Source organism: Glycine soja, chromosome 15 (genome assembly GCF_004193775.1).
Source record: "Glycine soja cultivar W05 chromosome 15, ASM419377v2, whole genome shotgun sequence".
NCBI classification, from domain to species: domain Eukaryota; kingdom Viridiplantae; phylum Streptophyta; class Magnoliopsida; order Fabales; family Fabaceae; genus Glycine; species Glycine soja.
Genome location: NC_041016.1, coordinates 8,162,054 through 8,234,142, shown reverse-complemented (window position 1 = coordinate 8,234,142; position 72,089 = coordinate 8,162,054). Strand labels below are relative to the sequence as shown.

Sequence of the window (72,089 nt, the reverse complement as noted above, 5' to 3'; positions counted from 1 at the left end):
TGTATAATGCACATGCTTTATAATTATGATTCATGAATAAAGTATAGACACAGATTCTCCAGGAACTCAACTTCTGAATGCACAACACAGGCAAATAACCAAGCACGCATAGTCCCTAACTCCCTACCAAACACAGGAAAATTTTCATTTCAAATAAAAAAGATTCGTTATTGGAGTAATGATAACAAATATTACTGCCAATTCCAAACACATAAAACCGTATAACAACTCAGGATGATATCATCACCAACCACACAAGCCTCAAGGTAGATGCATGATATTATTATGTGAGCAAATACAAATAGATAAATAAAGTTGAACAATACAAAACTAGTTAATTACCAACACACAACTGGGGCAACAAAATTTCCTTCCATTTCTCCTAAGCCGAACAGAGTGTGTGTGGTTATGAAGGGCGTTCTGAGAAAGCTGAAGATGATTCTTCCTGAGAAGGGTCAGATTGGTAGAGCGCGTTCTGGTTCTGAGCTTTCTCCAGATAAGGCTTGAAGCCAATTTCTATGCTCAAGTACCCGAATGCAAGAGCTCCCAGCACCACTATCCCTGACCTAATCGCGTTCATCTTCATGTCTGACCCAGGTTTTGGACCATTGCCTCTTCGAGGTTCCTGAAGACACAACACAACTTTGATGAAAGGAAATAAAAAGCTGTAGCATAAAAGGTGCCAACGACACGTCGTTTTTTAACATCTCCCAAATTGGGAACAAACAACGACAAATAGCCAAACCTAGAAAAGAAAAAATGCAGAAGAGAGAAACTTTCTTACTGTTCTTGAATTCTCAGCTAAACTATCCACGCGAGATTGAGTCTGAGACAGTGGGTTTGAACTTCGAAGCCTTACGGGTTTCTGTTTAGTAAAAAGAAATGAATAATTCAGGTATTATAGTTCTTTTTTTTAATTTAATTAGAATAATATTCTGTTAGCAAAGTTTATATATATATATATATATATATATATATATATATATATATATATATATATATATATTCTGTATGATAAGATTATTTTTATTTATCTTTATTTATTATAAAAATTGATAACGGAGTGGAGTAATTTCTGACGAATTAATTGAAGGATCTTGTCTTTTAAAACACAGTTATGGAATTAAAAAATATTAAAAATTATATAAAAACACATATATAAGCACATCTAAAAATGTTTTTACGTATTTTAATATTGTTTAATCAGTGCCTTTGCCTAATTGAAAAAGAGTTTGGAGATATTGCAGGAAAGAAGCTTTGGAGGTTTACATAATATTCTTGCTTGGGTTGTGAATAGAGGGTGTTGTTTATTCATGTTAATGAATATGAAATGTCATTAATCCTCAGTTATCCTAACTGGAGATTGTGCAAACACTCAAGCTATTGGCTTCTTCACCTTTTCTCAGAAGACAATAGTTACTGATAAGATCCCTGGGAGTTGGCATTATTCGTCACACTAAAAGTTTTAAATTGTAACAGCGGTCATGGTTTCATCACAATCCTGGGTGTTGCAAGAAATTCAGGGCAAATGCAGCTGCCGCAGCCACAATTGCGGTCACAGTGATTCCAAAAACACTCAAGTCGCAATGGCAGACAGATTTTTAAAACCTTGGTTCACACCCATTAGAAATTTGCAACACCTAAGGTCAGTTGAGGTTGATGAGAGCAACATTCGAGCCCATAGTAGACATAAAGGCCTGGCAGGTACACAATTCAGAGTCCATATGATCTTTTCTTTTTAATAATAATGATAGTAAATTAAAAGGAAAAGTCATATGTCTTCGTTCTGTGACTATATATATGATGTGTGCTATGCTATTTACTTGTTATACATCTATGCTTAATTTTTACTCTCTGTTATAAATTTGCCCATCGAATTTATGATAGGGAGAATCTTTACTCTCTGTTATACATTTGCCTAGTGAATTATGAAGAACCAATATGCGTATTGGTCCATCCTCTTCTCCAAGTATCAACATTTTTTATATTTCAAAAACTAAATCCATCCTTCAAGCAACTCCAAACAATGTACAAATAATTCCAACATATCAACAACATCAAAACAAACTTCAAGTTAGAATTTTCATTAACACTCATCAATAAAATAAAATAAAAAACACCATTTTAAACTCAAAACCTCAATTTTCTCAAACATTCATTTCCATACATTTGATTCCTTCTCAAGCAAATTTCATATCAATCCAAAGCAATCAAATAGAAAAAAGTTAATGCTTCCCTTACCTTGTTGGGTTTCAAGCTTGGGTTTGCCTAAGGTGAAGAAAGGAAAGGAACGATCCTTAAGTCAAGTGAGAAGCTTTCTTCTATCCCACCAACCCCTTAACACATAGGCATGAAAGCATTACATAAACAAAACCTCAATTAGATTTTGAACCAAGAATCCTTCATTGGGTCAACTCATGGAAGAGAAAAATAAGAAAAAGAAGGAAGGAAGAAACTTACCACATCAACAGAATCACTAAGATTCCAAGGGAGGAATGAGAGCAACTAAAATGTAAGAAACCTCTTAAATCTTCGTTAGAGAAATGAAGGAGATTGGGAGGAAAAGGGACAACGGCTAAAGGGGGAGAGAATTTTCATATTTATGTGACTAGGATTTTGGGTTTCATAAGTATTCTTCTAACCATACTTATTCTCCCTAACTCTCCTTAAGGTCTAAAACAAAAGATCAAACATAAAGCAGCCAAAACAAAAGAGTCACTAAGAGTCCAAGAGAGGAATAAGAGCAACTAAAATGTAAGGAGGCTCTTAAATCTTCTTTAGAGAAATGAAGGTGGTTAAGAGGAAAAGGGAGAAGGGCTTGGGGGAAGTTTTCATATTTCTGTGACTGGGGCTTGGAGTTTCTTAGAGACTCTTTTAATCATACTTATTCTCCTCAACTTTTCTTAAGGCCCAAAAAAAAAAAGATCAAACATAAAACAATCCTAAACAACAGAGTCATTAAGAGTCCAAGGGAGGAATAAGAGCAAAAATGTAAAGAGACCCTTAAATCTTCCTTAGAGAAATGAAAGTGGTTGAGAGGAAAAAGGGAGATGGACTTGAAGGGAAAGTTTTCATATTTTTGTGACTAGGGCTTGGGATTTCCTAAAGACTCTTCCAATCATACTCATTCTCCTCAACTCTCCTTATGACCCAAAACAAAAGACCAAACATAAAACAGCTCAAAGCACACAAACAATGAAAAGGTATTTATTTACATTATATTTTTCTAAACATAGAATTTAATTTAATTTCTCTTGCAACTTAGTTTATATCACTTAATCACATATTTTGACAATCACTATGTTACAAATTACGGTAAAAAAATTTAAAAAGTAAAATATTGCATTAGCATTTATTGATATTTTATTAGAATTCAAATTAACATTTAATGTTAATTTTGTCATAACTCAAATAAATCATAAGAAGAGATTTTGATTTTTTTAATAGATAAGAATAAAAAAAATTGATGACATAAAATACATGATTATTATAATTTTCAATATTGAGTTATAATTATGAAGTCATGTTTTAGGTAATTCAATAATCTATTCACTTTTGATCAGCTTAACCTTTTGTATGCATTTGGCATGCTATCTTTAATTTAGAATAGGAAATGGCTATTTTTCATTTAGATTTAGATAAGTAGTTTTAAATTAATTTATTAATTTAAATTATCAAATGGTTTTTCAAAATTTTAACTATTATTAAATAATAAATAATTTTTTAAAATTGAAACTAAATGATCTTAAATAATTAAAATTAAATTTTCTAATTTTAATACTAAAAAATTGTTATAAATATTTTAGGCATAAGTATATTTTTTTCATCCTTAAAATTTAGTGTTTTTCTTGTATATTTTTTTAAATTTTTATAAATTATGTTTATTTTAATTTTTTATCTTTGGGATCAATTTTTGTTATAAAAATAATGATGTCGTAAACAAAATGATGACATCATCATGTCATCACTTGATGATACCTTAAAAATATCATGTTATATCGATATAAAATATCATGTCATCATTAATTTACATAAACTAAAATCAAAATAATCAAAATTTACAGGGCTGAAATAGAAAATGACATATTTACAAGGGAAAAAATTATGAGTACATTACATTTACTTGCATATTAATATTTTTATTTTAAATATAAAAATTAATTTAATAATAAAATATTCCTATTATAGCAATGAAGAAAATTGCATAAAAATTAAGTAAATTTATTTTAATATGTAAATTGTACAAATTTTTATTCTATTAAAATAAATTACATATTAATATGTAAATTATTTATATAATTTGTTTAATTTATAATTTTTTTATAATTAAAAAATAATAATAACTCTTAACCTAATGATACATACAAAATATTATTTACAAAATTAATCCAACAAAACAAGTCACATAATGATTTATTATATAAAAGTTCATAAATCAATTCTTACTTTAATATTTTTTTTTCACTCCATTTAATCTCTTACTACATAACTATTATATCAATATCCTACATAACTTGAGTTACAATGTGTCAAATTATAAGAAGACCATAATTGTAATATAGCAGTTATTCATTAATTAAAGAGTTCTTGTAATTTGAATTGTGCCTCCGGTCATAATTATAGCTAGTATAATGAAAACCGTTGTTTTAAAAATTAACTTGGGTTGGCTGGTCATATCGGTCTGACAAAAAACCAATACTGCAACTAACTAGAACGGTTCCATTATTCGACCAGAGGTGTCATTGACATCATTAAACCAGTAACTAGTGTAAACCACCCCAATCTCTCCAACGAACCAGATGTTGCTCGCCAGACATGCTCCCGGTTTTTTCATTCACACGCGTAATAAAACGTTACACAGAATAAAATAACTCACATCATATATCTCCGGTATGAATTTAATTTAACCAATCCGAGCCTATATTTGTATAATGTGACCAATTCTATGTCAATTACATAAAAAATCATGAATGAAGTTCATAAATTTGTTATCTCCATTTCATTTATATACAACGTCAATTTTTCAGCCATCAAAGTATCACAATCGACTTTAATTAAAAGCTCTGTTAAGGCAAAGTGGTAATATATAAGAGAGAGAAAAGTGAGGTTTAAATGTGATTTTTTAAAATTAAATATTAAATAATAATTAAAAATATGAAATTATTGTGAAACCCTTAAAGTAAAATAATTAGGATAATAGAGGTAGTGATTTTTTTGTCCATAGTTGTTTGTGTAGAGTGTTAATGCACACCAACCAAAAAAGTGGTGATTGTGTATTAGTGAACTCATATATAAAGAGGGTCACTCTAGTAAGAACATTGTTTTACATGAGAATAACTAATAATAATTATATGTTCAAGATTAAAAATAATAGAAGATTAAGATTTAAATATTTAAAATTTAAAATTAAAATATAATATATCATCAAATCTTTAAATGATTTATCAAATAATAAACATATTTAATAAAGATTTAATTTAACACTTCGTACAATATCTCAATTAATCAATCATCATCATCACTACTATGAACATTGATCCCACTATTATGATCAACATCACCATCGTTAGTGTTGGCATAACGAAGATAGTCATCATGCTTATGATAGTAATGGATTAATGATAATCTTAAAAAAAAAGTCACGGAATAATTTTATAAATTTGATTGTTGTTTTATGATTTTTTTAAAGATTTGATGGTTATGTTATATTTAAATTTAAATTTTAAATATTTTAATTTCAATAGTATATTTTTTTTTATTTTAATCTAATTATTATTATTAATTATTCTCATTTTTCACGTAAATCACTGATTCAGTAGTTTGAATGATAACTAAGTATCATTGTCAAGCCAATTACTGGCTCGAGTTTTAAAACAAATAAGGAAAACCATATTAACGTGTAGAAGCATGTCAATAATGGTTATGGCTCCTTTTCAGGCCAATAAGATGATATTAGCTGTTTCCACGCACTCAGTATCCTGGCATTAGCTCAAGGTTGCAACGAATTTTTAAAGAACTTAGCCTCGGTTTTAGGGAAAATTATTAGGTAATTTAAGACAATTAAGCATTCATGGTACAATCAATTCCTATATGATATGTATTTAAATTTTTCAATTGAGGAGAAAATTTATAACACGTGATTATATGTCATGTAATAATTAATTGGAAATTATGTGATTCAAAATTATCTAATAATTTCTCAAGTTTTAAACATGACTAACAAGACAAAAATAAGACACAAGAGATTGCTACATGTCTTTAGAAAGGTATAACACAATTTATGGAGATTATTGCTCCATTAAGAATTTTATTGTGCTTACATGGTTTGAACTTTCATGGAATTTATTTTTTAAATGACTATAAAGACGTGAATACCAAGGAATTTATTCTTTAAATGATTAAAAAGACTTGAATGCCAAGTTGAGTGTCTATATCAAATGATACACCAGTTATTCTAATTTAAAAAATTATCTTGAATTCAAATTTTTCGGAATTTTATCACTCATTGCAAACGAGTGACCTTACACGACTTGAGGAGGAATACATTCCATGAAAGAAAAAATAGAAAGAATAAAAAAAATTACTTGTATATCTAGAACACTCCTCAATGGAAGAACCCTATTTCAATTTTTAGGAAAAGCCGTAAGAATCCAATCCCCCCTTAAATTAGAGCAATATTTATACATTCATTTTTTTAAACTCTTATTCAACGTTCATAATTTTTTTCTATCTCTTTTTTCTCATCACATCATATCAAATTATTACTTATAATACTTATATTTTTCTCTCAGTAAGTATATGTGCATTTGGAATGTCCAAGTATTAGTCTTTCTTAAATTATTACTGGCTAGAAGTTTACGAATCATCTTATACGAACACAGTTTGTATTGAATCATTATTAGAAAATCTCAAGCCAAAAGCATATATTTTATTGTATTAGAAAGCGCAACTGTACATGAGAAACACAAAATCCTAACTAATGAACACCATAATAAACTCTTCCACCAGTCGCACTCTTGTCATAGTCATCATTAACATTATTTACATGACCCCTCATGCATGCCTTACCGTCACAAGCACATAAATGCATTACTCCATTAATGCATCACACGGTACTCTATTTGAAAATGAATCTTCTACTCTGTGGCTGCAAGAACAGTTGATCCTTCCACCTGATAATTCATCACATCAAATAAACAAAATATATCATAAGATATAAGTATCTAAGTTCATAAATGGAGAGAGCCACACAGACAAAATAAACAAACTAACCATGAACGCAAAAATAAATGTTGAAAGTCAATTTGTAAGTAACTAAGTAAATAATGTCACTATTATCTGTAGTGGAGCTTTCCAATTTTTGCACCTAACACTCAATTTTCCTAACACTCGATTTTCTTGTTAACCAAGGCCAAAGACCTTGTACCCAAACAAGACTTGTCAACCACTTGGAGGCAAATTAAACTTGCATAGATTCTAATTTTGCTATTAGGAATGAGTTACGAACAAGTATAAGTATAGTTTACAATGTTATTACCTCAGTGAAATTGTTGCAACTGGCAATCCTAGTTACATAACGGATGTTCAATTCTAAAATCTTAAGCTCTAAGGTTACCTTCAAAAGAGATATGGAGATTAAGCTTAAATTAGTCTAACCCATTCATTTTGGACACTACACCTTCCATTTAGTGAAATGTCGTTTTATTCATGGCCTTTTTATGCACTCCTGTTCTATTGTTCTATTGTCTCTGACCTTACACTTTTCCTTTGTACCTAATGCAGTCTTAACTGACATTAACCTTCCATTACTGTGGGGACTGATCACTGATTCTCTATTCTAAACAGAAGAAAATAATATTCTGCAAAGAGAACTGAGAGCTGTACCAGCAATTATATTTAAACTCATGTCATCTCGTTACCTTGAAAAATGCACCCCAGATTTCCTCTTCCTCAGCAGGGACTGCAGTAATCTTATTCTTTGGATTTTCATAGCATCTCAATCCTCCAACTGCTGTAGAGTAGAAACATCCTGTACAATTTACAGAATAACAATGTCAATAATAACAAAATACTTACAATTTTGGGGTATAAAAAAGAAACAGAACATATCAATATAAAAAACTTCATGAATTTGGTAATGTTATATTTTTTTCCCTCCTCTACTTGTAAATTTCTCATATTATGAATTATCATCATCTTGGGGGAGGAGGGAATGATCCAATCTGTGATCACTTGGAACAAATAGTTGCTAAAATGTTGATAATTGTGATACACTCTAACAAAATTAAACTCACCTTGAGGGAAAGAAGCAAGCGACTTTCCACAAGAACCTTTAAGCAAATCTGCATCATCAGCAAATGCTACGTAACCATCAGCTGTGATTCCCCAATAGAGAGGAACCTTGCCAGCTTGATCCTGTAAAAAAACAATGCAAGTTGAAGGTTGTGAGTAAAAATGACTAAAGATCATGTGGTGGATAGTCATGACAAATTGATGGGGTAGATAACTTACAGAAGCCACAAAAAGGGTAGAAGTGGACTTGTCAAACACTATGAAAGCAAAGCTCCCACTGAGATGGCATACAACACGATTGGCAGGGTAGGGTGCTCGATCACGTAAAGCTTTGTAAGCCTCAATCACCAAAATCACTTCATTGGCTGACTTGGCCAGTCCATACTGTTGTCTCAGGCTGCCCAAATTGTCTAGAGCCCCCTCAAACAAGCAGAATATCTCATCCTTAACAGCAAATGATCTGCCATTTTCCACTTAGCATTTAAACCAAAAATATAAATAGATAGATAGATAAAAAATCAATACGAAACATTGAAACGGTGCAATCTAGCTAAACACTTCACATATCTTACACTAACATACTTATTATGTTGACCTAAAACAACTACTAGTTGAGATACAAAGTGCAACATTTACGTTAAAGAAGTGTACAACTAAGTTACACTCATTGATTTTTTTTATGCATTTTCTAGGAGAGCAAAATGTTCTGCAAACATATTTTTCAATTTTTGGACAAAACTTGAATCAAGTTTCTTTATTTATTTACTGTCCACAATCAAATAGTAAGATGTAGGTGTTCCTTTTCAGATTCAAAAACATAATTTTAATAAAAAAATATTTAATGTCTAAAAAATATTCATCTGCGTTATTTAATTAAAAACCTTTATAACTAGTGTGTCTGAATAACACATGAGAATCAATTCTCTCACAAAATTATAATGACATCCTATAAAAGTAGAAACAAATAATTTTTACTTTTTTTATAAAAAAAAATTAATTAATTTTCAGTATAGATCTAATCCAAACACACTAAAAGAGAATATAAATAGATTCAACGGAGTTTTTTATTCTCCGGTCCCACCAATCTAATCTACGTTATCCTTATCTAGTTATCTTCATTCATATCCTCCTTGGGCCATAAAAGCAAAAGACTGGAACGAAAACAACCGTTCGGGAAATAATAGTCAGCATTTTGAAGTGGAAAATGCAGACGCAAAGACTAATAATTGAAAGTGAACATACCAGTTAAAGGGGCCACCAAATTTCACGTCTTTTTGTCGAAGAAAAGAAATGAAAAGTTAAAGACATCATTTATTGCCAACAAATATTGAGCCTACAGTGACGTCTGGAGGTAAAATATATTTATTTTTTATTTAATTTAGAATATGTAATTTATTAGTAGTAGAATTTAATAAAAAAAAATGTGCATAATGAATAAATACTACTTAAGATCATTGGTAGAAAGATTAAAAAAAAATCATAATAAATAAATTTTTATTTCATATTTAACAACAATTAAAATAAAAACAGAACAGAATTGAACATGAATGCAGACCGTGCTAACGCTAATTCATTTATCTTAAAGTTCACTCTAAACATTGAGCAACTATAGCACCTTTTTTTTCAATGAAAGAGCAACTATAGTACATAAAACAACTGTATAAACTATAGAGTGCTTCCGTAAACATAACGTCTACTAAAAACTCGATAAAAACCACATAAACAAAATAAAAAATAAAAAACCGTAATATTAGCTGACGCAATGATCTCATTTAATTTATTTACTTTTAAGTGTTTGAAATTTTCCAAATAAAGAAGGTCCAAGTAAAATGGGATACCAGTACTTTTTCTCTCATTTTTTCAACAAAGATCAACCCCGAATTTTACAATCCACAAGAGCCATGGAAATGGGTTCAACAATACACTCTGGGATCCATAAACAGTAACGTGAAAAGAAGCTCTTGTAACGAAAAGAGATCGTGACCTAGTTCGAAACGTTTATTTTCCTAACCATTATTATTAACTCGAACTTAAAATAACTGCTGTTCATGGAAAAAAAAACTGCCCACATAAAAGCATACTACAAAAGTACTTACGTGTTTCTGAAAAATAAAATAAAAATTTAGCTATAAGTCTTCAACCTCCTATCTATGGCCAGGATTCCATGCAATGACTGTATTGTTTTTTCACTCATCAACCGGTAGTGTATTGTTTTTTTTTAACTTAGTCACGACGTGGCAATCATCATGCAAAAGAAGAGCATCTGTGCCAACCACTTGCTTCTCTTTAACCGTATCATTGTTAAATTATAACTGTAGGAATTAAGATCACTCACCGATCGACCCCATACTATAGTCCAAACAGTTATTACACATCACAATGCTATTTTCTAAGAAATGACGCATTTTCTACTCTGTCGGTCATCTTTAACTTGTCTTCCGCAAAATATCAACAACTTCTATATTTATTTTCATCTCCCAGTTGTACGTTTTTTTTTTTCGGTAGAAAGACAATATCGGATGTTCATAACTCTCAATTTAAATTTGCAATAAACCGAAATATTTTTTAGCGAAAAAAACGAAAGAAAGAGAAGCTATCCATGTCTGTTTGGCTCCTGACAAATTTTAAAGATGGAAAACCTTCAAAAAGATAATTTTATTAAGTGCACATTAGATATTTATTTAAAAATACAAATCAACATTAATTTTTATAAATAATTGAAAATATCAATAAAATTTATTTAAAAAATTATTCAATCATACTTTCATGAAAATGAGCCTTCAAAAAGAAAAAAAAATGAAATAAAGAGGACAATTTTTTTTTAATTTATAGAATTACATAATATTAATATTTATGCATAATATATAGGTTAAATCATTTAATCAGTATAATTTCATGATTTTTACTTCTTTTTAGTCTCTCTAATTTAAAAATGATCTTTTTAATTTTATAATTTATATTTTAATTCTTTTTTAATCCCTTTAATCTCTTCAGTTTTGAAAATCGTTTTTTAAAAATTTTTATAATTTTATGATTCTTATTTATTTTAGTTCTTATAAGGACTAAAAAAAATATTTTAAGAATTAAAATATAAATTATAGAATTAAAATAATCACGTTCAAACCTCAGAAATTAAAAAAATAAAAATTATAAAAGTAAAGGGAACAAACTAATATATATAAAGTTAAATTTAAAACTATACTATTCATATAATTCTTCTATATAGTATTTTTTTATAACACTTTGTATCATTTTAATGTAGAAAATATTAAACCAAAAAATATTTATCAAAAAATGAAAATTTTAACCCGGCGTTTTTTACTTCTATAAATCTGTTTTCAATCATACCGTAAGACACTGCTAATCATTTATCAAGATCATAAGAAAGCATGCAATCCGGCAAATTAATATATACGATCAAGTAGCCAGTGATCCGAAGGATCAAAACTTTAATCACCAGCAGCAACAACCGATCACAGACGATTCTTCCATTCTGTGTCAGAAATTTTTTTACTTAATTTATTCATTTGTCCTTTAATTATATTTTTTAAACGCTTTCTTTTTAAGTTCAGTGAGCAACACGCTCTTAATTCCTGAAGCAGGAAGCGTTTCCAATTCCACCAACTACCAAATGCGAAGAAATGAATAATAACAGCGACGTGACAAAAACGGCGTCGCTTGAGTGATTCAACGGTGTGCATGGTGGAATTTATCACTTTATGATGCGTTTACCTGGGATGCCACGGTGATTCGTTGTGGTGTGTGTAAGCCAACTGCACGTGTTCCCCCACCTGCAGCGACACCGCCGACGCCTTGCTCTCCACGAACCGGTTCAGCAGCTTCCCCGCCGTCGTCTTCGGCGACGGCGTTCTGCTGCCAGCGGCCACCAGCTCCTCCGGCGGCGACACCACTGAACTGCTGAAGATCCCCAACATTTTCTCTCTCTCTCTCTCTACAAAAAATAAAAAAGAAGATAAAAAAAATTGTGTTTGCCCCTTCGCTCTCTCGGTTTCGCAAGAAAGTACACCCGACGGAGAATGGGATAGGAACTGCACAAGGAGTCTGCGTTTCGTTATAAAGAGAAGGAAGGGGGGCAATTCGGTCATTTCCTGCGTAAAAATATTGTTTTATGTCTATAACTCCATCACTAGTTGAAGAAAAATAAATAATTTCTTGCACGTGGGGCCCACGTGATGGTGATGATTTGTTTCGCACGAGAATCAGGATCAGATACCTTTTTGGCTTTAGCCGCTGTGATTATCATCACGCTGAATGGGATCATCACCGTTTGTTTCGTGGGTAGGGACAGAGGAATGGAGTTATCTGCTGCGGAAGCATCCAGATTTGCTTCTGTTTTGCTTCCAATGTCATGCATGCTGATATTCCCAATGCAAGAATTTAATTTAAGTATTTAATATTCTTTAATAGGTTTTTATTATGATATTAAATTGAAGAATATTAAGTGCATATTTGTTTAGATATTTTCAACATATTTTACATCTTACAAGGCATGAAAGGCAAAAGTAACAATTTCGTTACTTCTACATTGTAGTACATGTTTAGTTTAATTCGTAGTTAAAATTATTGTAATGCACGGTTTTAGCGTACATCTAATGAATAAAAATAAAATAAAAGTAAAAATAAGAATTTCAACCCTTTTGCAAAATATTTTTTTTGTCTCAAAAGTCATTTTCTCCCTTATTTCAAAAATGCTCTTATTTATCAAAAAGAGTGAAAATGGATTGCAACTTGCAACGTTAAAACAAATATACCCCAAGTGTTCATGACAGAGCACCTAAAAGCTACACACCTCCTAATTTTATCTAACCATGAACTTGAAATGGACACTATGTCTCCTCCATTTATATGGGCTACCTGATAATGTCTTTTATGTGTCTCTTCCTTCTATATTGACTACATTTGGTTTGTATGTCCGATCTTGACTGCTCTGTACTCATATACATGACCAGTAAAAGTAACATTTATTTGTCTCTCTAACATGCACACATTTTAGCAAATTAGTAGTTATACAAGTTTGTGGCAAAGACCTGTTTATGAAATGTCATAGAACATTCACAATATTATTCTCAAAGAGCATTCAACCATATATGATAATCGGTTTATCAAGCATAGTTTAATTTCTAAGCTCGGACTGCTTATGCAGGTCGACCAAATTCATCAAAGCAATGGGTTGCCCCGTAGTGATCCATGACCCACCAAACAATAATGCTAAGTTAGCATTGAGCTCCTTCATCCATCTCTTAATCAAATGAATCACAATCCACCAAGCATTAACCCTTTAAGGTAAGTATTATAGTGCTCTTGTTAAGGTCAAACTCTTTATTTTGTCTCAGTCAAACAGACCACAACCCGCCAAACACTAAGCCTATAAGGCGTAAGTGCTGCAATGTTAGTTTGGTTCGAGCTTTCTCTTCCATCTTGCTAGTGGAGACCACAACCCATCAAGCACCAGTTTTTTAAGGCTTAATTTTTTCATTAATGTTCTTGTTAGGGTCGAATTCTACCACCTTTCTTAGTAGGATGAACCACAAATCGTCAAACATTGAGCTTGTAAGCCGTATGTGTTTCAGTACTTTTGTCTGCGTCAAGGTTTCTCCTCTTATGTTTCGATTAGACAAATCATTAGTAATTTTTATTTAATTTAATGGTAACATTTAATTTGTATTCTTAACTTAATATGGTAAGACTCTTTTATTTTTTTTCATTCGTATAAGACTTAAAAAAAATTATTAGATTAAGAAAAATAATATATATTTATACATTTTATTCTCTTATAAATTCACTTTCATTCTATTTTTTATTCTTTTTTATCTTTATTTTTTTTATCACATCACATATTGACTTACTATATCTATTATTTTCTCTCTCTATTTTTTGTCCCTCCACTCCGATATACACCCCAAAACAGGAGCAACATTTAGATTAAATCCACCATGCATAGCATCCTTTGTTAATGTAAAAGACCAACAAACATATGCATGTTAATTTTTTTTTTATAAACAATTAGTTATTAATTTATGATAGCGGATGAATTTTATCTTTTTTTTTCTTCGTCATTAAGTCAACATTATATCTCTATAATGTTTGCTAACCATATCACCGTATAATACAATCTAAATAGTAAATACAATAGTCGTGCTATCACTTTAAACAAAAAGTTCTAATAATATCTAGTAAGTGTTAGAAAAAAAATATTGTTAAATATCACATGTAAGTTTTAATAAACATTTTCATTTATTATATCCTCTAACATTATATTATTAATTTATTTTTATTATTATTATTATTACAATATTTATTTTAATTTTTAATAAAATATTTGATCTTTAAATTAAATAAAAATGGACTTTAAAATTAACTAAAAATTCTAAAAATATATATTTAATTACTTAAAAATTTGACTTCAAAACAAAAAAAAAAAATCTGAGCATCTCCTTTGATGTTTTTTATATTTATTGGCTAGTGCAACAATTAATTTTACTAATCACTTTTAATTTAATAAATTAGTTTTATAGTTTTCATCTAAAAATTAATTTCATCAAACACTTTAAATTTAACTTGTTAAAACTGAGTGTATATTAAATTACGTTGCATAATTTTTAATTTTTACATTTAATTAAGGGGCAAATTCTCAATCGGTGCAAGGGAAAAAATACAGTGAATATTTAAATAAAAGGTTATTTTTATGTTTTATTATAGAAATTGAAAAATTAATAAAACATGCAATATAACTTTATTTTCATTAATTTCTTCACGACCATATCTTTTTTTTTTTCTTTTCTTTGTAATTCTTGTTGTTAAATTGTTAATGTTTGGATTAGTTTGCATACTGTGACAAATTCTTATTTGACTAATAATAAGCTATTTATGTCGAAATCATAGAATTAATATTTTTTTCACAGTATAACTTCACAAAATTGATAAAATTAATTAAAACTAAACATGGAAAAGAGAAGAAAAAAAAAACATTTAGGTTGGTAGTGGGTTATGGAGCAACAGAAAAGTTGGTGGTGGGTTCAAAACTTCCAATTGCGCACAGCGCAAGGTGTTATAAATAATCCAAACACAGTAGGGATGCCCACTGTTTCACCCAAACCATGGTTGCCACCCACAGGCCACAACACAACCACATGACTTTAAAGACAAAAATCTCTGCGAGTTATGTTCTGTTCTATATATACGTCGAAGCAGAATCACAGCCACGGGCATATATAACGTATTGCTTTTCCTTTGATGATGGGATGTCCCAGTCATATATACACATCAAAATCATAATCCAAACTCTCACAATGTGGTGGGGGTAAGATACTCTCATTCGACTTACTAGTGTACTGCTTTATATTCACAGGATGCTCTACAACCAATATTCCAATTTATGCATAACATTTAAAATAACAATAACATTATAAAAGCAAAAGAATATTTCAAAAATAAATGTTATCCAAATATTTTGTCTAAAAGTTGAAAAAATAAATGCATCTGATTATAAAAAAAGATAAATTCCACACAAAAGTCATTATTTCCAACACCATATATTAATATATAGCGTCTAAGGTAAACTGGTCTAGCTCAGTTGGTTGAATAGGATGTGCGAGTTATTGTAAATTTTGTGATACTATCTCTGATTCCTATAGATAAAAAAAGTATATAGCCTCTAAGCATAAATAGTTATCCCAATATACATATTAGAAATTTTAAAGTTGTGGATGAGGTTTGGTCCTTTTTTGTGTTGTTCTTCTTCGTCTCACCTAGTTGTAGATATGGGATGAAAAATCATCTACTAGTCTAGCCCAATTGTGTGCGACAACAAAGGTCTTGCTCACAGACCTCAGAAAGAGTCACATTGTGACTTCCTCATTTAGATATGGGTTAATTGACAAGTTAAAAAAGATAAATTCCACACAAAAGTCATTATTTCCAACACCATATATTAATATATAGCCTCTAAGGTAAAAGGGTCTAGCTTAGTTGGTTGAGCAGGATGTGTGAGTTATTGTGAATCTCCTAACATTGTCTTCGATTCTTTCGATTCCTATGGATCAAAAAATTGTATAGCCTCTAAGCATAAATAGTTGTCCCAATATACATATTAGAAATTTTAAGGTTGTGGATGAGGTTCAATCGGTTAGAATCATCTTCCAATAGAATGTATTGTTTGGTCTTTCTTTGTGCTGCTCTTTTTTGCTTGGCCCAATTGTAGATATCGGATGAAAAATCATCTATTTGTCTAGCCCAATTGTGTGCGACAGTAGAGGTCTTGCTCACAGACCTCATGAAGAGTCACATTGTGACTTCCTCGTTTAGATATGGGTTAATTGACAAGTTAAGGTTATGTTTTTATCTTTAGTTGAAGACAACTCTTACTCTAATCTTCCCCTTCTTTTATTTTCAATTGCATAGATATATGAAAGGTTTTGTTTTTTTTGTGTGATTCCAGCAAGATTATGTGTTGACGATATTCGATCTGTGTGATGCTATATTTTTTTTAAATCTTTTTTTAGATCTGATAGAGGTTGGAGGAAATAATGATTTTTTAGTTGTTTATTTATTTTTAGATAAAATAAAGATAGTTAAAGTTTTTTGTCATCATTAAAAGGCCCGATGTTACATTTGATTCATTATATTTCATAGTTGTTTCGCTTTGATATATTAAGTTTTAAAAGTTTCATCTAATTCTTTGTGTTTTTATAATGTATCATTTTAGTCATTTTCTAATATTTAAAAGTTAACAGAGTACTAACATTCCTAATAAAAAAAATGAAAAAAAGATCAAAATGGTATATTTCAAAAACAACCAAAATAAAACTTAATATATCAAATGAAACAATTAAAAAACATAATGAAACAAAAATTATATTTAACCTATAATTAAAATTCTTGAAAAGACTACAAAAACATTAATCTTTCACATTCATGTAAAATTGTTCCTAAAACATATACTAGACAATGAATTTTAAATGTTTGGCGTTTCTCTTAAAATAACACTTGTAAATTTTTTCCTGAAATATAAAATAAACAATATTTTTTAAAGGTATGGATATTACTCTTGTCAATGGTTGTAATATTTTCCTCAAAACATATAATAGACAATCATTTTTTAAAATCATAGATAACAATTATTAAATATATTTATGGTTGGTTAGTGGGAAAAATTGTATTTTTAATATACGTTGGTTAAATCCATTGAAAAAAAAAATTTAATAGGTAACATTTTATCTACAATTTGTTTTATTTCTCTAACAACAGGTAAAAAATTATTGTCAGTTTGTTTATTTTAAACATTTGTTCCTGTATGTATTTCTCCTCTCTAAAGCTACAAATACGGTCTGCTTTAATTTATATCAACATTGGAAAAGATTTTTTTCCATACACTATGGAATGAATTAATGCAACAAATTTAATCCCAGATTTTGGTCCCATTCACTTGGCCTTTTCACATCTCACTTTCTGCCCCTATTGACTAATTAATCAAATCGCATGAGTACAAATGTTAATTTAATATAATCCTGTGGCTGTGGCTTTCATAATGATGCAGCGCTTCTTTATCTTTTTTTAATACATTAAACCCATTTTATTGAATGCATTAATTGCTTCATGTCATAAATAACTAATTTCAATGGGAAGAGAGGTAGATTGCTTGATTGCCACGAGCATCTTGCAAAGTTATTCACAACTTAGGTAAATCAAGTCTACAAAATTAATACTTCAAAAGTTATAAGATTGATTTGATGATAAAAAAAAGTCATAATTTGATTCTCTTGAAAAAAAAATTAACAATTAATATTTGTTGATAAAAAAATTTCAAAAAAAAATTAAAGTCTACAAAATTCGCATAAGTTTATTTCATTAATCAATTTTATTTCAAAATACAATATTTTTTTATAAGACAAGTAATATACATGATAATTAGTTTATCTAAAACTTAATATCCAAAGTTGTTAAGATTATATCACATAATTCAATAATTAGATTTGATGAATTCATATTTTATATATATAATATTAGGAGCAGAGGAAATATATATCCCAGAATTATTGCTGAATAAATGAGTCTCATCCCATATATGTGTGTGAGTGACTGATCAGTAGTGTGTTTTAAATATTATTTTTTTAAAAAAATATGAATTATTTTGTCCAATTTCTATTACACTTCCAATTGGCGTCTTTGTTTTGGTCTGAACTTCCATTTCAATTGGCCTAGACAAACAACTTAGTTGCCTCTTGCGTGAAACCCTCGACTACACATATCAACAGTTTGGTGAACTGTCTTTTACATGGTTGGTTTGGTTAGTTTGATTTACATTCCAAACTACAATTATTTGGTAACTAGGGGAACATCTTCATTATTTAATTTCTCTCTTGACTCAGCATAGAAAGGAACATCGCCTTTTTATTACTCTTTTATTCAAATGGCGCACAAATCTCCTCCTTAATTGGATATTTGTACATGACATTATGAGAACGTAGCTTATGGAGTTAAACTTCACTAGCACTTGGACTTTTGCTTGTGACGAACAAATCACGACAGAGTAAAAAAGAAGCTTTATATATATATATATATATATATATATATATATATATAAATAAAGGAAGAGGGAATTAGTTTCATACTCCAAAAAAAAAAGGTGTTTGTGAATTGACTAACAATAGCTATAGGATCTTCAATACGGAATCTAGATGGATGCATTTTGCACAAGATATATACTACGTACACGATAAAAACCAGCGATGCATGGGTTGCCTTTTCACCCTTTTTTTAATGTTTTGGTAATTCTGTGTGTTTATTTATTTTTACAGACAATAAGTATCCTAGTAGAGGCAATTATGCTTGGTATTATGTGTTTATTTAATTTAAAGTATTTTTTTAAACTAAATATGTTTTTAATGTTTTAAATTTAAATCATATTTTTTAATTCTTCAATTTAAATATTTTTTGAGTTTAATTATTCATTTTATCCTTATAGTTTCACGATTAATACATTTTTAGTCTTTGAAAGTGTTTTTTTTTAATTTTTATAATTTATATTTTAATTCTATTTTAGTCCTTATAATTTACATTTTAATTCTTTTTTAATTCCTATAGTTTAAGAGTGATGTTTTTAGTTCTTATATTTTTTATTTTAATTTCTTTTTAGTCTTTACTATAAGTAATGTTATCAATTATAATTAATTATAAAATATTAGTAAGTAATTCATAACTAATTTATTGTAAGATAATTTATAATAAAAAATAATTGATAATTTATAACTAATTATTTTTATATTTTTTTAATAAGGACTAAAAGGTAATTAAAATATAAATAATATGGACTAAAAAATCACTTTCAAACTACAGAGATTAAAAAAGAATTAAAATACAAATGATAAGAACTAAAAAATAACTTTCAAATTATAAAGATTAAAAGAGAATTAAAAAATATAAATGATAGAAATTAAAAAAATTATATTCAAATTATAAGAACTAAGAAGATATGAATGGTAAAACTATAGGACCAAAATAAATAATTTAATCTTATTTTTTTTAATCTTTTAAATTTAAAAAATATTCTTTTTAATCATATTTTCTCACATCATGTGTGTCAAATAAGAAATAAAAAAAAATCATATTTTATAATAATTTGTAATGATCAAAATTTTAATTTTAAAGCAAAATTAACAAATAAAAACACGAGAGTTTGTCATTATCCAACATAAATTCCTAAACCCCAAATCAATTCCCAAATCTCCTGCATCACTCAGTCACCTCCTTGTCCCAAAATCTCAGCCACCATTACTTTCTCCAATCCAAACGTTGCCTAACATCCCACCTCAGCCCTTCCCGCAATTCGCAAACACCCTAAACTTCATAGTAAATACCGATGGACCTTACTCTGACCCTGCTCTCCGTCACGGTGTTTTCAGCAGCGCGTCTTATGTTGATATGTTTCTGGTGGTGTGTCCTGTTGGTGGGTTATTTTTTTTATTTTTATTTAATGTTATTACTTTATTAGATACTCTGATATTTTTTTTATGGGGCAATGGAGGGGTAGGAACTGATGATGCTGCTAATTCTCATTAATGCAGCAAAAAATGCTCAAGATCATAATTTTAGCTAATTGTGCAATCTGGTGTTAGTTGGATGAGAGGAGATGGTACAAAGTTATAGTCGTGTGCGTGTGTGATGGGTAGATTTGGTATGAAGGTTAAGCCTTTATGATGAACAAATAGTTTTGACAAGTTTTCAATGTAAATTTGTTATTCCTTGTTTGACACAGGTTAATAATATAAGGGAAAAAGATTAAAAATGTATTTTTTAAATTTGAAGGACTAAAAAACATACGATTCAATTTGAAGGATTAAAAATATATTTATATATATATATATATATATATATATATATATATTATTAATATTGTAGCAGTTTAGTGGTTATATATAGCTTGTCTTATTTGACGAAACACCAGTGCAGTCACACGGGAATAATTGTCCAGTGCTTTCAGGACGAGAGAGTGAAACTGACTGAGGGTTTTCGTGGAGAGATGGAACTGCATGTGAGAGTGAACACGATATGGAGGGAATATATATTGGTTAATGATAAAACAAAATATACATTGGTAATGTTTGTTGGTGACGAGGAATTTCTTAGCTTTGTTGGATAGTGTGTGATTAATTTGTTGCTTTGTTTATGTGATACTATAATTTCTCATTAAGGTACAATGATGAATTGGATATGACTCATCTGGTTGAGACATCAATGATAAGGAGGGAGGAGGAAACAAGTGAGGCTGTGAACTAAATAGTCTAAGCCACTGTATGTTTAAGGTTATTTATTGTTTTGTTCTGTTTATATTATTTTTTTCCCAAATCGTATTTTTTACAGAATATAATTTTATTTAGATTTATTATAAATGACAAAAATCTTTCTATATTATATTTATGTAGTGGTTAGAAAATATATCTAATAATATTACAAAATTATCATTGTTTCATATATATATCAGTTTTTTAGAAACTGATGCTTTAGATGTTAGAACTTAGAACCATTTTTTTAACTATATATTACACCACCTAGTTCTAATAATTTTGCAATTAAAAAATAATACAAAAACATGTCAAGCAAATAAGTGATTTACCGTAACAAAATAAAAAGTTAAAAACATAATTTTTGTATAAATTAATCATTAGATAATAACTCTAGCTTATTGCAACTATTTTTGAAGATGGGTATGCAGACCCACATTTTAATAATTGGCTTCGTCCATCATAAGTGCACCACTTCCCTTGTCACCGATGACAGGACCTCCACGGTCATCACTCATCAGTTGTGAAATTTTCAATTTTTCTTCCGTGATCCTCTCCTGTTACGTGCGAGAATTTATAAATTTAGGTGATTGTTTCGTTAAATAAGTTATTGTGAATTTTTTAATACATGTTTTTGATTCATACAACACATTAAAAAAATAACCTTAATAGCAAACTGATACTCTGATAGGTAGTGGCGTGGGCAGTGTTGAGAGTAGGAGGAAAGAAGGAAAAATTAATAGAACAATACCCTATTGTTTTACAATGCTAACTAATATTTTCAGGAACAATTAAAAAAAACAAAAAATATTATTAATGTATGCTTGTGATTTTTAATATATATATATATATATATATATATATATATAATTAAAAAATTATATTATTAAAGATACTAGTTAAGAAATAAAATTTAAAGTTTATTATTAAAAATCATACTAATTAAATTAAGTATGTACTAAAAAAATGGAGAGATCACACTAATAATACTTTAATACTACTATTTTTTATGTTTAATTTTATAGTGTCTTACAAAAATTAGTTAACATTTGTAATAAAAAAAATCTGAAAATATGTTTTTGAGTTACTTTATTTTATGATATGTTTTTAATAATTTTATTAAATATTTTTATTTTAAAACATGTGTTTGAGTTAAGGAAGTCTAAAAAAAGATCATGTGTTTGAGTTAAGGAAGTCTAAAAAAAGATCATGTGTTTGAATTACTTTACTTTATTATATTTTAAATATTTTATAAAATAATTAATTTTACATAATAATTAAGCATTTTCAAACACCAAAGAAGTGTGCGTTGGGAATTGACGAGAAGAATCAACTTCAACTAGAAGTTTCTAATTTTTTGGGGCAGGTCAATTCTATTTATGAAAATTCTCTCAAAAAAGGTTAAGGTGTTTGAATATGTGGCTGAAGATTCACAATGTATTGCCATCACAAAATATTTATTTGCAAACATTTCTAGTATAATTTATGACTATGCGTACATGGATTAATATTGGGGTTTAATTTTTATATATTATTAATATAAATATTTTTATACTATCAACCCATAAAAAAAAAAACATTTTATATATAATTTTTTAAAATGCTACTATAAAAATTCTGAAATTTGTTATATGGGCTAACTTATGATTAAACTATTCTGAACATTTTAATTAAATTGTTTTTTAAGAGAATTAGATTGTTAATATTCAGAGATTTGGATAGTTTAACAGAAAAATTGTTGTGGTTAGCATTTTCCAGCTGGATGGGTCACTTATTATTGTTGTTGTGTGGACCCAACAAAGATGGGCCTGCCTCCCTCGACAAAAGAAATTATATTAATGACTTTTAATTAAGACCATAACTTTGTAGGTGGAGAGGGTAGTACTTTTGAATTTTCCCAAAACTCCCATTAACGAAGCTCGTTCTTTTGCTTAATAATTCCGTAAATGAGGAAAACAACAAAATAAAAAATATTTTACTTATTCATTTATTTGAGAGGAAAATATGAGAAAGAAAAAAGTGTTTTTTAGACTTATAAGAAAAAATTTCCTCTCCAAATTGATATGAATTGGGAGGAGAGGAAAATTCCTCTTTTTCATTTTTTTTATTTTAGTTTTTTAAAAATAAATATTTTTATGACTTAAAAAGCTAAAAAAATAGTCTTATGTTAAGAAGATTATAATAGAATAAAAAAAATATTTTAACTAATATAAAAATATTTTTCATATTGATTACTTATTCATTTTCATTTTATCTTTCAATCATTTAAAAAAATGGAGAAAATTTTCTATACTTTACTTTTTCATTTATGTTAATCATTATCCATTAATCAAATGAATATGCATATACCGTTTACAACATCCGCATGAGAGAAAAATATATATTATTTTCTTACTTTCTCATTTTTATCCCCTACTTCGTTTTTAATGTATAAAATTATATTTGCATGTGTTGTGATCGAAGCCCAATACTCTCTGGAAAGCAAGGCCCGGATTTAAATAGATAAGTAAGCCTCTCTTTTTTTCAACAATAAAATGACTAAATAAGATAAATAAGTAATAAATAAACCCACACACACATCTTATTCATAATTTATTTAAGTCAAGTTACACAGCACCCAAAGGACAAAAGTTGTTGCTCGTTCTTTCTCTATTTCCCTAAGCTTTAGCAGTTAGTTAGGGAAAACAAAAAACTCCTCAGTGACACATTGCAATTGTGTTGTCATAAGTCATAAATGATTTATTTTATCTGCAAATGTTAATTTATTAATTTTGATAAAATTATTAGTGAAAGAAATTTGAAATTATTTCCTCTCCCATTTTCCTTCTCCATTCTCCCTTCATCCCCTCTTTCTGATTATAAAGCCAACCTTATATTTCCCTTCTTATAAATGACTTATTTCTAGTATGGTATGTGTCTTACAAGTTATAGACTGCTTTGCTATAATTTAAAAGAACTTGTATGAAAATGTTTTAGTAGATATGATATTATTTAAAGAGGAAGGAAGTTTCTATAACATTTGTTTTTCATGACTTTTTCAATCCATAAAACAAAACAAAGGTTTTATGCAATAAACAGATATTTGAATACTCATTAAGTCATGTATCCACATGCGCTTTTGAGCATCAATATCGTCTCTTGCATTTCTTCCTTTGCTTCCATATTTTTCTTTTGTTGCACAAACTCACAGGAACGTTTCCTTGGCCACTTCCCTCACTGCACAAGCTGATAACTCCTTCTGGGCATTGCCATCTGGTGACTTTGCATTTTGGTTCCAACAGATATGGGTTCTTACCAGGCATCACTCGAGTACTGCTGAATGTGAGTTTGATTTAAGCAAATCTTGTGTTACAAGACACGTTCAACACAATTTTACAGCGACAAAACTTTGGCATTGAACGTGGTTCAACGTGTTCTCAAACACAAGCCTGACTCTATTGATGTTAACGTTACTACTTCCTACAAATAACCAAAGTATAAATCTCACAAATAAAAAAATACACAGTGAGGGATATCCAATTAGCGTAGCAGGTATTTTAAAAATTTATTATTCATTTAGAACACGGATAACCGCGTGCGACTCATGCACCCCACCCCTTCTTTCTTCGGCATCTTCCGCCGCTACGAGCCCTTCGCTTTCTCTGCCTTGACATTCCTCTCCATGGAGTTCTCCTTCTCCGTCTCCGGCGACGGCGGCAACGTCTCTAACTACGTCGGCGTGGAGTTTGACACGTCCAAGGATGACAACGTCCTCGCCGTTGTTACGCTCGCTTGGTTGTTACTCTCCACGCGCAAATCTGTATTCCACTTTCATTTCATTTCCATTTTCTCTCCAAAAACCTCTCTCTATTTTCCCTTTAAATGCCGACCAACAACATGACACGGTTTTGATGGTGGTGAAGATGATGGGTGGAGGCCATGGCCCTCTCTCGTCTCGAAGAAGTATGAGGTGAAGCTCGTCATGAAGACCCTAACTCTCCAGGGCTGCAATCTAGTGCGCGCATCCGCAGAGAAAGGTTTTGTGCTCTAGATTAAGTGGAAGGGTCCCAAACATAACCTAAGCTCTCTGCAACGCTGTTGCTAGAACCTTCACCAAAGAGGCGTCATTTTCTGGGACGAGGAGTTTCAGGTGCCCTACACTCTCGGCTCGTACAAAGACAATGTCTTTCACCCTTGGAAAATCGCTTTCTCTCTCTTCAACGTCTCTCTCTCCCTCTTGCAATTTTAGAATAATTTTCATTTGGGGGGTTTTGTTGTAATTTTAAAAATATTAATTTTGTGGGTTAATCGGAAGGTTTTTACTTTCTAAAAAAATTATTGAGGTTGGTTTTTACTTTAATTGATTCCAAAACATTTCATATATGATATGAGAGTTCATCTTACTACTCCAAAACATTTCATCTTGTACTCGAGGACAAACTCCTTTAGCTTTATCCACAATGACTTCTTCATATACCATCCACTTCTTTGTTTTCTCTATTGCCACTTTTTGCAGTTTCATGCTTATCATTATCACATTCTCCAAACTCCAAACTCCAAACCCCCCTATATCCTTCCCATTAAGAAAGACCCAATAACCAATGTGTTCTACACTTAAGTTGGCATAGGAATTCCACGACACAACATTGATGTAGCCATTGATCTTACTGGAGAAAGCCTCTGGTACGACTGTGCCATTAACTACAACTCATTATCCTATAATCCTGTCAGTTGTGACTCACATTCTTGCCCCACCAAAAGTACTATTCCATGTAGTGCTTGTCATGGTCCTTCAAACCTGGTTGCACAAACTGTGACACCCTCTACCCCTCACATATATATTAATAAAGGAATAAAAATTCAAATATTAATTAAAAGTATTTTTAAAACATTTTTAAATACAAGCTTTTCAAATGGGTAAAAGGCTCACATTCACTTTCTTCTACATCATATTCAAACTTGTCCAAATAAATAATAAAGTCATCTCGACTCAAAGAAAGTCATATAAGTCTCATACAATTAATATAGAACCTATATCCTAATGTCACATCCTATCAGAGCGTGGTGTTTCCGTGTCCTCTAACATGAGGTTCTTCATAGTCATCCACCTATTCATCTGCTCCCCCGAACACAAGTTCAAGATCATCACAGGATCCAAACACAACAACACACAGGGAGTGAGTTATCACATTCCTAGCTAATAGAGAAACAAGACAATTAAATATACGTATTATATAAATGAGATACCACTTGCTTAAACATAGCTCACGTAACTTCACCACTTCGTCATTCAAAATTCACTTTTCAATTATCAATCACATTACACAAGAATCTCACACTTCGATCAAGATATAATAACACATCAATTAGCAAGCATATGCAATAGTTATGCTAAGACTCAATTCTATATGCAATGTGGTACCATGTCAGTGAAAAACCACCCTGGGGCGCTTAGGAGTACATAACAAGACACACCACACAATGGGTTTGTCAGGTCACTCTCACTAAGTAAGATCATAGGGAGACCAGTCAGGGTCACGATGTTTTGCGAGAATGCTCCAACCATATGAGATCAGCATAGGCTTAAAGGAGCACTCAAACCCGGTGACCCCCAAGGCCTACACTCCGAAGAGTCCGTCAGGGCCTCTCCCTCCTGATTCAGGTCCAACCCCTAAAATAATTTTTTTTTACATGCAGACACTGCTCATGAATTATACAATACCCACGACCTTACACTCGTGTTTTAAACACGTTCAACACAATTGCGCTACGATTTAACACTGGTTCCTAAATAGGAAACCTACATTTTCTCTTTAACACTGCGCATCAACGCTTTTCTCAAGATAACGCTGGTCGGGTATTGTACAATTCATAGCTTACAACACAAGTAATTTCACATCAAGTGTTAACTACACACTTATCCACAACTAGAACTCATTCACAATTTCACATCTCAAAGTGTCACAATCCACCATCACATGTTTACACGTATCTCACAAATTAACACATGTTCAACTTTACACTTATACTCAATCTCAATAACAATATTATAATCTCAAAGTAGCATGTTATTCTACAATTCATCACATACTCACAATTTGAATTATCATTTCATATCCTCAATATAACAATTTATATAAAAGACTATCACAACATGAGGACTAAAACCCCTCAAATAATATTACACAATTATATCCAAATCATAGGTCCAAATATACAAATATCAAGAGCACAATTTATCAAGCAATTTTCATCAGGACATCAATATTTTATTTATAATCATAAAGGAAAAATTGCAATTTAACAAACATCCCAAAATAAAATCTCAATTTAATCCTCTAAGGATCCCTACACATGTTCTCACTAATCCCCAACTGTGAATAACTCATCCCTTACCTCTAAGCGGGCTCACGTGTCTTCAGCCAGCGATAGCAACATCTCTAGCGATTCCCGGAAATTCTTTCAATTATTCATCCGACTGCTCCGATAGAATTCCCAAACATCAGAGAGACGGAGAAGAGATTGAAACCTCCACTTGTACTGTCTTCATACGATTCCTTTTTCTCCCTCCAGGAATATTATCTCGCAAATCCCAACGGTGGAAGCGTGAGGAATTGAATTTCGAACAACATATCCAAATTTCACAATAATCCAACGGTTAACGAAATCAGGATCGTAGTTTTACCAAGACAGCTCTGGGTTTCTGCGGGAAAGAAAAAGGCTACAATGAGAAGGGTTTTTCTCTTAGTTCAGACATGATATCGAAATTCCCAACGGTGAGAATTCTCGGAATTGTGTTGCGAACATGATACTCAAATTTCACGACGATCCAACGGTGAACGGGTTCGAGATCGTCGTTTTTCTGAGATTGGTTTGGTGGGCTGCGAGAAAAAGAAAGGGTTTTGAGAGGAGAAGGGAAAAAACGAAAATGAGGCCAAAAGGAGGCAGCTGACTTAACATAACTATTTATACCTAGGGTACTCAGCCTATTATTTGCTCTATATTTATTTATTTATTTATTTATTACTAAAAAGCTTTTTAAATTTATTTACGAAAAATTGGGATGTTACACAAACAACACCTGTGGTACTTACAATTACAATCCTTAGTTCAAGTAACTTTTCCAGGGGACTAGGCTCAGGATGTCCTATTCTTTTCTCAAATTCAAGTGTCTGGCATCCGTTCTGGCTGCACAAATGCACATAAATTCACTAGCATTAATCTTGTAGGAGGGTTACCCAAAGGCAGCAAAGGGATGTTAGGCCTTGCAAGATCAGAACTTGCAGTGCCAACTCAGCTTGCACTGTTGAAGAAACTCCCTCAAGTTTTCTCTTTGTTTACATTCTTCGAACAACCTAGGATTCACTAACTTACTCATTGGACCTGAGGGACATGAACATCCTCGGGATGTGTCCAAACATGTCAAAACCACTCCTCTTGTTGTCAACCACTTTGACACAGGTCCTTTGTTTGAGGAAGGTGCTCCTTCTACATAATACTTTATTGATGTGAGATCAATTAAGATCTATGGCAATGTTGTGAACTTAAAGCCTTCTCTGCTGTCCATAGATAGGAAGGGCAACGGGGGCACCAAAATTAGCACCATCACTCGTTTTGCTGAATTCCAAAGTTTTGTCTATAAGCCTTTTGTTAAAGATTTCCTTAAGAAGGCTCAATAGAGTGGCATCAGTGACTCCCTTTGAGGCATGTTTCGATTCGAGAAGCATTGGAAATTCCATCACTGGCTTTGTTGTACCAACTATTGATCTTGTACGTGCTACAAGGGGGAGTGCAATGGCGAAGAAAAATGTAGCATGCCCCGCATTTGTTGATAGAGGGACAATGGCAACAATGTCGTTTTTTAAAGCCTCAATTGTTATAGGTGCGCATCAATTGGAGGAAAATCTTTTGGTGTTTGATGTGGCTTCCTCCAAATTAAGCTTCAGCTCTTCGCTTTCGCTCCACAATGTGATAGTAACACAGCAACAGCAGACCAACATCAACATATGGATACAAGCAGGCCTAAGAGAGAGTGTAAGAAGCCAGCTTACTTGCGGGATTTCATTTAGACGCCTTGCGGCCCTGTAGTTTTCGTCCCTGACCTTCGAAGGATTGCGGAACCTTCCAGAATCCGTTATAGGGTGCTGTTAGTTAGAAAAGGGAATTCAGTTAGCTTCAAGGACTATAAATGTAAATAAGAAATTGTGAAATGATAATAAGAACACTTATCTCTAGATTTTACTTCTTTTACATTCCTCTTGTAGTTTAGGACCGTATCAACTGGTCCGACCTGCCTCCCGTCCTCCGCCATGCCGGAGCACCACACACGCCAGGTTACCACCGATAAATTGGAAGAAGCGGTTAAAACCCTCTCCCAGGACAACTCATCTCTGAACAACAAAATCGATACCATTCACGCGTCCCTCACCGCCAAGATTGACGCACTTTTCGATCGTTTCGCCGCCATCGCCGTTAATTCCCCTCAGCCCCCACCGCCAACACCAGTACATTCTTCCTCTTCTTCCCACCGCCATCACACGAAATTGGAAGTGCCACGCTTCGACGGCCACGATCCCCTCGGGTGGATCTTCAAAATATCTCAATTTTTTGACTACCAGGGCATTCCAGAGAACGAACGGCTCACCGTCGCATCCTTCTACATGGAAGGACCCGCGTTATCCTGGTATCAGTGGATGTGTCGCAACGGGTTCTTTCCGTCCTGGCCAGCGATGCTACAGGCCCTAGAATCACGTTTCGCCCCTTCCTTCTACGACGATCCCTAGGGCGCATTGTTTAAACTCCAGCAAACCGGCACCGTTAGTGAATACTTAACGGAATTTGAGCGCTTGGCAAATCGCACCATGGGATTACCCCCTTCGTGCCTGCTAAGCTGCTTCGTTTCCGGCTTGATTCCGGAACTCCTCTGGGAGGTCCAAGCACTGCGGCCGTTATCTCTTCCCCACGCCACGGAACTCGCGCGTCTACAAGAGGATAAGCTCTTAGACCGCCGCCGCGGCCAACGCTCGTCCTCCACAACCCTTCCACCCAAAACAGGGCATCCTCAACCCTCAAATTCCACCAAAGTACCAATCAAGCGCCTTACCTCTGAGGAACTCGCGGTCCGCCGCGAACAAGGGCTTTGCTACCACTGTGAGGAGAAGTGGTCCCACGGCCACCGCTGCAGACCTCGTCTCCACCTCTTCATTGCGGACGATGACCTCGAGCCTCCGGCGGATTTCAACACGAGCGACATCCCGAACCCCATCACTGCCGACCTCGAGATTACCCCCCAAATCAGCTTGAACGCAATGGAGGGCACTCCAGCCCCCCAAACGTTCCGACTCCTCGGCCAGCTGCGCCGTCATCAAGTGATCATCTTAATAGATGGTGGCTCGACTCATAACTTCATTCAATCCAGGCTCGCACGTTTCCTTGCCTTGTCGACCACCCCAACAACCACCCTTAGGGTTATGGTAGGCAACGGGAACACTCTAGAATGCAACACTCAGTCCCTTCAGGTACCCATTTCGATCCAGGACCACACCTTCACATTAGATTTATTTCACTTACCCTTATGTGGCGCAGACTTGGTCTTAGGGCGTCCAGTGGCTTAAGCAACTAGGCCCAATTACCACTGATTACCAGCACCTTACCATGACTTTTTCTCATCTGGGCCGCAACATTACCCTCTATGCTGATGCACCCCCATCCTTATCCCCTGCGTCAGCCCACCAACTAAAACGGCTAGCCCAGACTCAGAGCATCTCCGCTCTCTACCACATTTCCGCGTTACCAATAGACACCCCTTCCTCCACATGCACCGCTAAGCTCCCTGTCCCTGAGCCCTTACCTCCTCAAATAGTATCCATCCTTGAACGCTTTCCAGCAATTTTCACAGAACCCTCAACCTTACCACCCTCCCATAATATTCAACATCACATACACCTACTCCCTCACACCGCGCCCATCAATGTACGCCCTTATCGTTATCCCCATTTTTAGAAATCTGAAATCGAAAGACAAATTTCAGCAATGCTTACCACAGGGATAATCCAACCCAGCCATAGCCCCTTTTCTTCACCCATCCTACTCGTGAAGAAGAAGGATGGCACATGGCGATGCTGCGTCGACTACCGAGCTCTTAACGCGGTGACCGTCAAAGATAGATTCCCCATGCCAACTATAGATGAACTACTGGATGATTTGGGCCGTGCTTCGTGGTTCTCAAAGTTGGATTTACGTCAAGGCTTTCATCAGATACGAATGGCCGAGGAAGATGCGCACAAAACGGCATTTCGAACACACCAGGGCCATTACGAGTTCCTCGTGATGCCCTTCGGCTTGTGTAATGCACCTTCAACATTCCAAGCCGCCATGAACGATGCCCTTCAACCTTTTCTCCGCCGTTTCGTCGCCGTGTTCTTCGACGATATTTTAGTGTATAGCCCAGATTTATCATCCCATGTGTCCCATTTGGAAGCTGTTCTATCAGTCCTTGCAGATCGTGAATTTCTATTGAAGCAATCCAAGTGTTCCTTTGCACAACGTGAGCTTAATTACCTGGGGCACATAATTTCCTCTCAGGGTGTGGCCCCAGATCCCGACAAGATCGCAGCAATGCTCGAATGGCCTCTACCCACGTGTCCCACCTCTCTCCGCGGGTTCTTGGGTTTGACGGGATTCTACCGTAAATTCGTCAAGGGCTACGCCGCAATTGCCGCACCCCTCAACTCTCTCCTTTGCAAGGACAAATTCGCGTGGTCCCCTAACGCGCACTAAGCTTTCCGGCAACTGCAACAAGCTATGACCGAAACTCCGGTGCTGGCCAATCCCAATTTCCTCATACCCTTTACGCTTGAGACGGACGCCTCCAGCACAGCCATGGGTGCGGTCCTTCTGCAAGAAGGTCACCCAATCGCATACTACAGCAAAGCCCTCTGCCCCAGGCTACAACGAGCCTCCGCCTACGTCCGGGAGCTCCACGCCATTACCTCCGCGGTGCGTAAATGGCGTCACTACTTGTTGGGGAATTCGTTCATAATCCTAACGGACCACAAGAGTTTGAAAGATCTCATGTCTCAAACAATCCAAACACCGGAGCAGCAGACGTACCTGTCTAAACTACTGGGCTTTGATTACACCATCAAATACAAACCAGGCGCAGCCAATGTCGTCGCCGACGCACTCTCACGCATCAGTCCTACAGAGGCCACGTGCCTTACTCTAACTGCTCCCCATTTCCTCTTTTTACAAAAACTGCGTCAAGCTCTGTTACTGGACCCCCAATACGTGGCCCTCCTCCAAGATATTCGTGATCATCCTACGAATCATCCCGATATTACCACTCATCAAGACCTCCTTTTCCGACACGGCCGCGTTTGGATCCCCTTCGCAACCCCATTCACTCGGGTTCTATTAGAGGAGTTCCATTCGTCGCCCCTCGGGGGTCATACCGGAGTCACGAAGACCCTTCATCGGCTCCGCCAGAATTTCGATTGGCCCCACCTTAAGGATGACGTCCGTCGGTATGTGGCCCAATGCGCCACGTGTCAACAGACGAAGTATGACACGAAGAAGAGTGCAGGGCTTCTTCAACCTCTTCCCATCCCTTCTCAGGTCTGGGAAGACTTATCGCTGGACTTCGTGACAGGGCTTCCGTTATCCCAGGGGTACACTGTGATCTTGGTCGTTGTCGACCGATTTTCGAAAGCGGCCCATTTCGGTGCTCTCCCCACCCATCACACCGCTTACAAGGTGGCGGTTTTATTCTTGGACATGGTATGTCGGCACCACGGGTTTCCACGCAGTTTAGTGTCGGATAGAGACCCTATCTTCATCAGCAACTTCTGGCGCGAGCTTTTCCGGTTGAGCGGCACCAAGCTCCGGATGAGCACCGCCTACCACCCGCAGACGGACGGGCAAACGGAGGTGCTCAATCGTACCCTCGAGCAATACCTTCGTGCTTACGTTCATGATCAGCCATCACGATGGTACCGTTTCCTCTCACTCGCCGAATGGTCTTATAACACGACTCTGCATTCCAGCACCGGGATGACTCCGTTCGAGGCAGTCTACGGTATACCCCCGCCTACGGTGGCCCACTATCTCCAAGGTCACTCCTCGAATGATGCTGTTGACTCGCTACTCACCACGCGCGTGCAAATCCACGCCCAATTGACCCACCGTCTCCAATGGGCACAGGAACTCATGAAGACCGCCGCCGATAGACACCGCCGCGATTTATCCTTTGAGGTGGGTGACTGGGTATACGTCCGCCTCCGACCATACCGACAGACGTCAATAGCCCCCAAATACTCCAAGTTAGCCAAACGGTTTTATGGTCCCTTTCAGATTTCGGCGCGCATTGGCCCAGTAGCCTATAAACTCGCGTTACCGGCATCCTCGCGCATCCACCCGGTCTTCCACGTGTCCCTCTTGAAGCTCCACCAAGGCCCCTCCCCAGCCTCACCAGGGACGCTCCCTGAGCTCTCCACAGACAACCATCCCATTCTTAATCCCTTCGCAATTCTAGATTGGAAATTGGACTCTTCGGTCACACCGCCGGTGAAGCGTGTGCTGGTCCAGTGGGATGATCTCCCTCCAGAGGAGGCATCTTGGGAATCTTGGGATGAGTTAAAAGTTCTTCACAACCTTGCGGACAAGGTCGTTTTTGACAAAGGGGGTGTTGATAGTAACACAGCAACAGCAGACCAACATCAACATATGGATACAAGCAGGCCTAAGAGAGAGTGTAAGAAGCCAGCTTACTTGCGGGATTTCATTTAGACGCCTTGCGGCCCCGTAGTTTTCGTCCCTGACCTTCGAAGGATTGCGGAACCTTCCAGAATCCGTTATAGGGTGCTGTTAGTTAGAAAGGGGAATTCAGTTAGAATTCAGTTAGCTTCAAGGACTATAAATGTAAATAAGAAATTGTGAAATGATAATAAGAACACTTATCTCTAGATTTTACTTCTTTTACATTCCTCTTGTAGTTTAGGACCGTATCACAATGCGACATGTTTCCACCTTTGAATGTCATAGCTTCTGAGCTCTGCAGCATTTACATTAGTCATGGTGAATAATGAAGTTTGCTTTTAGTCTATACAGTATTTTCATTTTTTGTTTTATTGAGCCATATTTGTTGTAAACCAATTTGTTTTATTGTGCGCCATAAGTTTTGTATTCTTATGCCAAAATATTAGTAAATTGTAAATTTCGTTTTAATAATTTGATTTCATAGTAGCAGACTCATTATATTCAAACATTTTGAATGTTTCAGAAGTATGATTGCATTGACTATTCCACTCGAAAATTTGAGAGTCAATTGGTTTCATTCAACAACAATGGCATTGCCACAAAAAAGAAAGGATTTCAATAGATTTGCTTTATCCTTTTGGAACCCAGCAGAAGTTCGAAGAGTAGAATTGAAAGGAAAAACTGCCAACACACTTGTATTGTGTACACTGTTCACGATTCTTTGCGGTATTGCTTCCATTATACGATTATTTTAAGTATTGTTTCTATGTGCACGCAATACTCAACAGTCAATTACATTGTAATATTTGCGTATCTTCTCAAATAACTGAAGTTCACTCTGGAATCTAAAAATTGCCGAGTATATTAGCTCTCAGTTAGGTATGGATCGAAGTCGTATATACATACTTTGCTATGCTACAGAAAGTTTTGTGTAAATAATACGATTAGCAAAGTTCCTGGAAGTCTAGAAGAGTAATCAACAAAAAATAAGAATAAACCAAATTAAGCATTTGAAAACCCCTTTCAAGTTGGAAGGTGTTCACAACACTTTCAATTTGAAATGTATAATATAAGTGTTTATAAAAAATCAAAGGAAAATATATTGAAATATTCGGGAAATGTACATCTGCTGAAATAAACAACAAGCAGAAGCTACATCACTTAACAAAAACAAGCATGTTCGACCACTTAAAAACAGAAGCAAAAGAATTATAAATTCTTAATCAACGTAAAGTCAGAAGCAATCAAGCAACCTAAGCTTAACTATCAAGAGCAAAGCTAAATGTAATGCTTAACCATTCAAAAAAGAAGCTAAAAACAAAATCTAATATGTTGAAGATAACTCCAAGAAAACATAAATATATCTTCAAAGAGATTATTCACATACACCTTGTGATTATAATTTCAGCTCACTAACACTAATCATGGTCACTGCATTAGGTTATACTTTTGATTCATGCATTTGCATAAAAAAACATCAATTGCTTCCTCAAAGCACCCATTTTGATAATAGGACGAAATCATAGAAGTCTATCAAGCAGTACTTCGATAAGTGAGGTTTTCAAAACCTCTTTTGCTCTTACATAAGTAACTACAATGCATAACAATAGGGGAATTACTCAAACTTGCACCACCAATCATGTTCTTTCTTATCACATATCCATGGACTGATTTAGTTAGCCATCCTCAAGCAACCAATCATGTCCTTTCTTATCACACACACACAAATATATACACGCTTTTATTTAGCTTAAAATGGTCCAAAAGTAGACTAAATAAAAATGCAACTCTCTCTCATGGTCTTCAATCTGAATGCAACCAATTATTTTGGGCTCCCCCACTTCACATTTTGGGCCTTCAACTTTGGAGCCTTCCTTGATCAAATTTGCCACCATTTGATTTAGAGCTTCTTTAGCTTTCTTGACTCTTGTTCTTCTCATTGATCTTCCCAATCCTTGGACGCTGTGTTCCTTCCATCACGCCTTCTCCTATGTCCTCATCATTCCGTCTTTCTTGGTTTGAATTTCTCCTCAAGTTGGATTCTCTGTCACCTGTGTATCAAATGGCTTCAAATGTTTCTGTAAAATTGTTGCAGAGTAGCAATACACAATGCAATATTTTTTGTGAACTTTTACTAAATGAAAAAAAAATTTGAAAAAAATAAAAATACAGCCAAACTAGAAAAAGTATTAGTGGATGGGAAATAAAAAAATAAAAATACAGCCAACATGTATGAATAAATTTCTTGATTTTTGTAACTTAGTAAATAAATTATTAATAAAATATAAGGATGGGAAATTATTAGTGGAAAAATTTAGTAAATTTTTTTGAGGTGATACTTGATAGGTCGGAAGAATTAGGTGCCTAACTAGAAAAAGATAAAAATAAGTGATATATACAAGTACGATTCACTTAACAATTCCAATTAGTATGATGAGTTAAAGATGTTCTAACTATGGTAAGCAACGTAACCAAGTGAGGTCTAATTCCCTTGGAAACCAACCAATGCAATTTTCTAATCCATTTCTCTACATAACATGAGATAATGAAAATTTAGGAAACCAAATTTCTGGCACACATTTTATCAAACACGTTCGAATTTGGGAGAATTATTTTTAAACAGAACACACATGAAGCTGCCAATAATTGCGACTGCACTTAAAAAATAGTTACTAACTATGGTGAGTCAAGATTGAACTAATGGCGAGTGAGTTAGCACTTTTGCAGGTGGGACTCAATTTGATTATCGTGTTGCAGTTTTAAGAAGTGGAGAGAAGGAAAAATGAAAAAGGATAATTCTTTTTTTTTTTATAAAAAATTGTTATGCTGACGAGGATAGAATTGAAACACTACCTAACACGTGCTGTGTTATGTTAACGCCGTTGAGATCAGGATAAGCTCAAGTTTAGGAACAAGAAAGTGGTAGCTTAGGCAATTCTTAATTCTTATACAAAGTTAATGTAAACACGTGATTTATTGGGTAAGGTGTGTTTTTTTTTTTGGAAAAAATGTAGATTATATTAAACCCAAAATGATATAATAATAATTGCGGTTAAAAAAATCAAAAGTCTTTATAATACAAGAAAATTTATATCAAGATACTAAAACAAAATGTAATATATACATTTATTTATACATAAGAAAATTAATATTGTTAATAATTTCTATTAAAAAAAATTGATAATCTTAAAAAATTAACTTGTTGCTAGAAAGTAGACTACACACAAGATTTATTGGGTAAGGTGTGTTTTGTTTTGTTGGTTTGTTGGCGTGTAAAGTGACTACACACGAGAAGGTGAGAATGAACTTGTCCCGTACGAAGGAGAAGGACCTTTTCACGGTGACTCACTCCCAGCAACGCGGCCTATTTTCCACACACCTTATCAACAACGCGTGTCCAATGCATGTGCATCTCTTATCAACATTTTTGTACGTACCAATCTACAACGTCTCCAAAAAACTACTGAAATATTGCATATTCGTGATATGTTTAGTAAATTATCATGATGATGATGATATCCATTTGGACTATCAAGAACCGAACAAATCTAGTTGGGTTGGTTAAATATAATCATATTCATTTTTAATTTTAGAATATTATCCAATAGTGTTCCTTAGATTTTAATTATGATTGTTCCTGTTCATCTAATTATTACCATCATCATATTTTAGTATCTTGCACAGCTGTAACACCCCTTTAGATTCAAGGGACTTTCATTTTCATGGATTTATTGTTATTATCTTAATCGGTTCAATGAACAATCATATTAGTGAAAATGAATTTATACGTCTAAATTCCAAACTTTAAAATTCATATTTATGTATCTTTTTCTTATTTATATAATATTTAAAAAAAAATTATCTGTTGTAACATCACATTTGTATTCTAATAATTATTATAAATCTTGATCTTTGTATTTAGTTTTGATTGTTACGGATCAAAGATCATGAATATTACTTAAATTATGAGTTGAATTTACTTTCTTTTATATCTTTAATAAATAAAAGCTGTATTGAATAGTCTATTATCAACATTTTTGTAGAATTAAAACTCCTGCAAAGAATCGTGTACGTTTGATGCAGTAACTCTACCTGTCTGGATTTTATATTCACCAAGTTTCAAAAATTTTATTTGAAACATTTTTTTTTATTCTTTGCTGTCAAACAACCTAAAAGGTTATTTTACTTTTTATTCTTTTACCTTTCGTTTCATTTTCCCCCCTAAACTAGCATAAAGTGGATTTCAGTTCGGTATGCTTGTCGTGTACACATACTATGCTTTACAACAGGTTTTAATATAAACATAAATGATACGATCCGCAAAGTGATTGAAATTTGTAGGAGTCATCAACACAAAATGAGAACAGACCAAATTAAGGACTGGAGGAAACCCCTCGCACTCTTACAAAAATAAATAAATAAATTAGGGATATAAGAACGTCTATTCCATTAAGAAAAAAATGTTATTCTTTCAAAAACACCTTTTCACAACTCATTTTTTAATGAAAAAAAATGTTTGTTGGGGACTTACAAATAAGGGATATTCATCATATTGAATTATAGATGAACTCAACAATTCGAATTGAATCATATTAGTTCAGTTAATTGGTTTGTTTTACTTTAAATCTGAATCAAATTAATTATAATAAATTCAATTATCAGACTTATCTTCTTTTTTTTAAAAATCTGAACCAACCCGATGAATTGATAATTTTTTAACTAGTGTTACCAAGTGTCTTAACTAGTTTTAATAATTAATATTACATTAAAAAAATTAAAATAACAAATATTTTGGGATTTAATTTAATTTTTACATAACAATGAAACGAGTGGATTACTAATTTTTATTTAGAGGGGAATGCTCATGTTTACGGATTTGTGAGCTGTGTTGGTTAGGGATAAAAAAAATTTTAAAAAATGTGAATCTTACATAGAATTTGTATATTTTGTATTCTACTTTAATTTTTTTTTCTATTTTTATCTTTTTTATTTCTACCATTTCAATAAAACTCAACAATAACATAAGAAAACACTTGTCAAGGCAAAGATTTTGATTTCTGTCAAGAAAGACTTTACATTTTTTTATCTTTTAATTTAGTATTCAGCCAATAATATTTGGATACATGTTTTTCGTACAAATAGCAGTCGTACTACACACACAACGTTGCTGTTATTGTGTTATGTAAACTTTATCCAATATTAATACTGGCTTTGTGCAATAATTTGTACTTTTCTTTGGTGCAGAGCAATAATTTGTATACTGTGTGTCAAAAAAAGAAGCAACTATTTGTGCTGCGTGTAAAAAAAAAAAAAAGCAATAATTTGTACTGAACCGGCCTTACTATACGTGTCGTCAAAAGGTAGTATTAAAATAACAGGAATCTTGCTAAATAGGAGTATACTATATACTATAGTACCTTAAAAACATTAATTAAAAAACGTAAAATAAAATATTGATTTAAAAATTAATAAGTTTTTTTTCTAAAAATTAGGCTGGAGATGTATCAAAAATTATTGTGAGATTGTTTTAATCACATTTTTTAATGAAACATTTTACTGTTAATTCCTTAATTCTAACATTAGTGGCGAACACTAAACTATCTGGAACATATTTACAAATTACAATACATCTCATAAGATTAATAATCTTCGTTGCATACAGTGTTGTCTAGTTTGTTTGTTGTTATATATATATATATATATATATATATATATATATATATATATATATATATATATATATATATAATATTGGTGTGTTGCCTAGTTAGAGGAAGAGAACTCTAGCAACGTAAAGAAATACGGGATTCACCAGTTTCAGACATTTTTCTTTGACAAAAATGGATTTTTTTAAAAAACAACTTAACCAAAGAGTATAATATGGAAACAATTTACATGGTATGAATGATGAGGAAGCACCACACTCAATGACAGTGTATTTATATTTCATCGTGTACCAAGAGAAGTCATGCTTATCGGTGTCTCATGGTTCAGTATGACAACCAAAAATAAAAAACATCATTCAAAGCGACTTCTTATGCTATAAGAAAAAAACAAACACAAAATATCACTTATTATGCCTCTTAGATCCTACTTGATAAAAACAACTCATGCAAATTGTTTTCAAACTATACTCTTTGGTACATTGTTTTTTTAAATATACCCACTTTTAGTCCCAGTTTCATAATGTTAAATTTTCTGTGTAATGTGACTGAGAGGCTGGGGATGTTTAATGTAAAAGGAGAAACTTTGCTAGCGTTTACCAACGCAAACGTCCATTAATTTTTGTTTTTTATTAACTTTTTTCCAAAGACAGGATTATTAATGTAAGAGTGATGCACTTAATTATATTCCGACGTAATATTTCAAAATAATTTTAAAATTGAAATTTGAATTATGAAGCGCAGGAAGGCTTAAAATATACTACTACAAAATAAAATTCCATGCGACGGATTATGAGACTCGCTGTACTTTGTAGAGTTGCTTTCTTAAGATTATTTGAATTGACTATAGCTGCGAAGAAAAATAATTGCAGAAGCTTTATTTTGTGGGGGAAAAGAGAACTATGGGTAATTAATTTATGTATCACTAGCCAACATCTTGAAGGAATAAAAAGATATTCTGTGCGCCACATCTTTTGAAAACTGTGTGCTATGAGCTGTATTGTATCTTTACCTTCCCCTTATAACGGATATGCTTTTCCCACTATCAACATTCCACAGGAAAATGCGTTTCTTATCAATCACACCGAGCAATTAAAAATTAAACAAAAACAAAATCAGTCAATCATATGCTTCCATCAAATGGGTCAAGTAGCTCATAAGTCATAACTCAACCAAAATTTTTTCATCTTATAAATTTCAAACAAAAATATCATCACCATAGATAAGCCACTTAAGTAATTATATACACATATGGTAGGAGAAAAAAAAAGAAAAGGATATTGCAGAACCCTTTAAAACTCTTCGAAACTCATCTTAATCTAAGAAAAATTATGTGGTATAGATAACAAAAAGCTATTATCACCATTCACCAGAAAACTATGGTTTGAAACTATGGTTGGAAATCAGAGCAACTAGCTTGCTTCGTGAGAAGGGAAGGACTAAATCCCACCATGGAAGTATCAAAATCAATCTGCACCAACACATCCTCCAATTGAAACCCTCCAATCACAATTGAATTTCTGGGATTCTCACCTCCATCAACAAACCCTAAGCACATAACATCGTCGCTCACCTGCACCATAGAGTTTCTTCCGTATATGCTCCACTTCACCATCTCGCTCTGCAGCACCAGATCAATGATCGGCACGTTGGGCCCCACTTGGGAGCTTCCAACGCCATTGGATTCGAAGCAAAGCCCAAAGGGGGAAACTGGATCGACCCTTTTCATGTCCATAGACGAAGCGGCTTTCAAATAAGCGCTTTCGAAGTTATCATAGATCGAGGTTTGGAGAGTGGTGTAAGGCACGACCGTGCTCAGCTGCGCGCCCCCACCTAAGGGGGTGTCAAAAGCAACCTTTTTGCCGTTGATTTTGACGGAATTAACGTTGATTGAAGACTGGGTCTGTGTCGGGTCTTGGTTTGCGACAAGGGGTGTGAAAGTAAGATATCTGAAAATTTCAGATTCAGTTTGGGATTTATGCGTCATTTTTCCAAATTGAATAACACCAGAAGTGTGAGAAAGGCAAAGAGTGATTTTTCTCTGGATTTTAAGTGAGTGAAAAACTTGTGATGAGAAAGAAATACGAGATTTATCAAGACCTATAATGCCTTTAGCATCAGTGGCTAAACCATTCAAAAGAAAAGTGGGCGAGCACGTGAAGAGAAGCTCGTGAGAACGATGAATCACTAGGTCTTCCACAAGCTCTCCTTCGGTGACCCTTTTCCCCGTGATGCTGTTCTCTGCTGTAATTTGACATGGCTGATCTTGATCTATAGGATTTGCAAGACTCGAGAGCCACCTGTGGGTCTCAATTTCAGGACCCTTTGCTGTGAGGCAGCGAATTGAACGGTGGAAAATGGGGGCGAGGGTGGAAGATGGGGTGGTTCTGGATGCACAATCAGCCCAGAGGAGTGAGCCTCCGAGATCAAGCACAAATTTTGCAGACTCAACAGGGGTGCCATAAGAGAGGATTGTTAGGTATTGGTGTGTTGAATGGTCTTTTGTCACAGGTAGGGTTAGGGAAGATGTGTGAGCGTAGCAGAGAGTGGAAACAAGGCAAAGGGTGAGAGAGAGTGAGAGAGAGAGGGAAGAGGAAGCCATGGGTGAGGGATTTCAGAAATCAGAGAACGAGAGAGAATAGTTGGTAGTGGAAATGAGGGTGTCGGCGTTGTTGTGTCGCCGCGGCTGGCTGAAATATAGTTGGGGGTGGATAAGGCACGGTAATTAAGAATAAGAAAGGATGAATAGTCGACTCTGAAGGCTTTTTGTTTTTCTTTTTTTATGGTAGTAGAGGTGAGTAGATGACACTCTCTGTGCTTATCTTCACTTCTTCTCTCTCTTCATATGCTATTGGTGTGTGAGGTGAGGTAGCTCCTCATAAGGCCATACGATACGTCCCCACCCATCTCTCTCTTTAGGTAGGAAAGTGCCAAACCATTTTCATTGGCCCAACTTCCTTCGTTTATCCTTTCCAAGTCACAAAACTTGGCTACGCGTTTCAGTCTTGTACGTCAATTAATAGTAGTAAATACCTAATAATATAAATTTATTAAGGTTGAACAATAATGTCGCTTGAAGGGGCCCAAGGGCCAGAGCCGAAGATTTTTGGCGTGTTTATGCTGCCGTTTAGAATCATGCTTGAGGATAAACTCTTGGTTTACATTTTTTGTTAACTACCATGTCGGTGTGTTATTACATGGACTTGTTACCTGTTGGAGCATCAAGGTCCCAGCGTACATAACTACATATGACTGTTTATCATAGGTTAGCCAATATTTTTCATATTACCTTATAGCCCTTCTATATTTTTAAGATAGGGATTAATATTCTCGAAATTGCTATATGACCCTTCTTGAATACTTGTTTTCTGAGTATATAGATTAACTAGAAGAATTTGAAAACCCAATTTTGATTGATTTATTAAACTCATATATAGAATTAATACAACAGTGTAAGATTCTCATGTGTTCACGTATGGAAAAAATAATATATTTAATAGAATAATTTTGGTTTGATTTATTCTGTATGTAAAACTAAAGTGTCTTGTCAGTGTCATGCACGAATTAAATATTTTTTATAAATATTTTCTTAATTTTATATGAAAAGTTATTAACAATTAAAGTATAACATTTTTAATTATTAATCTTTGTTGTTCATTATATATGTGTATAATTATATATTTAATAGACAATGATTTTATGAAATAATTTTTTAACTATATATTTTTAAATTAAAATCTAAATTAAAGATATGCATGTTATGCGCAAAATGTATTATGGAACAGCGCTATAAAATATATTAAATTTTAACAATTAAAAATTTGTGAAAATTTGATTTAGAAATTATGAACTAAAAATAATAAAAATTTTATGCTACATATTAATCATGTATCATAAAGTATAGCAATATTTATGTTATTAATTACTACAGTGTAGTATAATTAATACTATTACTTATTTTATTTAAAATAAAACAAAAAAAAGATTAAATTATGGTTAATATTTCATTTGTATAATATATTATAATGTTAAATTTTATTTCCTATAACTTAAGATGACAATCAATAAGTTTTGAGTAGGATACTATAGTAACCACCTCATATTCATCCTTTAAAAAATTCTTATACTTATATCCATACCGGTGAGGATAATAACTTTAATATCGTGTCATTTCATGTTGGATACTTAAATGTCCATAATTGTAGTCATTATCTGCATTTTAAAAATAATTTATTTTAAACCACAATTTAAAATATTTATTATAAATTATAATTATATAAAAATATTTAGATTAAAATATAATTTTCGTCTTTCACTTTCAAAAAAATTATAATTTTAATCCTCCTATTTTTTAATTGAAACATTTCATCCTTTTCTTTTAAAAATATATAATTTTATTCATACGACTAATTTTAAACATTGAAATAGCATAAGAAAAGAAAATAAGGTAATTTACAATTATTATATATTACATGTGAAAATGAAAATTTTTAGATATGAATGAAAATTATATTAATTGTTTCTAAAAATAGTATTTTGTACATAAATTTTAAGTTTAAATTTATTTAGTATTTTTTAAAAATATATTAATGTCAATGGTGATTAAATTATATATTATGAAACTTAGTCAGTTTCTCTAAAAAAATATAATTATGACCTTACGAGAAAGATTAAACAATTATAAAATACTAGCATGGAAAGTGTACATTGCACACATTTTGAAAGAAAAACAATACAATGAGTAAAATTAAAATAAAAAAATTTAAAAATTATTCAACCGACACGTGATTAGACAATTTTAATATAGATATAGATTAGGTATATACACACTCATGCGAATTGTTTTAATTGGATACATATCCTAACATAATGGCTAAACCTGGATCAATTTATTTTTCGCATGTATTTAGAGAGACGTTTTAACACACGTATCCTTGAATTGAGTAAAAATTATAGAAAGACACATATACTACTAAGGATAACTTTTTGTTTTTTCTTTGAGGAACTAAGAGTGACTTGAAAAAGTGTAGCCAAACATCTACTTAATCTAAATTGAGGCGGCTTCTAGTGTGCCACAGTCGAACAAGTCTTACACGGTGCCATAGTTTTCCTCCACCATTGGATATAATACTAAAGTAATCAACAACTGATTTTTTTTGTGACTTTATGCTTTTTATGGAAAATGGAAAATGAGAATCCACAGCTATACACCGTTTTCCCCTTTTGCTTCATCCTTGGTCTTGTGGTTTCGTTGGAGAAGAAATACAGACTATCAAACCAAAGTATATGTTTTTTTGGTAAATGGTAAAAGCCCAACTTTCTGTTGTCCATTTGGGAGTATAGTTTCGAAGATATACAATAATGGTGTTTTATCGATGGATCTGACTGAGGTTGCTTTAATGTGTTGTCGTTAATTAGTAGTCATGTCATATTTTCATGGATGAAGGATGCTAGTGATTTTGTCAAGTTCTATTGTAGCCATGAAAAGAAAAATGGGGAGGTTGTGAACATGATCAAGAAGTCTAAAGCAAAAGGTTAGAACTTGCAAGTTAAAAAATACATTTTTCTTTTCCACGAGTGTTTTTAAAAGAGATATGCTTTTTAAAATTTCATAAAAAGGATAAAGTTACAAAAAACATTAGCCAGTGATTGCTTTAATATTATATCAAACGGTGGAGGAAAATTGTGACACCGTGCAAGACTTGTTTGACTGTGACACACTAGAAGTTAGAAGTCTTCATTGATGGGTGTTCTTGGTTCTCCCTAGTTGTCGGGCGAAGTTCACTTCTTTTGTTATGACTGATACCATTGGCACCTTGTTTGTGAGGATGCCGTAGTTGTTTTCTTGCTTTGTTGCTTTATATTTTTCCCTAATAAAGAAAAAATCTAGATTGATTTGGGTCAAATTAAAAAAATAAATAATCCAACTTAACCAAATAAAATTTTGACCAACGTAATATACCTTGACCCAAACCTAACTATCTACCATTTCCTTATCTTGGTTGCTTTATTGTCTCTCTCACACTTTCTGTGTTGGTTGTTCAAGTTGCAACCGACAGGCAAACCCCTAAATCTAGTAATATTAGTACATGATGATAGATTATACTTTTTATTTTACTGAAAAATGTTAATTTCATTAGAAATATTTTAATTAGTGATTTCTCTTTCCTTCTTTTTTTTTCCTTTATAATTTTTTTCAATTACTAGATTATTCTCATGGGTGAGTTTGTTTAAATTTAAAAAACAACGTTAAAATAAGCGACTTTTATAAAAGTATATTTTTAAGAAGCAAATATAATTTATTTTTTAAAATAAATACAAGGTTATTTTTTAAAAAAACAAAAATAATTTAGACAAACACATTAAAATAACACTTATTTTAATAAATAAATTTAATCAGACTGATGCAATATCTCTCTTTACTGGGCTATATTTAATACTGGAAGGGTTGTCTTATCTATTTGGTGCTGGAACTGGAAATGGTGTCTTTACCATAGACACTACTGTTGTATTTAAAACTCAATTGTTAAGCTTAAAACCCATGGAAACTTAATTAAGCATGAGAAAGTCAGCCAGGTGTACCACTCGCAACTCAATTGTTATACTTAAAAGTTAAAACCCATCTTTGATAAATGATCTTTGCTTCCCTTCCGGTGCATTTGTTGTCTTCAATCTAAACAAAACCCAGATTGAGAAAGTCATAACAAAAGAGGTAAATTGGCCTTTTGATTGGGGCAACATGAAATGCTACCAAGCATAACGTGGAATTCCAACATCCAGATATCAACTCATTAAGAGCCACAAATCAAATATTCCAAAATTTAGGAAGAAGACAATGAAGTTTTCATCCAAAATCTGTATGACATGAACTGTGTAGTCAACAAATCATTCTGACAGTATTTATTAACTGACTTCTCGCGTAAGTATGAGTGACATGATATATTTTAACTCAATGAAGCATCTTTCTTACATAAGTAAGGGTGATGATATAACTAATTAACTCGATGAAGCATTAATTTTTCCAGCAAAGTCAGGTGAACTTCTATCATACACACGCACACACTACAAATCACCATATAAGGCGGAAAGTTGTTTTTTTTTTCTTTTTTCTGAAGGGAAGGCGGAAGATTGTTACTAATAATCCATTTTTATAATATTTTTTATTCTTAATTAAAATTTATTAAAATGAGTGGAGATTTATTAAAGAGTAGAATCTATACATTTTTGTGGTTTGTGAAAAATTTCATCCAATAATAAAAAATATATTTAAAAAATGTATTAAAAAATGTGCTCTGCATTCAAGGCAAAGATTATAGGCCTTTTTAATTTCAAGTGAAACATGTGCTATTTATTTGGTTGGTAGCATGCATATTTAACTATGTCCAATGGGGAGCTTCTTGGTGACATAGTGGTGCATGGTTCTCAAACTTAAAATTTTATTTAAGGAGATGATGTCATTTTTCACTTGTAATAATAACTTGTTAATTATTGTTGATTATGTTTGTGATGTAGAAAAATTAAAAATATAATGCACAATGACAAAATTTCACCTTAATTAAATGTTTAATTGAAATATGAATATTTACATTAAGGGTGTTTCTTAATTAAGTTGATTCCCACATATAATAAAAAAATATTCACAAGAAACTATAAGTAATAAAAGATATTGGATTAAGAAAATGTGGCTAAACGATTTTATTCTAATTTACTTTCAACCACCGAGGGTTACGCACTTAATTATAGTCCAGCATAAAATTTAAAATTTATCAAATTAACTTTAAAATTGAAATTTGAATTATCATTTATCAAGCCCAAGAAGCTTAAAATATACAAAATACTCCGATAATGTAGCAGTACTTTGTAGACCTTGCTTTCTTAAGATTTTATGAATAGACCAACACGGTAAAATGGTTCCAGAAGCTTCAATTTGTGGGGGAAAAGAAAACTATTGGTGTGCATAATATCATATTCGGATAGCATCTTGAACGAATAAAAAAGATACTCTATGCGCCGCATCTTTTGTTCTTTTGCGGAGAAAACCATGTGCGATGGATGAGTTTTATTTAGGAAGAAGACAACGAAGATCTCATTCAAAATTTACATGAAACAGACTGTATGTTAAGTCAAAAAATTATGTAGACAATATTTATTAATCCTTCTTACTAAAGTATGGGTGATTATATATTTAACTAGTTCAAAGAGGCTCCCTTCTTATATCAATTTTTTTATAGCAAAACTAAGGAAATTTCTATCAAACACCACATGTGTAGATAGTAGACGCACACTCCACAATTATATATGGAGGGAAAAGTTTTTTTTTATAAGCATGGGGAAAAATTATTAATATAAGATTTAATGATTAGAAATTACTTAAAAATGCAGTCAATGTAATAATGCAGTCATTCTTTTGAAAACCACATTATTACATTGATAATACTTTTCTCCACTTTTTGCTTAAGTAACACACACATAAATAAAATTAAAAATTATGAATATTAAGGCATAATTTTAAGAAAAAACTACTGAGATAAAAATGAAATAAATTAGATGGAGAGATATTTAAAATTGTAAGATAGTTTCTAAACAAAAATTTAATAATTTAAATTAGGTTTCAGAAAATTTATGTTTACTTAGGTTTAATTAAATATATCATTTTAAAAAATAAGTTTTGGGAAGATGAGTAAATTACAATAAACATACTTAAGCTACACAAATAATTAGAATTTTTAAAAAATGTCTAACTTATGACGTGGGTGTAGAGAAAAAGAGACTCCTCCACTCATCATCTAACGGACAAAAAATATCAAATTATGTTTTGTTTTATTATATTTATTTAATTTAATTTTAATGGTCAAGATTTCATCCAGTCGTGACTGCAAATAATCCCCACCCAAAAAGAAAAAGGGTTGAAAACTTGAAATAGGTAAACAAATTTAGGTGACGTTGAGAGAGAAAGGAATAGAATCTTGTCTTTATACTCATGCAATTGTGACAGTGAAAGTACAGTTCCTTCCTCTTGTGATTTCGCCGAGTGAAGAATAATCAAAAGGAGCACATTCCACTAACTTTTCATTCGACGAATAAAGTGCAATGGTCCTCTTTCACCTTTGGATTGCACCTAACCCTTCTACTATTTTTGGGCTGCCAGTAAGGGTCGTCCAGCCCATCAAGGCAAGAAAAACAAAAAAATTGAGGAATGAGCTTTCAACAACCCATGAGAAAAGGGGAGAAGAAAAAAACACACTACAAAAGCATATAATTCAGTTGCAGGCTGTCTTTTTGGGTTAGGGAAAAGAGACCAACTATAGACCGGTGCTTCCTGAGCTTCCATATGCCTCCTACACCCATTCCATTACGTAAAGCTCAATTTGTAATTTGTAATTTGTAATGTAAAATAAACAAAATATATAAGGAGATGCAGGAAGTTTAATTCCAAACTATATCACTCCATTGAACTAAGTCAATCTAATTCAATACTAACCGGCTCATTTATTATTTAATTTAATCTAACTCACCCAATTATTTCACTTATCCTTCAAGTAACTATTTCTCACACTAAAAAATCTAATTGGCTTGATTGAGAAGTGTATGAGTTATTATAAATTTCTTGATACATAAATGATTTTTTTTGCAAATAAAAAGAAATGTTGCAAAATACTTAATCAATCAAACTAGAATTTCCTCCAAATACATAAAGGTTAAAATATATTGGATTGTGCAGAAAAGAAAACACAAGAATGCATTTTTTTTCTTAAATAAATGAAGGAATTTTGATGCCTATTAAATATTAATAAACTTTATATACTATTATAAAGTATTATGTACTTTGTGGATAAAAGAGGTTGACATTTTAGTTGACTAAGCTATTCGAACAATCCATAAGGAAATTAAAAGAAACGAAATAATAATTTATTTTTATTTAAATTTATAGATTTTTTTCTTATTATATTTAACTTTTTTTATTTTTATCCAATATAAAATTTCACCTGATACTTATTCCAACAACATCGAATTCCAACAACATGTAAGACATAAGAAAAAAGTGCATCTGAAAAATATCCTTGGATTTCATCTTAAAATCCACACGGTTAACCTGACAGCACCACGTGGGCCTTTTATTTTTTCACGAAAACAAACGCAAACAAAACATTAGTATATTAATGATGGCAGCAGGTTAATTAATCAAAGAGAAGAATGATCTGAGCAGGTTTTATTTTGAAGCAGAAGGGATGAGCTAAAGCTTAGAACTGAGGTACTCAAATCAAACTCCAAAACCCTATCCCTCAGTTGATGGCCATCAAGAACAACACCAGTTACCGCGAATTCACCTCCATCAACAAATGCCAAACATAGCACACCTTTTCTCACTTCAACCAAGGAATTGTGGGCACATATGCCATAACTCACTTTCCTAAATCGACCATCCATGGCAAGCTTGATATCTGGCACAGCCTTTCCATCCTTGATGGTATTGGCATCGAAGCACTCTCCAAAAGGGTGCACGGATTTCACCCTCTTTATGTTTTTGGCCGTTGCTGCCTCCACGAAATCTCTAACAAAGGGCTTGTAGATGGAATGGTGCAACACAGTGTAAGGACTCATGGTGCTAATAACACTGCCCCCGTTTCCATTTTCATCGCGGAACAAAAAAGAAGCCCCAAACTTAACAGGTTTGTCGTTGATAGTGATAGAGTTGACATGAATGAAGTATTCGGTGCTAGAAAAGCCACCGAATCCAGTTTGGGAAAGCGAGATAATAGAGGAGCTTGGTCTCCCACCAATGAAAAGTTTGCCCTTACCAGAAGAAGGTAAGCAAAGAGTGAACTTAGGAGGAACATTAAATGAAGATGAGATCTGAAATGGTAATGTGTGTGGTGTTCTTGCAAGGCCTAGAATCCCTTTGATGCCTTTGGCAAGGCCAGAAAGAATAGGGATGGAGGAGAACCTAGAAGTTTCTGCGCAGCCATAAACAAAAGTTTGAGGCAACTTTATTTGAGGCAAGAATAGGAAATCATGACCCATGTCACCGATGAAAGTGGAGTCAGAAAAAGGGTTCACAACATCAAACCCACACGTGTCGTTGGTGCAACCTGGCTTACGAGGGGAGCCATCGCATCCAAGGCATGGTGAGCCTTGAGGGCAGTGTGGGGAGACACACGTGACAGGGTTGTAAGAGGAGGAGTTGTAATGGCTATCACACTCGTACCACAGGTAGTTCCCTGAAAGGTCAATGGCTAAGTTCATGTTGTGTCGTTGAGTTCCTATGCATACTGATGTGAAGTATTGGGGGGTGGTTGAATCTATGTTAATGGGGAGGGTGATGAATCCGGTCTTTGGAAATTCATTTGATGCTGACAAAGAGGGTGAAACAATGAGGACATGTAAACATAGGATGAAGAAATAGAAGAAAGAAATAAGAGTTGACTTTGAGTATGTTCAGTTTGGCTTGCAAGATGTCCCGACTTAGAGTTGCTGGATTTGTACGTAGATCTGATATCAATTATTTCTTATAATTCTTTGATTATTTATGATAAATGCTAACTAATGTTTTAAGTATATTAGTTAAGAAACATAAAATAAAAATGTTTTTATTAAAAGATAAAAAATTATGTTATTATGATTTTTTATGTCCTCTTATAATTTATATAATAAATAATATTTTTATTTAATTTCTTAATAATGTCTTAAGATTATTGGTTAACCAGACTTATTATTTATTCCAATAAATAAATAATTTTATGTGAAAACAGAGTCGATTCCTCTGTTGATGAGGTGCTTTTCCGCGTGCAACTTCTCTCATCATAGAGGCAGGGCAACCCATTTGACACAGTCATATTTGGCTTCGGTATGCATAAATTATACTGCAATTTGCATACTCTTCGTCTTAAGATCCACGCTTATCTCTTTCTTCCATGCATGCCTGTCAATAAATAATTGATCTTTGTCATTACAGAATCCATTCGATGTGTAGAGGGCCAATTCTTAACGTGTGTGTATATATATATATATGCATGCAGACATCGTGCCTAAATATTTACATATGTTGTTGATAAATAATGACTTTTTTATAAAAAAAAATTGGGTTTCCAGGTAGAACTTTAAAGAAAAGAAAAAAAAATCTTAAATTTTTTAACACGTTAGCTTCAAGGGTGAATTTTATAAAAAGTTAAAAAAGAAAAAAAATTCATTCGGTTCTACTTCATATATATAACATTCAGGTTTTAACATAGATATTAAAAAAATATAATTAATATTTTCAATTTTATAAAATATATTATGTAACTTCATAATATATCTTTTTTTTCTCTATAGTTAATTAAACTTTTTCTCATTTATTACACAATAACAACTGCTCCCATTATTTTGTCCCATATTTTTCAGCTTTCGATAGGGTAAAGTTAGGTTCAGACAAAATTGAAACTATCAAAATTCGAAGCCTAATGCTTCTTCCTTTATCATTTAATGATACAAATTTAAATTTATTTTATTTTTATTTCTTAGACCCAGATTCAAAGTCTAATATTTCCTGAATTCCTATTTCTATTTCTTCTTTTTTTTTTGAACAAGTAGACAGATTTTTTTATCTGAATTACACTTGAGATTTAAGACATATATAGGACAGCACCATTCGCATTAAGATACACTTGGATTTCATCTTAAAATCCACCCGGTCAACTGGCAGCACCACATGGACCATTTACTTTTCATGAAAGTTCAAAAGCAAACAAAATATATATTAAACATATTAATGCATGGTTCATGATTGGTAGATTAAAGAGAAATTAGATCTGAGCGGGTTTTATTTTGAAGCAGAAGGGAGGAGCTAAAGCTTAGAATTGAGGAACTCAAATCAAACTCCAAGATTCTATCCTTGAGTTATGCCCTCCAAGAAGAACACCACAAAATGCCTGTTTAGCTCCATCAGCAAATGCCAAACACATCACACCTTTTCTCACTTCAACCAAGGAATCGTGGCCAGATATGTCATAATTCCCTTTCCCAATGCGGCTTTCAAGCACCAGATTGATAGCTGGCACATCCGCAATGGTATTGGCATCGTAGCATGTCCCAAATGGGTGCACTTTTTTCACTCTCTTCATGTTTTTGGCCTTTTCTGCCTTCACAAACACTTTAACAAAGGGCTGGTAGACTGAACGGTGTAACACAGTGTAAGGTTGAATGGTACTAATTATAGCGCCCGCGTTGCCGTTTCCATCGAGGAACCGGATATCAGAAGTATTAAACTTAACAGGTTTGTGATTAATATTGATTGAGTTGAGATGAAAAGCGTATTCGTAATTGGAAAAGTTACCATCACCAAATCCGGTTTGGGAAAGCGAGGTAGAGATCAAAGTTGGACCCCCACCAATGAAAAGATGATGTCCCTTTTTACCAGAAGAAGGTAAACAAAGAGTGAACTTAGGAGGAACGTTAAAGGAAGATGAGATCTGAGATGGTAATTAATGTGAATGGTGAGATAGCAAGGCCAAGAATGCCTTTGATACATTTGGCCAAGCCCACATGAGCAGTGAAGGGTAAACCACTATCACAATTGGATAGGTAGGCTTCGGGATGGGGGCATTGTGGGGAGTCCCAGGGGACAGGGTTGTAAGATGAGGAATTGTAATGACTACCACACTCTACCACAACAATCTCTCCGAAAGGTCAATGGCTAGTTTCATGTTGTGTCGTGGAGTTCCTATGCCTATTGATGTGCAGTTTTGGTGGGTGGTTGGTTCTATGTTAATGGGGAGGGTGATGAATCCGGTCTTAGGAAATTCATTTGATGCAGAAAAAGAGGATGAAACAATGAAGACAAGTACACTGAGGAAGAAATAGAAGACAGAACTAGGAGTAGCCATTGTATGTTTGTGAATACTACTGTTGTATGTTCAGTACAGCTACTTATAGTTTGCTGGATTTGTAGATCTGTTATTAATAAATGCATAAACAGAGGCAAGACAGGCTACATTTTCCTTTGCCATAACCAAGGAATTGACTCCATGACTGGTGCACTGCACCCCTTCTTGCAACACTATTTGAATAGTTGGCACAACTAGTGTCCAGTTGTTGCGGAATTGCCAATTGTAGTTGAATCCCGACATGCCTCAAATTCTATAATTTAATTTTAATTTTATGATTAAGTTTGTCACATTATTACCTAATCGGTGATGTATTACTTAACCTATCAGGTCATCATTTCATGAATCAAAACTAATCATAAATATCAAAAACAAAATTTTAAAAATATCAAATATTTTAAATAAAAAATATTTTTTAGATAATAAGTCGAAAAATACATATTACAATATGAAAAATATATTTAAATTTTAATTTTAATGTTATGATTACTATAGTACATCAATAAGTTTTTCTTTCTTTTGATCGAAAAATATTAGTTATTAGTTTTTGTAGATAAAAAATTCGAATTAGCAATTTATTTTTGATTTTTTATTTATTATTAAATCAATTTTATATCATTAATCTCAAGTACCTCAACAAGTCGATTTGACTTGATTTTGTTCTATATTTTTCAGATCTAATTGGATAACGTTAGGTTCAACCTTTATCACGATCATGAAGCTTACTTTGTACTTTCTTGTGTTGATAAAATATAGGTTGACATTAAACACAAGAAAAAGTATAGGAGGTTTACATTTCAGTTAACTAATTCATTATTCAAACAATCCATAAGGAGATCAAAAGGACAGAATAACTTTTTTCTATTAAGGAAAGTACACTTGAGATTTCTCTTTCTAGGTGAACAAGTACACTTGAGATTTAAGACACATAATTAAGACAGCACCACGTGGGCCTTTTATTTTTCACGAAACTACAAAATTAAGCAAACATAATATTACACTAATGATGCATGATTGGCAGATTAAAGAGAAGTTGGATCTAAGCAGGTTTTATTTTGATGCACAAGGGAGGAGCTAAAGCTTATAATTGAGGTACTCTCATCAAACACCAAAATCCTATCCTTGAGTTGATGCGCACCAAGAAGAACAGCATCTAATGCCCTTATACCTCCATTAACAAAAGCCAAACACAGCACACCTTTTTTCACTTCAACCAAGGAATCGTGGCCATATATCTCATAACTCACTTTCCCAAAGCGGCCTAATTCTTCTGCTTCCAACACTAGATCGATAGCTGGCACAGCTTCTCTATGATCCCCAACGGTAGTGGCATCGTAGCATGTCCCAAATGGGTGCACTTTTTTCACTCTCTTCATGTTTTTGGTCTTTGCTGCCTTCACAAAAGCTTTAACAAAGGGCTGGTAGACTTGAGGGTGTAACACTGTGAAAGGATGAAGGGTGCTAATTTTAGTGCCCACGTTGTCGTTTAAATCGACGGACAGACCAGAAGTGTTAAATTGAACAGGTTTGTGATTAATATGAATTGAGTTGAGATGAAAGAAGTAATCGTAATTGGAATAACGGCTATCAAATCCAATTTGGGAAAGAGGGGTAGAGAAAGTTGGTCTCCCACCAATGAAAAGATGTCCCTTTTTACCAGAAGAAGGTAAACAAAGAGTGAACTTGGGAGGAACGTTGTTAAAGGAAGAAGAGATTTGAGATTGTAATGTGAATGGTGACTGCCTTGCAAGCCCTAGACTCCCTTTGGTGCCTTTGGGAAGGCCAACAAGAATAGGTAACTGGGGGAACCTAGAAGATTCTGAGCAAACAGAAAAAAAGGTTTGAGGCAACTTGATCTGAGGAGTGAAGAGGAAATCATGACCCAAGTCACCGCCGAAACCAAAGTCAGCAAAGGGGTTATCAAGGGCAACATTACAGGTGTTGTTGGTGCAGCCTGGCTTAAAGGGAAAACCAGCATCGCAATTGGATTGGAAGGGTTCGGGTCCAGGGCATTGTGGGGAGTCCCAGAGGACAGGATTGTAAGAGGAGGAATTGTAATTACCACCACAGTCGTACCACAGGTAGCTCCCTGAAATGTCAATGGCTAAATTCATGTTGTGTCGTGGAGTTCCTATGCCTATTGATGTGAAGTGCTGATGGGTGGTTGGATCTATGTTAATGGGGAGGGAGATATATCCGGTCTTAGGAAATTCATTTGATGCTGACAAAGATGGTGAAACAAAGAAGACAAGTACACAGAAATACAAGACACAAGTAGGAGTAGCCATTGTATGTATATGTGAATACTAGCTAGCTAGCTAATATTGTTGTATGTTTGAGTGTGTTCAGTTCAGCTACTTATAGTTGCTGGATTGGATTTGCAGATCTGATATTGATAAATGAATAAACCATTCAAACACGTTTTACATCATGAGATATAGAAGGAGATCGATGACAGAATTGTGGGATCATGTGCAATGTCATAGAAAAATAATAAAATAACCTTACTCATACTAAATTAATTTGATACTAATGATTCGTCAAAGATGTCAAACCGCGTCATCCGTAGTTGTATGCAAGAAGCTTACACGGACCTTGTTGCCACTCCCCGGCCAGTTGCCACCGCCATGAGCATGTATTGACCAGCTTATCATACATGTTAATTTTTTGGCTTTACTATATGCACGTATATATATTTTTATATAAAGTATAATAACATTTGCTTTCTCTTTTCAAGCTCCACGAAGATCTCCTTCTTCCAGGCTTGCCTGTCAATAAATTAATCGACCTTTCTCATTAAAGAACCCATCCCAATATAATAACGAAATATAAGTTAATTTGATAGTGAATTTGGATTAATATATAAATTAATTTGATAGTTAATTTAGATTAATAAGTGATTATAATTTTTTTACTAAAAATAATGAAGAAATTAACATTTTTATTATTTTTTATTAAAAAAATTAAAAGAAAAAGATTTCAAGAAGAAAAATTGGTAGAATTGGCTTTATGAGTCTGTGTGGGCTAATAATGCTTGCAGAATGGTCATTATGCAGTGGTTGATAAGAATGAGGAAAAGTCTGGCATGTGATAAATTAGAAAGATGTTTCTTAAAAATCCATTTTGAGAGAGAAAGAAAATGATTTGATTGATAACGTAAGAGAAAAAAATTAAGAGAATTATTAATGAAGTGTTTGAAACTTTTGATTAAAAGTTTAATTGAGTGTTTGTAATTTTTTTGTTGTCGAAATAAATAAGTTAATGGAGCTGAATCTGGATCTGGTATATATTTCTGAGAACCGTACCATGGATACGCTCACATGTTAAAATAAGCTGCGCGCCTCTCTAATACTACTAATAATAAAATATTATATAGTACTACTTTTTAATTACATCATTAATCATTTTCTTTTCTACTTTTCTTCTTCATCTATATATACACCAATCCACCTCATTTAGAAATGGACATTAATCTGATAATAATATGCACAGAAGTGATTATTAAAGCAGCGCCCAAAGAAAATGCCTCCTGTTCCAACATCGTGTCTGCTGCATGCTGGCCAATTGATTTTCAACGATTATTTTTCTAATTAATCAAATTCATCTTATATTTAAAGTAATTTATTGAAGTATTCTTGAAAGAGTCTTTATAAAATGGTTTTTGTCTATAAATTAATCAAATAAAAAATACTAATATAATATAATATTTTCTCAGTCCCATTATATATAATAATGGTCTAAGGTTATTTTATATTGACAAAGAAATTAATAAATAAATAAAAAATAATAATAATTTTATAAAATTAATCTTATCATTGTTGATTCATTTTTATTTTCTATTTAGCTCATATCATTAATATTACATGAAATACAAATGAAAAAAATAATATTACATTGAAAAATTAAAATAATAATTATTTTAAATTTTTTTTCTTCATACACAGCGATTAATATAGAGAAGGGAGTACTAGTTTGTCAAATTTTGGTCGGATTTTATCTTGGGGTTAGGTTATTTAACACTATATAGTCTTAATATATATTTAGTTTAGAGTTGAAATTATTACAATACGTATTTTAATACAAATTTAATTGATAAAAACAAAAACAAAGATCTAAATATTTTAATACGTATTTTAATCCTTTCGCAAAACTATTTTTGCCTCAAAATTCAAAATTTCTAAACATACTCTTAGATGATTCGTTGTGATCGATGATGAAGGAGGAAGGTGTATGATTCATCTTTAACTTTGTCGAGAGATAAATAATTAGGCCAGTGGATATTTTTAATTTTCTTATGATGTGCATGATTTTATTTTGTTAATGCTATAAAGTTAAATGGACAGCACGGACACCTATAAAGCTCACATGTAAGGAGTTAGCTGTTGTTACTATACATTATTCTTTGGTTCTTTTTTTAAAAAATAAAAAACAATATTATAAGATACCTAATTACGTATTAAACAATAGATCTGTTTTTATACGATAATTACACTAATAAGTATTAACAATTAAATTTTACTGAAATAATTATGAACAACATATAAAAAATAATTATGTCATTATTTTAAGAATGTACATGAAGTTAATTAAGCAAAACTTAATCTTCACTATTCGTATATGATTATTGGATGTTGAATATTTATTCTTCTCGATCGCATAAAAAGAACTTGCTAACTTCATATATATTATTTTTGGGATTTAATTATGATTTTCACTTAAATAGGAAGAACTCAAAAACAATATTTGAAAAAATAATATGGTATGTCTAGAAGAGAGAAAAGAAGATAAAGAAAATAAAAGAATAAAAATAATAATATATTTTATTTTGTTTAGTTAAAGAGAAAATTAATAAAAGAGAAAGAGAAAAATAATAATTAAAAATAATTTATTTTATTTTTCTTCATTTTAATTTTTAAATTTGTATATCACCTTATTTTCTTTTTCTCTGTACCAAATTAAACAAACACAATAGTTTATCTTCAGACTCTATAGTCTAAGACGACTCCTTTTTTCTTAAAACTAGGTTTTCTAGATCGATAGTTTAAGACAACTCCTTTTTTCGGTGATTGTTTAAGACTACTCCTTGTGATGCCAAAGCTATGCTTCATTTTTAATTAGTTTTGTCGAGAGGTGAAATAAAGTTGGCAAGTGGAATATAAAAGATAAAGACTTTATCTTAACTTTCGCAAAACCACTTTGGTATTTTGTTTTGTTTATGTTCTTAATTAAAAGCTTAATGAACTACACGGTACCCATACAGCTTTGATATGATTTTTACATGTAGAGGAAATTATTAGCTCTTGCCATTCACTACTCTTGTTCATGTTATAAAAAAGAATAAAAGTCTTTTTTATTATTTACTCGTAAATAATTTGTTCCTTACATGAATATTAAATTTATATATTATTTTAATTTCTAATATATTTATTGATTATTTTAAATTTTTAAAAATATATGCTGGTATATATAGAGAGAGATTAGTATATATGAATCTTAAAATATATCAAAAATAGTTTTATCTCATTATTTTAATTTACACAAATTTGTCTTTTAAAAAGTATTCTTAATAAATATTATAAAATATATTCACATTTATGTAGAACTTATATATATATAATAAAAGATATTAATAAAAGCTACCGTTCCAATTCGTACAATAAATTTATGGAAAAGGGCAAACGTACGTCCAAAAATTTCACACTCGCATCCATCTCAAAACATGGTTAATTATATATAATCAGTATTTCCTTCAGCAAAAAAAAAAAAAAAAAATATATATATATATAACGAGTATTCTAAAACTATAGTGTGGGTAATGTTCAGTGAATTAATTGTGACCAAATTGCTCCTGGAACAACACCGATCACTGGAATTGCAAAGGATAAAGCCTTACAAAAATTCCGAAGCAGACATTTTTGGAACCCACCAATGTTTGGGAATAATTTTATTGTATGGTTGCAACACGCAACTAAGTTGATGAGCGATGAAGACCTCGGCAAGGTATGCATGAATTAATGAAGGAAAGGGGAACAGATAAAAATGCATGGGAGAGCTGAGAAAATAACCATCACCCTGTTTTAACTCACGAGGGCACGTAATTGACGCAAGATCATAAACGTGAGACGCGTAATGTTTATAAGCAAAGGAAAGAGAGAGAAAGAGATAGAGTGTAGTATATGTGTGTGTCTATGTGTAAACTACGTTAAAGAATACTTCACGGGAAAGCAACCTATGGCATTTATTACGCTTTTGTTTTCAGGACTCCTAGTCTTACTTTGGCTCGTATAAATACAGCAGACTTTGATTTGTGTGGTGAAAGAAAAGAACTAAGAAGCTGAAAAACAAGAGAGAGAAAAAGAATAGCACACTCAACCATAGTTATCTAGAACCAAATCATGTCTCACATAGCCGTCGAGAGGAACAGGAGAAGACAGATGAATGAACATCTCAAAGTTTTAAGATCTTTGACCCCATGTTTCTATATCAAAAGGGTATTAATTTTCTCCCTCTATATTTTTTTATTCTTCTTGTTACTCTCGTAATCTTTGTGTGTGTATGTGATCATTTCATGAGTTTTTTGTTTTGTTTTTCTTTTAGGGAGATCAAGCATCTATAATAGGGGGTGTTATAGAATTCATCAAGGAGCTACACCAAGTTCTTCAAGCTTTGGAGTCCCAGAAAAGAAGAAAGAGTTTGAGCCCTAGCCCTGGCCCGAGCCCACGAACACTTCAGCCAATGTTTCATCAACTTGATAGCCCCTCCATGATTGGGACCAATTCTTTCAAGGAACTAGGAGCAAGCTGCAACTCTCCTGTTGCGGATGTTGAAGTGAAAATCTCGGGTTCATATGTGATCTTGAAAGTCATTTGCCACAGAATTCCAGGTCAAGTTGCAAAGATCATAACTGTTTTGGAGAGTCTTTCGTTTGAAGTTCTTCATCTGAATATCAGCAGCATGGAGGAGACTGTCCTTTACCAATTTGTTGTCAAGGTGAAACGACGCTTAACTATTAATTAATTCCTGTGATAATTGTTTTATAAATTCATATTTAACATTAATATAGTAATAATGCGTTTATATGAATACACACAGAAGAACAATCAAGGAAAATAACAGTGAGATTCCCAAATCTTGTGAGTTTTTATCAATTATCGTAACAATTGGAATTTATAGCGTAGATCAATTAGGGTTTCAAGTCATTTAGATGAATCAAACACATAAACACATAGTTTTCTGAGAAATTGGTAGATCTTACAACTTTGGATTTCTAAAATCCTCAATACACAAAGAACAAAGTCAAAGGATATGAAAGATCATGTTACCTAGATTGAAGGTAACTTGCACTTCTTGATCATTTTGATAAAACTATCCATGGGATTTTACAGCCACTCTACTAATGCATGTGATCCAACTTTTAAACTTATCAAAGGACCTGCATCCTAAGAAACAAATATTCTATGCGCTTCCTCGTGCTGAAAATTTTAGTTAATTTGTTTTTTCACTTTTATTTATCACCTGCTTAATGTTTTTTCCGCCAATTAGCACAATTTCTTGCAATTACCTTGTCGATTCCTCTATTGAAAATTTAATGGTAGTGCTTTGTCCAACATTAATTTACGTTAATTTGTAACCTGAAATTCATTGTAATCCTTCAACGTGTATTCTCCTGGAATAATGTGTGGTCATTGAGATAAAAACGAACAAGTAAATATTATAATACCACTATCCGCGTTACAACAATATATGTAAATTTGAATGAGGCCATGAGGGTGATCATACCCTGTTCAGAAAAGGAAAAAAAAAACGACAACCAAGTAAAATCATGAAAGAAAAAGAAACTTCTAAGTTCTAAGCAGATTAATTAATATTGGTAGTTATTATCAAATAGAGTAGCAGTTATCAAAGAAAATGTATTTACAATATTTTTCTGTAGGTTCTCATTATGTTCTTCACGTCATTGTATTTGATATATTCTTTTTAATACTACAGATAGAGCTGGGATGCCAACTAAGTCTGGAGGAACTAGCAATGGAAGTGCAACAAAGCTTCTGCTTAGATGCTATAATTGCGCTGTGAAGATGTAGTATTTCTAAAGAGACCCAATTTCGAATCGTTTGTTAATAAAAGAATGGCATGTGATAGACATGCATAAAAACTATTTCTTCAGTAATTACTTGCTACAAACTAGGCTTATTATATCATTACTGTTGTCATAAACTTGATGACAAGGAAAATATGCTGTTGCTTAATATTTGGTAAAACACATGCATTATCTTTGCCCATAAAGATGGTTCTAAACGCTCTCATTAATTCATGGAGGCCAACAGAAGGTAAGTTGATTATGTTAGTTTTCAGAGCAACGTAGAAGTTATTTAGAACACCACCCCTCTATATCTCATCTAGTTTTTTTTTCTTTCTTCTTCTTTTTACTTTTCCTTATTAAGATTCTTTCTCAACTAGTTAATTAAGTTTTTGTTCGGCTATTGGTGAACCTATTAGGGGCTAACATCATCCTTTTTGTTTTTCAATGTTTCTACACGCCCATATTTTAATCATGAGACCAATTCTCGTTTAGGATAGTAAAACTGGCCACCTCCTCAAATATTTTTTCAGGGATTATATGATTGGAAAACGATTAACTACTTACATCCCAAAAAATGGGGTGTATGGTATGCAGGGATAGAAAGAACAAAGAGATGGAAAAAAAAATAAAGAAAAATAAAATGGAAGTGACTTGTAAGAGATAGCATGTTGACTTAGGTAAAGACTGTCTATAAACTTATTGAAACATAAACTTATGTCTATTTAAAATAGGTTTTTAAATACATTATAGTAAAAACTAGACAACTAATTAAGCTTTTCTAAAGTTTAGCATGCCTTACATATCCTTATTTCTTGATTGGTAGTTATAACTTTCATACTTAATTTATAGTTTGTTTTATGTATATAGAACTTTTCTTCATCAACCTATTAATCATTAGCCTAATCACTATTACGGAAATTTCATTCTACATTAGTTAGAAAGTGAGATTTTTCTACATCAAGCACAGAACCCTTGGAATTTAATTGCTACAAGAAAGTCTAATGAGGGTAGTTACTTATATTAAGTGTCACGTATACAAGCTACGTCCTTGACATTTTGTTAAATTTTTTGTTTAAAACAAAAAGAATATAGAAGTATGAGAAAAATAAGCTTTGCAAACAATTAATAGTAAAAGATAAGTTATATATAAGTGTAGGTGCTATCATTGATTGCTTAATTAATTGGCACTTGTTAAAGTCTTCAAATTGAATGTGATAATTTTGTATGTGGTCGAACCTCTACATGCTATGGTAATTTTTATGTAAAGTATTGTTGGAAAGAAATAATCATGATAACACCGTTTTGTATTTTTCAAATCAATTATTTTATTTTTATAATGGATTTTTTCTTTCGTTTATTTTATGTGTGTGCGTGTGTAATACAAAAAATTCATAATTCAATAGCATGTAGCGTCCTCAATCATAATAATATTCTGAGCTTAAAGATTATGAACATGCGAAGCTGTGGATCATATTTAGGAAAAAGAAAATTATAGATTTAATTTTAAATACTAAAAACATACATTAAGAATTTTCTAATTACTATTTAATTTTAAATAATAATAAAGCATACATTGATCAGTATAAATTGGTAATTGAACGTGTATGCAAATATCTGTAGGTGAATGGGCCCCAAAACATGTTTGGAGATCTGGACTTATGGAAATTTGGGTCAATTTCTGGGCCTCAAACTAGCTAGATTGTTATTGCTTTCAAGTTAGTTCCGAAAACTAATAGCATGAGAGTTTATAGCACGATTGAGAGTTTTAGACGAATACAGTGTTAAAACTTGAAACTGATTCTTAATTGGTATGAGAAAGAAAATCGATTTAGAGAAAATAAAATGAAAGAATCTGGATAGAAAGACAACGATGAGAAAATGAGTTTTTTATTATTAAAAAATAGTAAGTTATAAGTACCAATTATAAATTATACAAATATTTTTTTTTTGTTTTTTCACATTTACAAGAACATTTCTTACATGCATGTAAGGTTTTCCAAACAATTAAAAAAATTAGTGTAATATATAAGGAGTGTCCGTGTAATTTTTTTTTTCAAAATTAAGAAAGAATAATATAAAGATAGAAAAAGCAGGATAATTTGTATAATTTTATAAAATCTCAGAAGTAGTTAGTATAATTTATTCTATAAAACATGAAAAAAGAAATATGAAGCGAAGGAAAGTAAGTATTTCTTAAGTATACAATTATACACTTCTATTATAAAGAATGAATTGTAGATGGGTTAAACTATATTTCAAGAAAGATAAAAATTTACTTGTCACTCCCTTTTCTTCCATGTGAGAAATATAAATAATTAATTATCAAAAACTTGGATAGCTCTTTTTTTCTCTTTCTCTTTTCTATGAAAGTACGAGAATCCTCCCCTCTCCTATTTCATTCTCACCAATTTCACTTTATCAATACAAAAAATAAAATACACATTATGTTATTAGGTGTAGAATTTAAATCAGGCTTACCTTGACAAAAGTACGTTCAAATTGAAAAGAATAAGTTTGACCTTTCTTTATTCAAACTCAGCTCGCTTCATATTTACGTATTAATCAAGCTAAATGAGTCAGTCCCAAATCCTACTAACTCATTATTTTTTCTCTTTAATTTTTTACATAATTAATGGAGAAGCATGTCTTGGTTGTACTTTACTTTAAATAATATTTTGTCATTCAAATCTCAGTCACTTTATTCTAAACTTTACTTGTGACAACATAGGCCCCGCCAAAAATGGTTTGACAATTTATTATGTTGTTTGATGTGTGCATGGGTGATTGAATTGGATTAAGCATTTCATCATGTCTATAGTAACGTCATCGTCATAGCCATAGTAGGATTAGGACCACTACATTATCTGCAAAATGCAAACAGTTTGTTCATTGATTACATTGGATTTCATCAAGTGATATATAGTAAGTAAATCCAACACCAACACCTATGGGACCACTAAACTCCGTTCTACGCCATTCTTAGCACTGCAGTAGTGGCGTTAGCTAGCTAGCTTTTAAAGTTTTAACCTTTTCGAACCCAACAATAAACTTGAACCCTCAAACCTTTTTAATGAAGTAAATTACATGATTTCCACACCCAGGAAAGGAACCCTCAAAGTTTTTTCATATTCTCATAGATGTCCGCTCGCAATTTCCAAGGGGACAAAAATGGCGAGCATATTTTTTAGCTGCGTACTACAAATTTAGAATTGATGTTTATGCAACACTGCTCTGTTTAAGATACCAAGTTTATCTATTTGTTAGTATTTTAATTAGAGTTTAAGGGTGATGCTCCTACACTATCATTCAATTACAAATTATCATTAATATAAATTTTAAAGAAATTATTATAGAAGTGAGTAAATTTATCGTTTATGATAAGATATGAATGAATGATAATATAAGTGTATAATTAGGTTATTTTTTCTTTTGATTATTCTTACCTTCTTTCTCAAATTATTGTTGGTATAAACATATTGAAAAATTGTTACTTGTCACAAAAGAAAAAATAGAAATGAATTGAAGAGCATTTTTTTTAACCTGATTGATTGATTCCTTATATTACTTATAGTTTAATCTCTCTTTTGAATTATATATTTTTTTTATTTACAAGAATTTAAATTTAAAATCTTACTCAAGAGATTCAAGTTTGGTTAATATCAACCACTTGTTGGTGGATTGAGGAACATTTAATAAGCATAAAATATTAGTGTATTTTATTTAAACTATGTTAATTTAATGATACCATGTTTTTTTATAACTGATGTAAGATCAGGAAAACATTGTCCTATTTCTAAAAATGTATTAATAATTAAAAAGAAGCTTATACTATATTTAAATAATTAATTATAAATACAAAATATAATTTATATATTTTAAAAAATATATTTATTATATTTTGTTTTAATTATATAAAAAATTATCATATGCACCACTTATACTAGTTATTAAAACAAATTACAACAACTAATGCAAAGTGGTTGGATGAAACATGAAACTACTATAATTTTATCCAAAATTAATCTTATTCTAAATCAATTATATAAACGATTAATTTGGTAAATCTTTACTCGCGTATACAAGTCAAGAGTGAGGGGAAAAAGAAAAGGAAAATCCATGTAACGTGCGTTGGGGCTGACGCCGAACGTGGGGACCAATGTACTTTGGTTATGCGGGGTCGTCAGATATCTTTCCTGAAAATCTAAAGTCACCCACCAACTCTCTCATCCTAATCCTACTACAATACCCTCATAAATTAATGATACTACACTAAAATAATACTTTCTCTAAAATAATGAAATCAGACCCATCAACCCAAGCCCAAGCCCAGGCCCAGGCCCATATGACACAGTACACTGCAACCTAAATTGAACATTGCTACTGGTTTGAGATAAGAGGTTAGGCCCAGTCAAACTAAGATTCCGGTTGCAACTTCATTTCCCTTTCCAAAATGAAAATCAAGTTGTTACTTGATGCTGAGATGCTTATTACAGGTCAAAGAGGACTGATATAAAAACTTTCTTGTTCCAGGCCTTCTTTTACAGCATCAAAGTCAAATCTTTTATGCTTTCTTTGAATCAAGAATAAAAATATAGATGAAAAAGAGATAAACAATGCTAGACATAAAAGAGAAATAGAATGAAAAATATATTTTCTTCCACACTAGTTTTACTCAATAAACAGTTTTTTTTTTCCAAAGCAAATGAGCAGGGGTTTGTTTAAGTATTTTTGTATGCATTATGTTTAGTTATAGTTGCCGCGTAATATGATCTAATCATCATTAAGTTTTGGGACGGAATCATTATTTATTTTAGAGCCAGAGTGACAATGCATATATAACAGTATGATAATAAACTAAATTAAAATATGAACTTCAAGATAGTATGCCATTCAAAAGTTTATTTGAAACAATTTATGCATGTGAATTATGTACTAGTAATATTCTTTGATTAATACTATTATATAGGCAAACCGTGTATGGATAAATAAAAGAAAATGAAAACTTGAAAGATAACTTCCGACTTCAATTAACTTAGGAGGCACATTTTGCTTATTATTATAGGAGACAAGAAGTCAGAAGTCTCAAGTCTAAACTTACACTAAAACCAACGTTGCATTAGCATATTCACCCAACCCAACAAAATTGAGAGCATGTGAATTTGACCTCCATGACACTAGACAATAATCATGACTCCTTTCGTCGCTAACTAGTGATATTTGTGTTTTTCTTTCTCATCATTTTTTAAGAATTAGTTATAGCAGACAACAACAAAAAATTCCTTTCGGCGTTAGCCAAAATTTAATACCTTAAATTAAAAATTACATTAGATTTTAATTGATTTATTTAGAGAAATAAAATTTTCATGATACAACTTAAATGTGGACTTCATTTAAAGAAATAAAAAATGTATATATATAATTTTCTGGTAAGGTTTGTATTATTAATTTATGTTCGTTACAGTATTAATTATCGACATGATTAATACTCTGCATTCAATAATGAATCATATTGTCTGCTGTTGCTTAAATACAAATTTAAGAACAATATTTATTCATAAGTAGGATTAAGTTACTTGGAACTTGAAGCATAGACTCGGAATTTAGAGTCTACACTGTTGGGTGGAGTGTGGACTTGTTTACCAAACTAATTAACTACCCTTGTTTTGCACAGAGCGACAATGAGTTATTGGTACCCACTACCTTTCTTTGAATTTTTAACAAGAAGACAACAACAAAAAAAGAAAAAACTTTCCGCAATTTATGGCTGCAGCTAAAGACATGAAAGAATCATCATGTAAAGCTATACTTTAAAATATTTATCCTCCGCCTAACCCATTACTAGTACTACTTCATAATAAAGAGTATTTTAATAATCTTTCTTTTACTAGACAATTAAAGGAAATATTGATAAAAAAATTACAATATTTAATATTCTAATTAAAATATAAAAATATTATTATATTTCTTCTTTAATTAGAAAATAAAAAACGTTATCAAAATAGGTAAGCAAAATGTAAATCATTTGATAAAATTCTTTGGTTTTCTTTGAAATAAAATAAAATCTTCAAATATACTTACAATATTATAATTCATTAAATTTAGAGTCATAGTTATAGTTATAAACCTAATAATATATATTATAAAATAATTAAAAAGTTTTTTAAATAATACACACTGTAATTGTTAAAAAATTATCAATTTTAAATAAATATAACACTAAATAAAGTTAGCTGACTTGATTGTACAGTCTAAAATATAAGTTGGACTAATCAAAATATACTTATATAGTCTATTATTTTTAAATCTAGAACTATTGAAATAACTTTAATTAAGTCGACTCAGTAAGACAGATATTATGAACATGAAGACCATAATTCTAAGTTACTCCTATTGGTACTGCCTCGAAAACAAGGGCTGATGGCCTCATGTGATTCTTCTGTTGAACCTCAACTCATTGGCCCTCGTGCTTTGAACTTAAAGCATTCCTCACTTTGACTTCTATTACTTTATTAATTTAAAAATAATAAACAGTACAGTATTGTAGTAGATATTTAATATTTTGTTTATTTCGATAACAATATTTAATATTTAATTCCTCGATTAATTAAGTATACGTATATATCAACAAATAAACAGACCGTGTCGATTTTGGAGAGTTTTAATACCTTGACTTAAGTTAGTATAATTATTTTGTAAACTTCTGTGAAGAATGAAATGTAAAAGTGGTTAGGATTTACCCCCACCATAGGCATCCTTTAAAAATCTCACTCAATCCAGCACACGTTTATTCACAATCATTCAAGTTTTGATTAACTAAAATAAACTAGGTTTTTTCACACATAAAATAGACTAGGTTTAGTTCCTTAACACATATCCCCTTTAAACTTAGCATAATGTCCTAATTCCTTAGGCTTACAAGGATTAATGGAAACATTAAATTTAGAAATTTAAAAAAAAAAATACATACATTAAGAAGTTTTATTCTTAGGCCCATCTAAATTTACCCCACCATGGGCATCCTTTAAAAATATCACTCAATCCAGCACACGTTTATTCTCAATCATGTTTTGATTAACTAAAATAAACTAGGTTTTTTCACACATAAAATAGACTAGGTTTAATTCCTTAACACATATCCCATTTAAACTTAGCATAATGTCCTAATTCCTTGGGCCTACAAGGACTAATGCAAACATCAAATTTAGAAATTTTAAAAAAATACATACATTAAGAAGTTTTATTCTTAGACCCATCTAAATATAAAACACTCAATCTTAGTTGCAACTATATACAATTACAACCTTGGTTATTATAAACACAACCTGAAATCATTCTAATGACCAATTAGCAAAAGCCATTGAAGAAAAAAAAATCATTTAATCTCATGGTCATAAGACTTGCATTGAATAAAAGAGGATGCAATTACAATTGATTCCCATGAAGTTCGTATATATATCTCTCAGAGGCTTGAATCGTCAATAAATAAGTTGGGAAAGTAGGTTTTCCAGACATGGAGATATACTACTCTACTGGACCTTAACATTAGCTTTTATAGTGCCCTTAATTTTATTATATTAAAAAAAGCTTTTATAGTGCCTCAAATTTTTCTTGTTGGTGTTTAACGTTTAAGCTCAACGTTTGAAGTACTGACCTTAAATAACAATTATGATGATTTGTATTTAAGAGCTAGCCAAACATTCCAAAGTCCAAACACTATTAGAAGAGGTACCTTCATGGGTGCCAATGTTGATTCTAGTAATTCCCCATTCCGGAGCACTTCAAGCGTTGATATGTCACATGCCTACAACATTACAACATTTTTTCGTTACCATTTCTACCATTTTATAACTTTTAACTTTGACATTGAGACTATTGGGGTGTCTACTATAACTGCAGCATTGAGCTTTGCTTTGGTGTCTTAAACTTACGTTTGACCAATTTCTTCAATTTTACTTTTTCTACGTAAAAATTACAAGTAAAAATAAAATAAAATTCAACATTTAAAAAAAATATGTGTTAATTTCACCAAATTATAATTTTTCCTCTCATCTGTTTTTATTTTTAATGTAGATAATACACGATAAATGTTTTTAAATTTTAAACTAATGATGTAAAAAAATAACAAGTACCAATATATTATTGACTTAAATATATTTTTCATACTTATAATATATTTCTTTTTAAATTGTTATTTATTAAACAATTATTTTGTCACTTAAACTTTTCAAATTTTTATATTTGACATCTACATGTTAGCACAACTTAATTAAGTGGTGACATGATTAATGAAATGCCACATTACTAGTGTCATGTGCCTGCCACATCATTTTTTAATTTTTTAGGTTATTAATTATTTTTTAATTAGTTAAAAAAACATGTCATTAGAGTTGGCTTGGTCAATGCTAAAATTACAAAAAAAAAAAATCAACTCTAATTTGCACGGGCGATCTTCACTATCTTTGTGACTCCATGTTCTTCTCCAAACATGATTCACCTGGTTTTCAACGACAAAAATGAGCGAACAAGTATGCATCTTGTTTGTCTAGAGAAGAGAAACAAAACCCCTCGATCAATCTTCTCAAAATCAGTTTGAACCACTTTAATATTTTGGGAAACTAAGAACGAAAATCTTGTGGATCTATTGACAATGTTGGGGTGCGGTGCACAACTTTGTGCAGGGTGGCGGTGGTCATGCGGCACAAATCTGATGTGGTGGTGAGGCCCAGCGCACGACTCTGTGTTGGATGGGTGTGCTCGTGCAATGTGAATCTGATGTAGTGAAGGGGGTGCTGTGCACAATTGCAATGGTGGTTAGGGTGCACACATCTGTGGTGCTGGTGCTGGAAACGATACCCCACGAATCGAAGACAATGGTGATCACACGGGTGACAACAACAATTGCTGGTGGTGGCTTGGGTGGTGATGGATGATTGTACCACTTTGTTTGGTTGCAAAAATGGGTGGGGATAATTTTTAAAATTAAAGAAAAACATAATCACATTAAAAATGAGAGAATGACAATTAAGCAAACGTAACATGATATGAAAATAATGATATAACATTTCATTTGTCATATTATTATTTAATGGTCTTTGACTAATAATGACAAGTATCAAATGTAAAAATTTAAAAAAAAAATAAAGTAACAAAATAAAAAAATAATCAATAATAATCTAAAAAATAATAAGAAAAATATATTTAAACTTGTATTATTTCCCTTTATAAGTTATAGATGACATTGGAGTAGAAGGTAAGAATTTGACATATTTTGCTGATAACAAAAGCAGCGAAGATAAGAAGGAAAAAAAAAAAAACGTGACCTTTATCTGCCTTTTGTATCTAATGTCAACATTTTCTGAACACCAAACAACAAGAACAACTTGTTGCTTTTCACTCATCGATCAGCAGTAAAAATATTGCGGAACATTTAGCAATCCTAAAAGAGACTAGTAAACGAGTCCAACTTTGCTTCTTTCTGAGCGCTTTATCAAAATTGTCTAAACTCGTTCAACTATAGCATCATTTTTTGGTTCAACTTTGTCGAGCTAGCCACAATCATTTGGTTTCATGTTATCGAAATCCGAAGGCACGTGAACGAACAAATATGACAGTATATCTCAGCTGGAAGAAAGCCATCAAATGAACAGCTTATCATCACCAGCCTTTTATCTTTTGAACTCTCTTTTTTCTTTTTTTTTAAATTAGAACTTAATCTAACCTTTGGGACAGTTCATAATGATTCACCAGCTCAGTCCCACTCAAACCCACTTTCCCTTTAATTTAAGAACGTTTTTTTATTTTTTCAGATTTAATTTAAGAACATTAAAAGTTAAAACATACTCTTCTATAGCTGCAGGATTTTATCTTTTAAGTGACAGGTATCGGAATATCCTTAAAAAATTGCATGTGAAATGGTTTAGAAACTAAAATAGTATTTTCTTATAAGAAATTATGCAGCTTAACAAAATTTAAAAATAAAGATTTATACAAAACAAACAATAAGTGGATATATGATAATATGATTAATAGATAATTTTATCCCTTAAACCTATAGTTTAAACTTAGGAGAAAATTTTAATCCTGATTCTTATATATAAAAAAATATTTGTTCTTAAATAAATTTTAGCCTCTCCAAAGATTAATTCTTAGTTCTCAATCAAGTGATACTTGAATTCATCCAAAAAAGACAATAAATGGATATAAATTTTTTTAAAAAAATATATAATAATTTAGTATCTAATCAAACTAACTTAATCTCAATTAGATTAGTTTGATTCGTATTCGTTAAAATAATTTTAAAACCTAATTCAAACTAACTCAAATTAAATATGATTTATTTCTGCATAAAAGTATAATTTATTTGAATTTAATTTTACTCTAAACTTAAACCAACCCAATTCATGGACACAGGACACGTCAATGAGATAGTGGCACCACCCATGATAGGGCACTATCTATGATTTTATCCAGCTCCTACGTTAATAAAATTTTCATCTAAAGATAATAATGAGGGCCTATTTGTTTTAGATTTTTTTTTTCGAGGACTATTTGTTGTAGAATTTGATTGAATTGATTTTGATGAAATTAATTGTTCAAAAATAAACTAATCGTCAATTTAGTGTTGTCTTATTGATTGGAACCGAACGGAGTAATA

General features: G+C 32.2%; 5 protein-coding genes, 1 long non-coding RNA gene and 3 pseudogenes across 6 annotated transcripts; 2 read left to right on the top strand and 7 right to left on the bottom strand.

Annotated features, from left to right (window-relative positions):
* Nucleotides 1–116: 116 nt before the first annotated feature.
* Nucleotides 117–865, bottom strand: LOC114387206 (annotated as a pseudogene).
* A 6,033-nt stretch (nucleotides 866–6,898) lies between these two features.
* LOC114386591 (stem-specific protein TSJT1-like) lies at nucleotides 6,899–12,347 on the bottom strand. The gene is made up of 5 exons (XM_028346612.1): nucleotides 12,025–12,347; nucleotides 8,512–8,752; nucleotides 8,295–8,415; nucleotides 7,920–8,029; nucleotides 6,899–7,172 (listed from the first exon to the last, which is right to left on the bottom strand). The coding sequence occupies exons 1-5, from the start codon at nucleotides 12,225–12,227 to the stop codon at nucleotides 7,137–7,139; spliced, it is 711 nt and encodes a 236-aa protein (XP_028202413.1). The 5' UTR covers nucleotides 12,228–12,347; the 3' UTR covers nucleotides 6,899–7,136.
* Nucleotides 12,348–24,675: 12,328 nt separating this feature from the next.
* On the top strand, nucleotides 24,676–29,854 carry LOC114388135 (annotated as a pseudogene).
* A 5,485-nt stretch (nucleotides 29,855–35,339) lies between these two features.
* LOC114387534 lies at nucleotides 35,340–36,610 on the bottom strand. The gene is made up of 2 exons (XR_003661338.1): nucleotides 36,505–36,610; nucleotides 35,340–35,878 (listed from the first exon to the last, which is right to left on the bottom strand). It is a non-coding gene; the product is annotated as an uncharacterized LOC114387534 (long non-coding RNA).
* A 4,041-nt stretch (nucleotides 36,611–40,651) lies between these two features.
* Nucleotides 40,652–42,424, bottom strand: LOC114387764 (gamma conglutin 1-like). Its single transcript, XM_028347964.1, has one exon. The coding sequence runs from the start codon at nucleotides 42,090–42,092 to the stop codon at nucleotides 40,881–40,883; it is 1,212 nt and encodes a 403-aa protein (XP_028203765.1). The 5' UTR covers nucleotides 42,093–42,424; the 3' UTR covers nucleotides 40,652–40,880.
* Nucleotides 42,425–49,539: 7,115 nt separating this feature from the next.
* LOC114387458 (gamma conglutin 1-like) lies at nucleotides 49,540–50,926 on the bottom strand (the record flags this gene model as incomplete). The annotated part of the gene is made up of 1 exon (XM_028347651.1): nucleotides 49,540–50,926. A coding segment is annotated over one exon (1,254 nt), but the record flags the coding sequence as incomplete, so codon positions are not given.
* Nucleotides 50,927–52,335: 1,409 nt separating this feature from the next.
* LOC114388131 lies at nucleotides 52,336–53,371 on the bottom strand (annotated as a pseudogene).
* Nucleotides 53,372–54,181: 810 nt separating this feature from the next.
* LOC114387279 (basic 7S globulin-like) lies at nucleotides 54,182–55,701 on the bottom strand. The gene has a single exon (XM_028347431.1). The coding sequence runs from the start codon at nucleotides 55,638–55,640 to the stop codon at nucleotides 54,375–54,377; it is 1,266 nt and encodes a 421-aa protein (XP_028203232.1). The 5' UTR covers nucleotides 55,641–55,701; the 3' UTR covers nucleotides 54,182–54,374.
* A 3,926-nt stretch (nucleotides 55,702–59,627) lies between these two features.
* On the top strand, nucleotides 59,628–61,699 carry LOC114387548 (transcription factor MUTE-like). Its single transcript, XM_028347748.1, has 3 exons — nucleotides 59,628–59,843; nucleotides 59,950–60,342; nucleotides 61,342–61,699. Exons 1-3 carry the CDS (start codon nucleotides 59,748–59,750, stop codon nucleotides 61,426–61,428), a joined length of 576 nt encoding a protein of 191 aa, XP_028203549.1. The 5' UTR covers nucleotides 59,628–59,747; the 3' UTR covers nucleotides 61,429–61,699.
* Nucleotides 61,700–72,089: the final 10,390 nt, after the last annotated feature.

What these genes read in the sequence shown, in the direction of transcription:
- LOC114386591 (XM_028346612.1), bottom strand. Translation starts at nt 12,227, where the DNA reads ATGTTGGGGATCTTCAGCAGTTCAGTGGTGTCGCCGCCGGAGGAGCTG. An exon ending in GAATCACCGTGGCATCCCAG is followed by an intron (nt 8,753 to 12,024) that starts GTAAACGCATCA and finishes GGAAAATGGCAG; the next exon opens with ATCATTTGCTGTTAAGGATG. An exon ending in GCTTGCTTCTTTCCCTCAAG is followed by an intron (nt 8,030 to 8,294) that starts GTGAGTTTAATT and finishes TAAATTGTACAG; the next exon opens with GATGTTTCTACTCTACAGCA.
- LOC114387764 (XM_028347964.1), bottom strand. Translation starts at nt 42,092, where the DNA reads ATGGCTTCCTCTTCCCTCTCTCTCTCACTCTCTCTCACCCTTTGCCTT.
- LOC114387548 (XM_028347748.1), top strand. Translation starts at nt 59,748, where the DNA reads ATGTCTCACATAGCCGTCGAGAGGAACAGGAGAAGACAGATGAATGAA. An exon ending in CATGTTTCTATATCAAAAGG is followed by an intron (nt 59,844 to 59,949) that starts GTATTAATTTTC and finishes TTTTTCTTTTAG; the next exon opens with GGAGATCAAGCATCTATAAT. An exon ending in TTTACCAATTTGTTGTCAAG is followed by an intron (nt 60,343 to 61,341) that starts GTGAAACGACGC and finishes TTAATACTACAG; the next exon opens with ATAGAGCTGGGATGCCAACT.
- LOC114387279 (XM_028347431.1), bottom strand. Translation starts at nt 55,640, where the DNA reads ATGGCTACTCCTACTTGTGTCTTGTATTTCTGTGTACTTGTCTTCTTT.